Source organism: Megascapheus bottae, chromosome 15, assembly GCF_031878675.1.
Source record: "Megascapheus bottae isolate mThoBot1 chromosome 15, mThoBot2.hap1, whole genome shotgun sequence".
In the NCBI taxonomy this organism is placed as follows: Eukaryota; Metazoa; Chordata; class Mammalia; order Rodentia; family Geomyidae; genus Megascapheus; species Megascapheus bottae.
Genome location: NC_143523.1, coordinates 1,399,738 through 1,471,580, shown reverse-complemented (window position 1 = coordinate 1,471,580; position 71,843 = coordinate 1,399,738). Strand labels below are relative to the sequence as shown.

Here is a 71,843-nt window from a genome sequence, read left to right as displayed (position 1 = left end):
TGCATCAGCACACAGACATGGGGTGCAGCCCCCACAGCCCCACAGGCGGGACCCGGAAGTGGCCTCTGCTGTGTCCGAAGCCCACGGGTCACCAGGACTTAGCCGCCACCCATTAACCATCCTCCTCCCTGAGAACCCCTGGGGTGTGGGGGTGTGGGGCCATGGAGGGAGACACGCTCTGAATCAGCGGTCATGAAGTGGAACAGGATCTATCTGACGCCGTGCTCAGGATTCTCCCAACAGGACGCGGTGGCCACAAACACAGGGGACACCGAGGAGAGGCTGTGCCAGTCCATGAAAGACACAGCCCTGCTTCTGTGTACACAAATGACTTGTTTTAGAAGCCTGCTTACTAGTTAAAAGCTAGAGGTTTATCTCTTTGATGCTCTTTGAAATCTAATTTCAAACCAAGATCCGCATTCATCCACGTCAACAAAGGCCTTTACCAGGCTACACCACTAATTTTGCTCGGGGAAATAGAAATCCTTCAGGTTTTGTCCTGTTCTGGTGGTGGGATTTGTTGGCTCTGGCTACCATAACGAGCCAGAGATCACATGCTTAAGTAGTAGATATTGTTTTTCTCATAGTTCGGGGGCCTAGGACACCTAAAGTGCAAGTGTGGTAGAAATCACTCTCAGTCTGTCTGACTTGTTGGTGCCTGTCTTCTCACTCAGTGCCCATTGACACCAGTGGGAAAGTAGGAGATGAGCACTGGTGTATCTTCTTACAGGGACATGAATCCCTCCCAGAGGCCCCAGCTTCCTGATCTCCTCATGGGTGCATGGATGTGTGGGTAGATGGATCGGTGAATGGAATTTTCATCTTCATTTCAACGTGGTTTCTTGCTTGAAGGCTGAGGAAAGCTTGATACTCAGGAACTCAGAGCATGCCTGTAGACCTGGTACTTTTCTTGAAAGCTATGAGATCTGTGCAAATTACAACCCTCTGAGCCCTGGATCATTTCTGTCACCAGAGACAACTGGGAGATACTGTGGGATTCAGGCAAATGGGGACCTGCCACCCAGGATCCTGCCGGAAATGTTCCTGCCTGGCCTCTGTGAGCTCCGCACCAGCCTGGAGATGCCGGAGGCTTCCCGCAGCTCATGAAGCTCAGACGGCATCAGCCTTGCAAATTGATTCTGTCAGACTCTTCCTGCCTTCCTCTATGACCTGGTGAACACTATTTTATCAGCTATTTAAAGCTGATTGCTGGCATTCTGCTGCTTGACTTTGGGGGAAGCAAGAGGCCCCCAGCTGCCATCCACCGGGGACTATTCCCAGGGCACCCCTCTGCCTGAGCCCTGGACCCCGGCCCTGTGGGCTCTGCTGGGCCGCCTGCACACATGAGCTCAACTCGCAGACACTTGGGGACTGCCGCTGTCCTTGTGCTCTGCGATCGACCGCACTGTGGGAGGACGTTATGTCTCCAATCTTCCCGGGCACTCTCACAGTCTGGTGGGGGGCAGGATCGCACCACAGAGCCCAGACTCTCTATGTAGGTCAGCTTTCCCCCTAGTAAATTTAATTTAAAGTCTCCCTCGCTGGGCAAGGAAGATCTGCCAATAAAGTCATCTGTGTTCCTGGGGTGACACTAATCTTCTCCTCCTAGAGGTCTTGTTTGCTGGAAAACACCAAAGGGGAAGATGGTCCATGCGTGTCTCTGCTGCACCAAGGGAGGCTGGGAGCTCAGCTGGGAGCTCAGCTGAGATGCCCTAAAGAGAAAGGAGGCTTTGCATGGAAACAGAAGAATCTGCTCTTTGTGAATCCTGCCACACACGCACACATCCACACACATACGTGCACATGTATGCACTTGCCTGCTAGGGGCCCCTGGCCTGATGGGAGGTGAGGCAGGAACATCGGGCCTGGCCTCCACCCCACAGAGCATCCCTGGCTAGCAGAAGGGAAGCAGACAGGCGAACGGCCAGGTTCAGGGTGATGCCACGCCTCCACCCAGTGCCGGGAGAGCCGCACCAAGAAGCAGATGCCCTGGAGACAGCATCCTTTGTTCTTTCAGATGAAACAACATAGATCCACAAAATGCACCTAAAAAGGAAGTTGTTTTTCAGGAGAAACTAAATGCAAAAATTCACGGTTTCTTCTACGCCCTTGAAGAATTAACTGCCCGGAGAATTTGCCTCCTTGTGAAAACAAGCATCAAACCCAACTGAATATAGAAGATAACTGTTTCAATACTGGACAACAGGTAGCAGATAAGTTATTCTGGAGACGAGAGAGCCCAGAGTAGTGAATCCTACAATTTCCCAGCTTGTGGCTCCTGGGGAGTGGTGTACGGGGACCTCTCCAAGCCCAGCTGTCCCCTCCAAAAGAGGTGGAAGCAGACAGTGGGTGCCCAACAGCCCCCAAACACCGAGCACAGGGGTATGGCTGGCGCCCCATGGGTGCAGAGGCCTCCGGGGGCTGGAGCCACTGGGCAGCGCTCCACTGGCCTCTCCTTCAGGGGAGGCCCACACTGTGTCAGCCACTCTAGGACTGTGTGGTGGAGGAGGCTGGCTACAGACCTGTGGGAACAGAAACCAGAGCGGAGAACGGAGGGGCCAGAGGACAGCCATGCCCTTCAAAGGTGCACGCTGCGACCCCACCCCTCCCGGCCCCTCAGGACAAACCCTGGACATTGGTCATCCCCTCTGCTGGCTGGGGACAGAAGCGTCACGAGCAAGACTTCCTGGGGAATGGGGGCCTTCCTGCCCCAACCCTGCCAGAGCCAGACTCGGGCGGGGCTGCACTCACATCCTCAGAAGCGAGTCTCAAGTTGATCCACACATACCTGTGCTCTGGAACAAAGTCCAACCCTCATTAAGGGAAGGCAAGACTCCAGAGCTGAAAAGTTGAAAATGTCATAAGTCTTGGCATCCGATTAAAAGTCACCAGGCATGTGAAGTGTCACCCATTACCAGAAAATTTTAAAAACTCAAGCAATAAAAACACCTCAAGATGGTAAGACTGAAAAACTAAAAAGACCTCTAAGGACCTAAAAACAGCTATTACAAAATGATAAATACGGATATGGATATAAAGTAAACCATAAACATCAAAGAGAGAAATGGAAGACATAAAATGAACACAAACAATGGACAATTTTTAAATAAATTTTAAAACACCAATTTGCAAATGCAAGAATCTCAACTACCTGCAAGAAGGATAGACAAAAGGGAAGGACAGCCACCATCAGTGTCGCCTGGATATGGGGGCACTGAGCTCGAGGTCACTGCTACACAGCCTCCTGCTCGAGGTCGGTGTTTCAGACAGGCTGCCCACCTTCCACTGACCTTGTCCCTGGCCCTGGGGCTGCCCTGCCCTGGGCAGGGAAGAAAAAGTCTCAGCTGTCCATCACCCAGGGCCTCCCCACAGTGCCCTGCCAGTCGGGCTCAAAGCAGGGCTGCCTCAGTCTCCACCCCATGAGTCCAGAGCCCTTCCCCATGTGTCCAGACTCCATGGACTCTGTTCCTGTGTGTCCTGCATTTCTCTTCTCTGGAGTTGCCCAGCATCTCCAGAGAACACGCCCTGTTCTATGGCCCTCAGGGTAGAGGCTCTGTGTGTGTCTCTGCTCCACTCCTCCCCTCCCTGCGCTCCCATCACCAAGCCCCAGAGCTCAGCTTGAGAAGAAAGCGGCAAACTGGGAGACACCCCTTCAAGACCCAGACAGCAGTGACAAGCACCAATGCCTGCCAGCGGTGACTGCCACCTGGGCTGCTCCTGGCTCCACACACCAGCCATTAGCTCCCAGCACCTCCTCCCCATCTGCTCCCCACACCTCACAGATTGAGGCCGGGCAGAGCACGCCCCTGGGAACACGCCCAGACAGCCGGGCCTGCCGCCCAGACCCTCCGCCATCAGCTGTCAGGTGGCACAGCTCCTAAGCTCGCCCATTCAAGTCTTTCCATTCGTCATCACTCCAGGCAAAATAACTGCTCCAGTCACGTCTGGGGGCAGTGCGAGTGGCCTCCCCACGCCCGCGCCTCCTAGCCCAGGACAGTCCATGTCTGGTGTCTCTTCACCTTCTACCCCAGCCCCACCCACATGTCATGGCTGTGTCCTCTGCTCACCGGGCAGAGCCCTGGGGGTCAGCCAGGGATCTAACGGGATATAAAACACACCCCTTCTAAATGTGTTTAAAACAACCTGAGAGTTAGGCAAGGAGGCGGGAAGAGCCTGAGAAGCAAGGTTCTACCCGTCAGGCTTCACACCGGAGGCTGGTCCCTGGTCCCCCCAGCATTTAGCAACCTCCATGAAAAGTGCTCCCCAAAGCCACAAGTGCCACAGCGGCCGCCTGCCAGCTCCAGGTCTATTTACAGCAGGGAAAGGCAGTTCTCGCCAACTCTTTGCATTTTACGTTCTCCCCTGAAGATAGCCTGCAAGTGGGTCCCCACGTTTATAAATATTCAAGGCTTTCCTCCTTCCTTGACATTTCGAAATGGACCTGAAAGTGATTATTTCACACTATAAATTCAGACGACAGGACAGCGTCAAGAGGCTCTGCCTGCTGCCTCGTTCACATCTCCATTCAGACCCGCAGGAGGGGGGGAGGAGGGGGAGGCTCAGCGAGGAGACCCCGGGCCCTGGGCGACGGCCAGGGAGCAGCTGGAGCCCAGCCAGTGTCCCCATGTCACAGGACACGATGGCCACTGGCCAGGCCTGGGGACCACAAACGTAGATGCAGCCCTGTCCCCTATGGATGCGACCCTCCGGTACACATTTTCACGTCAGCTGACAATTCCACATCACGATTGTGATTTCTGATCAAAATGACTGCAGTTATTGCAGATTTTTTAAAAGCTTTCACATGAAGGTGGTGATTGATGTTTTCTTTCACATTTTTTCTTAAAGAGAAAGAAAGCCAAGTCTATAGCTGGAGGAGTGGTTAGCACATTGGGGTGGCAGCCAGAGTACACCGTGCTCTGAGCCACGAGCTCAGGGGACCAGCTGGGAACCTGTCATGTGCCCAGCCCATCACCTGTCCAGTGCCCAGCCCAGCACCTGTCCTGTACCCCAGCCCAGCACCTGTCCTGTACCCCAGCCCATCACCTGTCCTGTACCCCACCCCATCACATATCCTGTACCCAGCCCAGCACCTGTCCTGTACCCAGCCCATCACCTGTCCTGTACCCCAGCCCATCACCTGTCCAGTGCCCAGCCCAGCACCTGTCCTGTACCCCAGCCCATCACCTGTCCAGTGCCCAGCCCAGCACCTGTCCTGTACCCCAGCCCATCACCTGTCCTGTACCCCAGCCCATCACCTGTCCTGTACCCAGCCCAGCACCTGTCCTGTACCCAGCCCAGCACCTGTCCTGTACCCCAGCCCAGCACCTGTCCTGTACCTAGCCCAGCACCTGTCCTGTACCCCAGCCCAGCACCTGTCCTGTACCCCAGCCCAGCACCTGTCTTGTACCCCAGCCCATCACCTGTCCTGTGCCCAGCCCATCACCTGTCCTGTACCCCAGCCCATCACCTGTCCTGTACCCAGCCCAGCACCTGTCCTGTACCCCAGCCCATCACCTGTCCAGTGCCCAGCCCAGCACCTGTCCTGTACCCCAGCCCATCACCTGTCCTGTACCCCAGCCCATCACCTGTCCAGTGCCCAGCCCAGCACCTGTCCTGTACCCCAGCCCATCACCTGTCCTGTACCCCAGCCCAGCACCTGTCCTGTGCCCAGCCCAGCACCTGTCCTGTACCCCAGCCCAGCACCTGTCCTGTACCCCAGCCCAGCACCTGTCCTGTACCCAGCCCAGCACCTGTCCTGTACCCCAGCCCATCACCTGTCCTGTACCCCAGCCCATCACCTGTCCTGTTCCCCAGCCCATCACCTGTCCTGTACCCCAGCCCAGCACCTGTCCTGTACCCAGCCCAGCACCTGTCCTGTACCTAGCCCAGCACCTGTCCTGTACCCCAGCCCATCACCTGTCCTGTACCCCAGCCCATCACCTGTCCTGTACCCCAGCCCATCACATATCCTGTACCCCAGCCCATCACCTCTCCTGTACCCAGCCCATCACCTGTCCTGCACCCCAGCCCATCACCTGTCCTGTACCCCAGCCCATCACATATCCTGTACCCCAGCCCAGCACCTGTCCTGTACCCCAGCCCAGCACCTGCCCTGTACCCCAGCCCAGCACCTGTCCTGTACCCCAGCCCATCACCTGTCCTGTACCTAGCCCAGCACCTGTCCTGTAACCCAGCCCATCACCTGTCCTGCACCCCAGCCCATCACCTGTCCTGTACCCCAGCCCATCACCTGTCCTGTACCCAGCCCAGCACCTGTCCTGTACCCAGCCCATCACCTGTCCTGTATCCCAGCCCATCACCTGTCCTGTACCCCAGCCCATCACCTGTCCTGTACCCAGCCCAGCACCTGTCCTGTACCCAGCCCAGCACCTGTCCTGTACCCAGCCCATCACCTGTCCTGTACCCCAGCCCATCACCTGTCCTGTACCCCAGCCCATCACCTGTCCTGTACCCAGCCCAGCACCTGTCCTGTACCCAGCCCAGCACCTGTCCTGTACCCAGCCCATCACCTGTCCTGTACCCCAGCCCATCACATATCCTGTACCCCAGCCCATCACCTGTCCTGTACCCAGCCCAGCACCTGTCCTGTACCCAGCCCAGCACCTGTCCTGTACCCCAGCCCATCACATATCCTGTACCCCAGCCCATCACCTGTCCTGTACCCAGCCCAGCACCTGTCCTGTACCCCAGCCCATCACATATCCTGTACCCCAGCCCAGCACCTGTCCTGTACCCCAGCCCAGCACCTGTCCTGTACCCCAGCCCATCACCTGTCCTGTACCCCAGCCCATCACCTGTCCTGTACCCCAGCCCATCACCTGTCCTGTGCCCAGCCCATCACCTGTCCTGTACCTAGCCCAGCACCTGTCCTGTACCCCAGCCCATCACCTGTCCTGTACCCAGCCCATCACCTGTCCTGTACCCCAGCCCAGCACCTGTCCTGTACCCCAGCCCAGCACCTGTCCTGTACCCAGCCCAGCACCTGTCCTGTACCCCAGCCCAGCACCTGTCCTGTACCCCAGCCCATCACCTGTCCTGTACCCCAGCCCAGCACCTGTCCTGTGCCCAGACCATCACCTGTCCTGTACCCCAGCCCATCACCTGTCCTGTACCCCAGCCCAGCACCTGTCCTGTGCCCCAGCCCCATGGATTTTCCTGCACCCCAGCCTGTGGTCTCCTCTTGCACTCCAGCCCTGTGGCCTGCCCCTGCCCTTGGCTATAGCTTTGTGGGAGAAGGACGTACCCAGGAGTTTCTGACATAGATGGCCGCACTGTGGAATGGTGCGCCTGGCCAGAGGGAGAGAGTGTGCAGGGCCTGTGACAGGATGGCTCAGACTCAGGCCACCAGAAAGCTTCGGGAAGCCTGGGGGACAGCGACAGCCTGGAAGGGAAGTGGGCACACAGGGGAGAGGGGCCGGCTCCTCCCGTGCCCTGTGCCCACAGGGAGGAGGCACTCAGGAGAGGGGATGGGAGGGGAGGAGGCACTCAGGGGAGGGGCCGGCGCCTCCTGTCCCCTGTGCCTACAGGGAGGAGGCACTCAGGAGAGGGGCCAGGAGGGGAGGAGGCACTCAGGAGAGGGGCCAGGAGGGGAGGAGGCACTCAGGAGAGGGGATGGGAGGGGAGGAGGCACTCAGGGGAGGGGCCGGGAGGGGAGGAGGCACTCAGGGGAGGGGCCAGCGCCTCCTGTCCCCTGTGCCCCATAGGCAGACACTTTGTTGCGGGGGCAGTGGGCTCACACTGGCGTGGGGTCCTCTCTCATGACATCCGCTGAGACCGACCCAGACACAGGGGCCTCAGCAAAGGGATGAGGTGGGGGATTCGGTGTGACCTGGCAGAACTCGGCAGAGCTGCTGCCGGAGAGGGAGACTTCTTGCTGAGCAGCATAGCCCCAGCATGGCGACCCAGGCCGGGGCCCTGTGCCCTCTGTCTGCGGAAGCCACCACAAGTCCCCTGCTCAGTGTACTTACTAGCTTCTGCCAGGTCAGGTCTATCTATAAAAGACTCCTTTTCCTGCCATATTACATTGGCCAGAATGGAAGCTGTTGTGGTTCACTAACTTAATGAAAACCATATTGACTTTTGAGCGGCGAGGGGAGGCTGGCTCTACCCAGAGAGGGTCTGGAGGCAGGTTCTGCGGCCACAAGGACCAGCGGAGATTACGTGTGGGGCAGGGCCTGGTGAGAGGCGGCATGGACTCTTTCGATCCAGCAGAAGCCCAGGCTGGCCTGCCTGTGTGATGGAGATGCCTGTGCACCAATCCCGGAACGCGGGACTCCAGTCAGTCAGCAAGGCCTGCGTCCCTTCGTCACTGTCCAACTATCACCAGTTTGCTCATTGCAAAATGTGAGAAATGAGATTAATTAGGATTCCCAATTTACAACCCGTTCTCCAAGAATGTGCACTCAAATTAACAGTTGTTTTAATTTTCTCATGCACCTCTATGGTCTCACTTTTAATCAAACTACACCTGAACTCTCTGATCATAACTGAATTATACAACAAGATTGCAGCCCCCATGCAAGTCTGGGACATACTGGTTCACCTCACCAGAGCCCAGGGATCCACACAACCTTCCCCAGAGGCTGGAGGTGAGCTCTCTGGCCAGGGCCTGGAGGAGCCAACGCTCAATTCAGACGATCAGTTTACCTCTGAGTGGAAGCAGGTAGCTGCTTCACCCGATAGCACAGAGCAAGTGTAACCTCCAAGCTACGCCTGCATCTCTGGAGTCTGAACCTGGCCCCTACGCTCTCTTGGTCCCCAGCCAGAGGAGTGTGAATGAGCTCTGTGATGGAGGGAAGCCGTGTGTCATCAGAGGACGTGGCCGCCCTCTGAAGTCAGATCTGAACCCCAAGGCCCCCCAAACCAGAGAGGGGGCTGGAGAAGTTTGCTTTGTCTCACATCATGAGCATGAACAAGCCAAACCTTTATTATTCCCAGAGTACCTGCCTACGTCCAACTGCCAGCCTTCAAACCAAGGCTCTTCTCCACCACGGGGGCTCAGGCTGTGTGAGGTGGACAATCGCACTCGTAAGCGTACGATATTTGACACCTTGGGGTCTAGCAGGCCCTCCCAGGCCCAGCTTATGGCTAAGATAATAAATGACTTGCCATGGGCACACTCTCCCGGTCCTCGCTCGCACCCCTGCCCCCTCCCTCTCACACGCCACGCCAATGTTCTCTGCTCTGGATTAGCAGGTCTCTGAGAGTTGAGACTGTCCTGTCCTGAAGGCCACAGTCACAGTCCTGAGCTGTCCCTACCCTGTAGGACACCAGCAAGGGAGGCCCTGCATTCTCTCCTGCCATCCTTTTGACCTGGGCCCAATGTGTGGCCTGTCACCACTAAGTGTCTGTGCATGACAGTAAACCCCTCTTCAGTGAGTGACACTGACCTGTCCAAGTCATCACCTCTGTGAATAAAACCCCAAACCGTTCCTGCTTCCCTGGCGCCTCCTCAGACAGGAAGGAGAGTCTGGGGCAAGAATGCAGCTTCCTAGGCCCAGGACCCGTATTCTGTGATGCCGTCCAAGGGCCCGTCGTAGGCCCTCCACGGCCAGGCAGTAACACTACTAATTTTCTCCCTAGTTGGCAATTCCAGAATCGCCCCCCTACCCAAAAAATAGGCCTCAGTGCTTCCTCTTAGGCCCAGGTCATAGAGTTGGTTCCCACAAGCCCCTGGGGCACAGGCTCACCCCGTCAGGAGAAGGATGAAGGGTTTGGAGGGCCCGCCCTCCCCAGCTTGCCAGGGGAAGCAGGAGTGCCTCAAGGGCACTCCTGAAAGTCGACACCTGATTATGCAAATGTTGCTTTGATGGGTCTTTACATGTAAGTTGAACAAGTAATCAGACAAATGAAATGCATGTACATTATTTCCAAGTGTTATACTTTGTCCTGAAAGTCAAAGGCACAGATTAAAATAGAAAAAGTGATTTCGTAACCAAAAAAAAAGCAGAAATGTTGGAAAAAGTAAAAGAGAAATACAGATGGTAAAGATGCTGGTGTTGGCGGTGGACGAGACTTCCACAGAAGGCTGCGGCCCTGTGAACAGCCATGAGACAAAGCTCCTTCAGACCACAGGGCTGAAGGGAGAGCTGGGCCATGCACATCCGGACTCTGTGGGAAGGAAACGTCTGACCGTCCTTCCTGCACTTGGAAGCAGTGTGGACTGAGGACAGACAAGGCTGAATGAAGACCACAGAAGAGGCAGACCGGCAACTGACCACGGGGTACCCCAGCCTGGACATGCGCTCCCTCATTGCCAGGGAGCCCATCCAGCCGAGGACCCAAACCCTGTGGAGAGCACAGCATGAAGGTTTCCGCTGCGGACAGCAGCCAATGGCCTGGGAAGACCTGGGCCAAGTCCTAGGGGGATAATGACAGTATGGCAAGGATTGTGACCAGCTCTTAATGAAGAGGAACAAAGAGGTCATGCATGGTTGGCATGGAGACTGGCACACAGTGCACAATCGGTACAAGTAAGTCTCCATGATTGCCTCCAGCGACTCCAGACTTCCTCTGTACTTTTAAACAGCTGCTTCGGTTGTACACACAGTTTCTCAACTTGGATTGATGGAGAACAAGAGGATATGTTCAGGCTTCTTTCTGTCAAGGAACTAACCACACTTCGCTCTTCATCCGATCTGTGCCCACAGGATGGAGTGGGGCTCTGCTGTCCCTCATGTCTAGTCCCTGGCCCACGCCCACAGTTCCTACCCCTCTCCCGGCTCGGGATGTGCTGAGGCCCCCTGACTATCTGGCTGCCAAGAAAGCCGCCTCCTCTGTAGGCTTCTCCTCACTCCCTTCACCAGGGGCCCTGGCATTCCAACATCTGGCCCAAAGCTGGCTCTGGGTACTGGACTCTGGGTAGTCCTCTGGGTAATAGACTCTGGGTAGCATCCTGGGTAGTGCCAGACTCTGGGCAGTACTCTGCCCCTAGTAAAGTTGACCCAGTTGCCATTATCTCTTCCACTTGCAACAAACAGGAATTTGCTAGCATGGCATGGCGGCACCACGTACATAGAGCTGCCCACTGCGTGCACTCAGCCTCTAGGGGAAGCCTAGACTATTGGACTGTATCTTGTGGCTTCAGAGAGTTCTCTGAGAGGACTCTGGACCTAGAGCCAGGGTGTACCCAGGTCGGGGAGATGGACTTCCATCTACATGGAGGAAATATTTGAGAGCTGTCATAGAGGCAGAGCCAGATGCCTACACATGGCCAGAACACCCAAGCTTTACGTGGCATTTAGGCACTGGCCAATGAGGACCAGGATTCAGAGTACAGCCTAGAAATGCCCCCAAGTCAGACCAAAGCTTAGTCTCCTCTTCATGCTCCAGTCCAGTTCCCATCTGCTGTGTTTACCAGCTCTTCTCCTTTCAAGATATTTTATCTTTTACTTTTAAAAGTAGGACATTTTTTGTTATTAGATTTCTTGATCATGGTCATTCTAACTGGAATGAGGTGGAATCTCAGAGTTGTTTCAATTTGCATTTATTGTATGGCCAGAAATGTCGAGCATTTCTTCATGTGTCTATAGGCCATTCTTATTTCTTCTTCAGAGAAGTCTCTCTTTAAGTCTTTGGCCCAGCCTAGCCCAGATTTTTTTCTGGTTATTTTGGAAAGGGAATCTAGTAAATTTTTCTTCCCAGGTTGGCATTGAACTTCTATACTACATCTCCTGAGTAGCTAGGGTTACAGGTGTAAGCCACCAATATCCAGTTGTTTATTTTTTCCAAGTTATTTATTTTATTTTTATTAAAGATTTTATTAACATTGATTTCTACATCATATTTTCAATGTCAGGCCGAGATGTGGCCAGGAGGGATCACTACTACACTGTTGGTGGGAGTGCAAACTCATTCAACCACTATGGAAAGCAGTATGGCAGTTCCTCAAGAGACTAAACATAGAGCTCCCCTATGACCCAGCAATTCCACTACTTGACATTTACCCAATTGTCCAGAAACAAGGACATAGTAAATCCACTAGCACAATGATGTTCATTGCAGCACTATTTACCATAGCAAAGATATGGAACCAACCCAGATGCCCCTCAGTAGATGATTGGATCAAGAAGATGTGGTATTTATACACAATGGAATTCTATGCTGCCATCAGAAAGAATGACATCGCCCCATTTATAAGGAAATGGAAAGACTTGGAAAAAATCATATTAAGTGAAGTAAGCCAGACTTAAAGGAACATAGGCTCCATGGTTTGCCTCATTTGTAATAATTAGTATACAACTAAGAGCTGAGAAGAGGTGACAGGAGAGCTGACTCAGCTGGAACCTGGCCTCTCACGTCCAGTGTCAGAAATGCCCCCAACCCAGAGCACGCCACAGTGCAAGGAGCCCTGCCCTGAGCCTCCCCAGCCAGAATGGCCTTCCACAGGAGACTGCCAGACTCCACACAGTTGCAGCTGACAGGAGCCTTGCAGGTAAAAGATTTCTGTCCTCAGACATACATGGGGGTTAAACCTGACTCCGAAGGTGGGGTGTGGACTCACATGACCTCCTTCGCATGGTTCCTGAGACTGAACAGCACCAGTGCAAATAAACTGTAGGGTACTGCATGGACCCTCCCATGCTGTCCCCTTGCCTGTGCATGCCAGATGCTCACCTCTTCCTCCCGCGTCATCCTCTCCACTCCCACATAGCCCCTGCCCTCTGTCCGGCAGCTTTTCCCATCCGCTCTGTCTGCACAGTCCACATACAGCCTCCAGGGAGTGTTGAGCAGTGTGCATGCAGACACGGTGTGTTACTGCACCCCCTGAGATGGGACAGCCTCTGCTGCAGGGAGCTGTCTGCGGTGCCAGCTCGGTCAGTAGCCAGGGCTCCTGCCTGGAGCCACGGGGAGCTGTCCATGGTACCAACACGAGCGGTGAGGGCTCCTGCCTGGAACCACGGGAGCTGTCCATGGTACCAACACGAGTGGTGAGGGCTCCTGCCCGGAACCACGGGAGCTGTCCATGGTACCAGCACGAGTGGTGAGGGCTCCTGCCTGGAACCACGGGAGCTGTCCATGGTACCAACACGAGTGGTGAGGGCTCCTGCCCGGAACCACGGGGAGCTGTCCGTGGTACCAACACGAGTGGTGAGGTCTCAGGCCTGGAACCACGGGGAGCTGTCCGTGGTACCAGCACGAGTGGTGAGGACTCCGGCCTGGAACCACGGGGAGCTGTCTGTGGTGCCAGCTTGGTGGTGAGTGCTCCTGCCTGGGACCACTTCCTCCCCACAAACCCAAAGTCAAAGTGCTTAGTAGTCAATCTGCTGCGTTAATCCACCTCATTTTGCTGATCTGGGGAAGCACTCCTCCCTTTGGTGCTCTTCGCCTCCCTCCCTCTCTCTGAACACATTCAATCCATGTAGACCTCCTGGCATAATGTTTAACAAACATTTTGGTTGTCAAAACTAGCTGTCACTAAGTAGTTTCATTCTTCTGAACATATTCTTATCACTATATTTGTGAAGAATAAGGGCTGTGTTTAAACATAGGGGTTTTTTGTTTGTTTGGGGGTCATGGGGCTTGAACTCGGCCTGGGCGCTGCCCCTGAGCTCTTCAGCTCAAGGCTACTGCCCTACCCTTGAGCCAAGCCCCACTTCCCATTTTCTAGAGGTTAATTGGAGATAAGAGTCTCAGGTCCTTTTGTGCCTGGCCTGCTTTGAACCTTGATCCTCAGATCTCAGCCTCCTGAGTAGCTAGGATTACAGGCATGAGGCACCACCCGGCCAAACATAGTTATAAAGCATGTTACTCAAGTGGAGAATATCATTTGAATAGAGTCCACAAAAACTATGTCCTTCAACTAATTCTTAAAATCCATTTCTCACTTCCTCAGCCAGACTCTCCCCACCCCACCCCCATCCCACAGGCACACATCATGATTCTTGTCCAGACAGCTCCTGACCTTGGCTGCCAGCCATCACCACTCCTACTGCAGCCTGCACCCGCCTCTCCTTCCCTAGCACAGACACATGAGGCTACCCCTCCCTTGTCCCATCCGCCACCCCCACTTCTTCTCTGTATCAATGCAGGAATGCCAAGCTAGAGGGTGCTTTCAAATGTCTGTGCAGTTCTTTACAGTCTGCTAGGATGGAAAAGGAAGTGCAAGTTTCAGGCTACATATTGTTGTTTTACTCACAGATGATTTCTTTATGCCTGAAAAATGGAAGCCGAATGGGAGGCTAGACTAATAAGCAAGGACTGTGTTTGGCTTTAATGCTTTTGAACTGCTGATCAGGTCTTGGTGAGAACTCTGACTTACATCCAAACCTTGACTTCCAAGCAGGTGGGAGAGGAAGGGAGGGAGGAAATGGGCACCAATACACACGTGCATGTGTCTGTGCATACACACAGCACAAATGCATTCACAGATGCATACCACACATGCATTCACATAATTGCAGAGGGGTCCCATTGGCACACATCCACAGACACACACGAACACACATCATCTTAGCACATACATGCACATACAAACATGCACATTAGTACAAACTCCACATGCATGCACAGACACAAGGCAATGATAGAAACTCAAGATGTTGGCTAATGCTGAGGAGAGCTGGGGCTGGCAGCCTGGGGAAAGGCTGCTTTCTGAACAGAGAACTATTGATTTTCTGGGTGGGGCTAATGCTGGGTAATTTTCCACTGGCTATGGGCATGGCTGGAAAAGATATTCCCCTTCTCGTGTAAGATACACGCCAACAGAACTGAGCTTGTGCTGGGGCTTTTATTCCATGGTCTGTTGTTTCTGGTCATGGTGGCTGGTAGGTCTCTTTCACCTTGGAGGGGAGGAGAGGGACTGAGTATAACTGGCAGTATCACTCCAGACATAAATGTGTGTACACACCTGGCATGTGCTCTACATGTGTGTGCATGCATATATGTCTGTGTACATACCAAGGGTATAGTTTAAGCCATAGCATTTCCTGATAATATGACCATGTGATAAGCATGGCAGCGTCTGGCCCACAGGCCAAGGCAGCAGAGGAGACAGACACAAAGTGAAGACAAGATGCCAAGACCTCCACCCTTTCCCTTCGTCCTTCAGCTCTTGGTCCAAATAGGATGGGAAAGACTTCAGAGCTGTGTACAAGAAAGGATTTCAATCATAAGCTCATTGCAGATCTGCAGGAGAATGCTGAATGACATTGTGCACCGTGCCTTGCCCACAGCAGGGTCCAGAGCCCAGTGGTCAGCATCCTGGCCCTCCCCCACCAGCTACTTCCGACCCCTGCTGGCTGCCCATGCTCTCTGTGCCCCCGCGCTCACATGCTGCATGGTGGTGCGATCTTGAGCTCCATGTCCACACCCTTCCTGCTCCCAGGAAGATCAGAAGTCATGCCACCTCGCCGTGTCCCTTGCCTAGGCTCTGTGCAGGGACGACTTGTCCCCCCCTCCCCACTTCCACCCTGCTGTGGAAAGGCTGAGGTCACCCAGGAAGCCAGGGTCCTCCTCCAAGAGAGCTCCAGGCCTCTGGACGTGACACTCATTGGCTGCAGCTTGTCCAGAAGAGAGAGCGGTGCCAGGGCTCAGGAGAGGCCCTGCTCAGTCAGGAGGTCAGCCAGGCAGTGCCCTGGGCTGCTGCATGCTCAGGGTACATGGCATCATGTAGACCATGTGCATTCTGGAGGGCAGACAGGTGAGGCATGAGGGAAGTGCAGAGGCACCGAGTGGCCAGGGCTGGCAGGGAAACCCTGCAGGAGACACCACAAACCCCAGGAATGGGAAAGGGCTCATTCAGGATGGCATCGGACCATCCAGGGCAGGAATTCAGCTGAGGACCCCACGTTGGGGTAGTAAACACGCTGGTGCCCTGTAGAGGCCTTCACCGTCCACACTACCTTCCCCCCTCCCCAGATTCCACACTCGGGCTCATGTTGCCTCGGCCTGGGATACAACCCAGGTCTATTGTCTCCCTTTTTGTATTGCTGGAAGTGGAACTCGCGACCTCAGATCCCTTAGGCGACTCCCCAGCCACTGAGCTTCACCCCGCCCAGAGTGCAGCTCCTCGCTCTCCACCTGGTCCCAGGCAGGATGGCCCCCGGCCCTCAGTGCGTTGCAAACAGCCCCAGAGCCAAGGCCTTCACAAGGTTTTGTTGGCAGCACATCCGGTGCCAGGCCTGGCTCTGCCCTCCGGGAGACCTCACCCAACCCCTCCACAGCAGCAGACCCTGGAAATCTTTGCTCCAGCCACACCTGCTCATGAGCAAGAAAGGGGCAGATGCAATTACTTTTCAAAATAAACTGTGCTTGCGACTTGCCACACAGTTTGGGAGCTGTGTTTGGCTTTCTCGTTAGACTTGTGTTAGAAGAACACAGCAGAGGATTTGGGTTGACCAGTTAGCAGCAGGACCCCTGCGGTTACATGAGGCCGACCTGAGGCCTCCTCTGGGCTCCCGCAGGCCTGCATCTTTTGGGTTCTGATCTACACAGGGAAATGGGCTTCTGAACACATCACCTGCATGACCACTGACCTGCATGTCCCAGGAGGCGTGTGCCTCTGTCTACTGTATCTGTCTGCCTGTCTGTGTCTGTGCTGCTTTCTCCGTCTCCATCTCTCTATGCTCCTGTTTGTGTGTCTCTTTCTTTTCAGTTTCATATCTCCTCTATCGTTCCTCCACTGTTGCTTTTTTTTTTGCTCCATTCAGCTGTCTCTTTGTCTCTTTGTTAGTCTCTCTTTCTTCCTTTGTCTCCCTCTGTATTTCCTTCTCTCTCTACTCCCATCTATCTCTCATTTTATATCTATCTGTCATTTGGTCCCTCTGTTCTCTGTCTCTTTATCTCTCTTCTTTGTTCCACTGTCTCTCACTCTTGCTCTTTATCTTTCTTGCCCTCTCTCCCCCCTCCCTTTTTTCTCTGACCTCTCCTCCTTCCCACACTGCCCCTCATAACTCACAATGTCTTATCTCAATTTAGTGGCTCCAACACCTCTGACACCTGCTGCCCTGCAGGACAAAACAATCACAGTTCAAGGACTAGGCTGAGCCCCTGGAGGCCAGCTCTACTTGACGCCCCCTGAGGGGTCTCCCGTGGTCTGCTCTCAGAGTGGCCCAGAAGCCACTACAAACACCCTGCTTTTTTTTGCCAGTCCTGGTCTTGAGCTCAGGGCCTGAGCACTGTCCTTGGATTTTCTCAAGGCTAGAGCTCTACCACTTGAGCCTCAGCACCACTTCTGGCTTTTTCTAAGTATGTGGTACCAAGGAATCGAACCCAGGTCTTTATGCATGCTAGGCAAGCGCTCTACCACTAGGCCAAACTCCCAGCCCAGCAAGGCTGGGAAATAGTGCAATGCTCAACCTTCCGCCGTCTTCCCCTCAGATCTTCCAGCGTCTGCTCGAGCACCAGGTTTTCTAAAGAGATGAGACTTGCCCCTTCTTGCTGGGCTGAGCAAACACCGGGGTGAACACGCAGCTCCAGAGCAGGACCTCAGCTCCCTCGGGTCTGGGATGGGGACCCGAAGGTCTGCGCGGCGCCCTACCCTAGCTCCACTTTGAGAGAACCTGTGTGCATCTCTGCATAGTGGTAAAGCACCTGTAACTGGTGACTCCATCAGACAGTGAGAAACTAGGTGAAGACTGAGTGTCCCTACAACAAAAGATGGGGGGGAGGTAGTGGGGGAAGGGGCAGTGCTTTGGGTTTTAGGGTGGTTTTAAAGTATGTGCACAAACCCCTCAAACTAAACACAAGTAGCACAGGTTTGCTGTCCCAATTATGGATAAAGTTGTTGAAGCAAGGCTTGTCCCAGCTCTGGTCACTGTCAAGGCCTGCTTTCTGCCTGCCCTGTGGGATGACAAGAGAACAGTGCTCCTGTCGCCGCCCTCCCAGCTTCTAGGAGGCCAGGCGGGGCTGAGGGCCGCGTGAGGGACATTTCTCCCCAGGGATTTTCTACTTTTTCCCCTGGGTTGGCTTTGCTGTGTGATGGAGGCTGACTGATTGCACTGGGTCACAGGTGTATTTTCCTTTTCTGTGGCTTGCCTTTCAATTATCCAAAGCCCTCTGTCACACACAGAAGCACGGCTTGTTTATCTTTGGGGTTCACAACTATGATCAAATGTATCATGCTCGTCATCCATAGCCTCACAAGCTGGAAAACCAGGCCCTCCCCGGAGCTGCAGCTCCCCTGCCCGCGCCCTGCCCCACAGGCCTCTTTACAGATGTGGCATTATCTCACCACTTGGGCAGCCCAAAGGAAGCACTGGAAGATGTTTCCTTTCTAGTTGACGTCTTCCCTGCCCTTCTTAAAAAAATCCTTCCATACTCTAATCCCAAGGAAATGGCTCATCGCATATTAACCTTCTCTGAAAACGTTGCTTTTCACATTTCTGTCTGTAACACATTTTCTGTCTGGGCATGGTGGTGATTTCCATTCCGTGGTTGGATAGGCATCCAGCCCACTGCTCATCCATTGTCTCCTACCACCTGGTGTGGCCCAATCTCCACCTCACAGGGCCTGCTGGGTCATCCTGTGCACACAGTGGGTCCAATGGTGATCATTCACACACACACGCGCACACACACACACACACACACACACACACACGCATCAGAGCACTGGCACACTTCTTCCGGTGTGCTCACACATCTGTACAGTGAATGTCCTTCCCATCCTTCAGACGTGCCTGAACCAGGGTTGATTTCCTCAGCCATGTAAGAACTCAGGGGTCCACTCCCAAGTTGCATTAAAATCATTTGGGACTAGGTAGGAGCCCGCTGACTTTACACCTGTATCTGAGAATCGTTGCCATTGTTACACTGTGTCTGTAAACATGGAATACATCCCAGGTGTTTGCATGTACTTTGTATCTTTTAACAATGACGCAGTTTCCCACTGATCCCTCTGATGGCCAAGACCAACAAGACATGGCCACGTCGGAGCAGACAGAACTGTTCTCCTTTCATGCCCGACTTTAATGAGAGCATTCAGAAGCTTCCAGATCAAATGTACTTTCTGTAACTATCAAGTTAAAGAAATTCCCTTTTATCTGTAATCTGTTAAGACTACTTCGCATCATTGGATAGTGACATGTTTAAATGTGTTTTATGCCTATTAATTGCCATTTGCTTTCATCTTTAACATGAACAGAATGAACGGATTCTCTGTGTGCAGCCAGATAAGAGGCCTGCTGGCCATAACACAACACTAGTACCCAGGCCCTGAGTTCAAGCTCCACAACTGACAAAAAAAATCCACAGGGGCCAGGAGTTTGGCCTAGTGGTAGAGTGCTTGTCTAGCATGCATGAAGACCCAGGTTCAATTCCTCGATACCATGTAGAAAAAAGGTAGAAGTGGTGCTGAGGCTCAAGTGGTAGAGCTCTAACCTTGAGAATGTCCAAGGACAGTGCTCAGGCCCTGAGCTCAAGCCCAGAACTGGCAAAAAAAACCCCACAATCCAGGGATCACTACTACGCTGTTGGTGGAAGTGTAAACTCATTCAACCACTATGGAAAGCAGTATGGCAGTTCCTCAAAAGACTAAACATAGAGCTCCCCTATGACCCAGCAATTCCACTACTTGGCATTTACCCAAACATCCAGAAACAAGGGCATACTAAATCCACTAGCACAATGATGTTCATTGCAGCACTATTTACCATAGCAAAGATATGGAACCAACCTAGATGTCCCTCAGTAGATGATTGGATCAAGAAGATGTGGTATTTATACACAATGGAATTCTATGCTGCCATCAGAAAGAATGACATCATCACCCCATTTGTAAGGAAATGGAAAGACTTAGAAAAAATCATATTAAATGAAGTAAGCCAGACCTAAAGGAACATAGGCTCAATGGTTTCCCTCATTTGTAATAATTAGTACACATCTGGACTCTCCTAGAAGAAGATTACAATAACTCAAAACCTAGGTATATAAGATCATACAGGATGAAACTAAATGAAGGATCTCTAGGATATGGAAACAAGAGCTTTATCTTGTGTGATTGTTGTTCTTAATGTACTGTGTTATTTCTCTTCTCCTTTGTTGCCCTTTGGTTAATCTCACATTGTTACTGTATCTGACTTTGTTATCTGATACATTGTATATATGTTTATTTGAAATAGGAAAGGGGAGGGGGAGAAACAAGATGATTGGGAGGGGGTTAGGGGAGGGAAAGGGGGACAAAAACATGAGAAGGGGTATCCATGTGTGAGAAGTAAGGCACCTACTATCTGGCAAATGTAACTGTAACCCCCCCCTGCACATTACCTCTACAATAAAAAATTTAAACATTTTTTAAAAGCTTCTGTTTTGTAAATCTGTGTAGCCAGTGTAATTGTAGACTTTACAAGCAAATTGACTATAGCTTTTCTTCTTTCAAGGTACTGACGACTGAATGAAAGGCCTCAGTCTTACCAGTTGATCCAACCCCAAGCCATTTTGATTATAGCTTCCTTTTCAGATTGAGTCTCACGCTAAACTGCCCAAACTGGACTCAAAATACAAACCACCTACTACCTGGGATTAGAGGCGCCTGGCCCAATAAAATCTAGAGCCATGGAGCATTCCCACTCTACTTCTAAACAAGATAGCAGTCATAGTGTGATTCCCCACTCTGTGTCATATTTTGTACAGTTTTTCTCCCATGTTTTATCTGAGATTTCTTTCTGAAAATAAAAATTATCCCCCGTGGCTATTTTTGCATTATTTAAAATGCACTCTTTTTGCTGTTCTCCTCTTCACTGCTATTCCATACACCGCACCTCTTACCTGGCTGTCATTTGTGTTTCTTCCTAGTAAAGCACACGCCTCAGTGACTCCTTCCTGGCTTGGCATCTTGGCATTTTTTTCCTGTTAACACACACCCCTCAGGATCCATGGGCTCTTAACTCTTAGTATTTGCCTGGCTGAAATTGTCTTTTATGTTTTTCCTGGTTTGTGCATGTTGGTTTGCACACTCCTTTGCTTTGGTATTTACTCACAAGCTATGCTCGACAGAGTATTGGAATCCAGTGGGCCCTGGTCCTAACATCTGCTTGTCTGCACCCCATCACCTCCTACAGCTATGCAACTCACAAAGACTTGCCTGTTGGTTCTCCCTCTTTGTCGAGTGTGGCTTTTAAGACTGTCTTCTGCTGTCTTCAAGCTTTATTTCCTCTGTTCTGGGGTGTGGTGTGACAACGAGCTCAGTGGAGTGAACACTTTCACAGCTCTAGCTCTGCGTAGGATCTAGGGTGCTCTGGCTGGGCTTGGGGAGGGTGTGGGCAAGGCTCCCCCAAGAACTTCAAGGAGGGTGTCTGCCCCCAGGTTCCATAGCCACGCCACGCCCTCACTCCTGGCCCCGCTTCTACTTCTCAAGGCCTCAGTGTGGTGCAAATCCTACCCTAAGTGCCACTCTCTAACTCTCCACAGAGGTCCTCCTCGGCTTCCAAGGGTTCTCAGAGCCTGGAGGTGCAAGATGGCTCCAACTAAGATGCTCTGACCAAAGCTGCAATCCCTCCTAGAAATGAAAATGGCACTCACAAGCTCAGGGACTAAGGTGTGCACCTGGAATTCTGGAGGAGTCACAGTCAGACCCCAGAGGTACAAGCTGGAGCCATGCCCAGTGGACTTCAACCCCCTGAGTGATCTGGAGGTCCTGAGGAGCTCATTCTGCCTGGTCAGCCCAAAGTTCTGGAGACCTGCCCCTGCCAAGCGATCGGGAGTGTGAGGAGCTCCCAGTGCCCGAGCGATCTGGAGTTCCCGTGAGCCTCACCTTTCCTGAGTCATCTGGGTTCCCATGAGCCTCACCTTTCCCGAGCGATCTGGAGTTCCCGTGAGCCTCACCTTTCCTGAGTCATCTGGGTTCCCGTGAGCCTCACCTTTCCTAAGTGATCTGGAGTTCCTGTGAGCCTCACCTTTCCTGAGTCATCTGGGTTCCTGTGAGCCTCACCTTTCCTGAGTGATCTGGAGTTCCCGCAAACCTCTCGGTGCCCCGTGTCACCTCCCTGAGGACACAGTCAGGCTTTGTTCTCTTTATAGCTGCCTCCAGCAGCAAGGATCAGTGTGGGATGGAGACAGCTGCTGGTGTTCATTGTGCCCTCAGATGCCCCTGTCACTCTCATGTAATCACCCCCAGCACTCCTAGCTGGGTCTGTGAAGAGGCACAATCCATACGCATGGTCCACACTCAAAGCGAGGAGTTCACCCCATGAGTAGCATGTTTCCCAGAATTTATCCATTCACAGATCGTGGCAATTTGCAGCCTCTGATTCTCAGACTTGCCCCTAACAAAATCATCCTTGGCTGCTAGGTTGATAAAACAGCAGAGGACAAAGCCTGGAGCTATGACCTCGCTGTCATCTTTCCTTGCCTTCTCAGAGGCCTCTGCTGGACACACTCGAGGTGGAAAATGGAGGTTTGGCACATGGCGGGAGCTGTGGCTGCAGAGGAGAGGTCATTTTTTTGTCCATGTCACATAAAACCAAAAGCATAGAAAGCGCCATGAGGAGGTTTTTTAAACTTCCCTGAATTATGTCAACCAGGAGTCATAAGCATTTTTCACTGTGGCCATTTTGGGCTCAGTCAAGCGGTGCATGGATGACAGCATCCTGGTTCTATGAGTAAAGAGCACATTCTACTGTGAAGTCACACAGGACTTGAGGAGGGAGGGTTGTGTCCTCAGGGATAAATCCATCCAGTTAGGAGACGGGAGAGTGAGGCAAGAGCCGGCTGTGGCCCTGAGGGCCTGCCTGCTTCCCAGGGATGGGAATGGTCCCCAAAGGCATGAGCAGAGGCTGTCATGTGGAAGAACTACCCCCACAGAAGGAGCCACGAAGCAGACTGTGCACCATGTGTGGTCAGGGACTTCTGCTTGCCACGGGTTTTGTTGCTCAGCTCCAAAGCAGCAGAGCTGGTAGCTATTCTGGGGGCAAACCTGATTGGCCTTAGACCACCCTAAGAAGTGCCATTCTGATGGAGAGGAGAGAGAAAGTCCCTAAGAGCCAGCTCTCCTCTTCATCAGCAAAACTAGCATGGCCTCCACCCAAAGGGCATTTCCAGGCTCCTTAGGAAATGAGACTGGGAGCGTGTTGAGGACAGGAAGTGCAATCAGTTAACCGTGCTCCCAGCGCCCCCTGCAGACGGAAGAGCAGGCCACACAGGAGAACCTCCTTCAAGTTGGAGAAAAACAGTCCTGAGGTCTCAAGTCCTCCTTAGACCATTCCAGCACACAATCCAAAGATCTGTGCTTGTGTGTCTGTGCCAGGCAGCATATTGCCATGGGAGTTCACACCGTCCAGGCTTTCCAAGGACTTGAGCTGCTCTGCCCTCTCCCACAAGTCTAACCCTTCAAAACACCACCCGAGATGACATGACCGGCCCAGCAATGTTCTCCTTCGGTGAGTCTTTTCCCCAGGTGACCCAGGGACCTCAAATTCATCACTAGTCTGGTTTCTGTAAAGACAGCTGCCATTACTCAGTACTTGCTCTTGTTTGACACGGCTCTTCAGAAGGGTCGACACCAGGTCCATGCTGCCAGCCCCTGCCTATTCCTTCTTGTTTTGCTTGTTTCTTCCTGAGTAGCCTATGGGTGGCCTGTTCTGCCCAGGGTACCAGGTAGGTCCAGTTGCTCGTGCTGGGGTGATTAAGTCTGACCAGCTAGTATCTGAGCGTTCTCCATAATTCTCAGCTCCAAGGGAAGAGAGCCCGTGGATGCTCAGAGCCTGACATGCTGGCCCACTTTGTAGGCGCCCTCCTGGCAGGGACCAGCAGCCCAGCTCCTGGGTGGGAACGGCACTGAAGGACTCTGAGAGGCCCCTGATGAGCCTTCAGGAAGTGACTACATCCTGCGGCCCGGCCTGAGGCAGTGGGCTGACCCCTGCAGGACCCGTCATAGTACATGGCGCTGGGATCCGGCTGGAGAGGGCGGGTCCTGAGGACCCACCTTGTCTCCTGCTCCTTCTCTCTCTGCTTCCCAGCCACCACACGGTGAGCCCCGTCTGCCACATCACCACCACCACACCACACTGCCCTGCCTCAGAGGCCAAGCAACGGGCCAGCCGGCATGGGAGTGAGCTCCGTGGTAGAGGCAGTGTGGCATCAGAGACAACCCAGAAGTGAGTCTGCTCCCAGGGTCAAAGGCAGAGGGGGGAGCCAGAAGGGACAGGTGCACAGGAAGCTGGGAGCCGGTCAAAGCTGGCCTGGGCCAGCCAAGGCAGCCCTGCGCGGGGAACTGAGACCGCCTTGGTGTGAGTGGGCACAGGGCAAGGGGCCACATCAGAGCAGGTAACACTAGACATGCCCTGGAACGCAGGCGTGGACACTGACAGCAGAGGCTGGGGTGTTTCCACCCTGCACGCTCGCGGCCCCAGCTGCTCAGGAGGGAAAGGCAAAGGGACCCTGAGTTTGAGGCAGCCTGCTCCAAGTTACAGGGGGTCCATCTCTAAAAAGTAGTCGAACTGTACTACTTACAACAGCCAGGTTATAGAAACAGGCCAGCCGCCCTAGAACAGAAAATGTGGTTCATGCACACAGTGGCATTTTACTCATCCACTAGAAGGGGTAATATTACGCATTTGCAGGGAAATGGATGGACAAATTGTGCTAAGGCAGGTAAGCCAAGCTTAGAGAGACCAACGGCATGCCTTTCCTCTCAGACATGGGTGCCAGGACTAAAACACAACTGGAAGAAAATGAAAAATAAAACACAACTGGACAAGACACCGCCGGAGGGAGGGCATACTTACAGGAGGCATTCAAAGGTGTCGCCCCTCTGAACAACTAAAGCACTGTTATCAAATCAAACACTAAGAAATAAAAGCATATTGTTGGGGTACTGGAGGGTGTGCAGGGGACACAGGAATGAAGGAGGGTGAACAAGTCATTGTATTCAATGTACAGTATGTAAAACATGAAGTGCATGACTTGCGGGTGGGGTAGGAGGGAGGAAATGGGGGGAAGGCAAGGGTGAGGCGGGAGGGGAGCACTGTGGCCTGACTCAGGGAACGGAACCCTTTATGCAAGTTCTTCATGATAACCAGTAGGAAACAGAATTTAAAGTGGAGGGCGGGCGTGGCTCCAGGGTAGAGCACACACCTGCAGCGTGAGTGCCCTAGACTCCATGCTAGTGCTAGGGAGGGAAAAGGGACAGGAAAGCCAGAGGAGGGGTGCGGCCATCGAGAGGAGAGAGACGCAGCAGGTGTCGGTGGCCTCGCAGTGGGGCAGCCGGCCACCAGAGGGGCTTTGCTGTACCCAGGGCCACCTGTGGACCTGATCTGAGTGCCCACGGCTTCGTCAGGCCCCAGATAGACATCCTGGCAGGAAGAGCTCTTCAGTAGCCCACGCAAGGCGTGCCTGTCTGCAGAGGGAGGAGTGCACGCCGCTGTGGATCAGAAGCCGCCACTCTGCCCTCCAGAGCACAGGCAACTGAGACCCACGGGGTAGCGTGAAGCTCTGATTTCCAGAGGCATTTGGCAGGCAGCTCATAATTGGACGCAGCTGCTGTAATCACATGGCTAGCTGGCGCGCGCTGGAAGCCGGTAGGAGACGTTTCCGAGGCGGCGCGCCCCTCCTGGTCCCGCACAGCGTATGCATGGCATGCAGCCACTTCGTAACACAGCCAGCGATTAGCACCGGAGCCTCGGGCCACGTGATCAGACTGGCACACGCCACACACTCCTGGAGAATTGTCTGGAGTTGGGCCTTTGCCGTGGGGAATACAAATCTCCCCTGAAGACCATTTGTCACCGCTCATATGGGTCAACACCACGGTTAATATATGGAGATAAGTGAACTGTCAAATTGAGCGTTATTACTGCAGAAGGGCACCTGCCATGGAGCACATAATATCCAAGCACACCCACCTTCCACGCGCTTGCTGTCAATCCTAGAAATAAAATAATTACCCTTTTCCTGACAGCGTGATGCTCAGAAAGGCAGATGCGCCTTCCCCCGCCACCCGGCGCCTCCCCTCCATTAAGCCAGGCTCAGCACACTGAGGACAGAACAGCCTTTGAAAGAATCCGGCTTGACTCTGTTGCAAACACTCCCTCTCTGAAATGCTACACCTTCATTTACTGCCTGGAGGTTGCTTGTAATCACAAGGTCCCCACCTGGGGCCTTGGTTCAGCCCAAAGCAGAACCCATCTTCCCAACTCACTGTGGCAGCTTGAACTCAGCAAAGGACATGAGACAAGGCGAGTGGGAGTAGGGGTTGGGGAGGGGGAGGGGAGAGGGAGAGGGAAGGAGAGACAGAGGAAGGGGGAAGGGGGAGGGGAAAGGAGGGAGGGACAGAGCAGACAGATACAAAAGCACTCAGGCAGCTGCAAAGACACACACCAAGGCGTGCATACACACACACACACACACACACACACACACACACACACACCCTAAGGACGTCTTCCTGTTTCTCCCTGGAGCTGTTTTGTGTTTCATCTCTGAGTCTGGTTGGCTTGGCTTTCTGTACAAGTCAGGCTGAGCAGAGTTTCCTCTTGTGCCCGTGGGTGCCCAGGGGCTGGGCCCATCTGTTGAAAAGCTTCCGCACGTGTGGGCAGGTTTCTGTGGGTCGGAAGGTCCTCTGTCCTACGCCCTGGGCCTGGCCCTTCGTCAGTCCTCACCAGGACTCAAATCTTGAATCGCCTCAGTTCATCCCCCCGCCTAGTCTCCAAAATTGCCTTCGCTCTCCAGGGGCCGAGTCTTTCCAGGAATGTCAGCACGAGCTTGGTACTCCCACCAAATGCCCGGCGTGGGTCAGGAAAGGAATCGCATCAGCCTATAACCTACCGACACTTGGAGCTGAATTCACACGTGACTGTGCCACGTCTTTCAACGGACGAGCACACTGCGTCTCCCACTTGTCTTCTTAAACTCCCTTCTTACCTTATTTTTGAGTACACTGCTGTGAGGCAGTAAAGCCTGGAAACCGTCTCTCTTCATGCTTTTTAATCGGTCATGGGGCTTGAACTCTGGGCCTGGGCGCTGTCCCTGAGCTCTTCAGCTCAAAGCTATTGCTCTACCGTATTGAGCTGCAGTGCTGTTTCTGACTTTCTGGTGGTTAATTGGTGATAAAGAGTCTCGTGGACTCTCATGCCAGGGCTGGTTTTGAACTGTGATCCTCAGATCTCAGCCTCCCGAGTAGTTACAGGCGTGAACCACCAGTGCCAGGCCCATCTGTCCTCTTCAACAAAAATTGTGAGATGGGAAGCCAGCCTCACCCCCGCCGTGCCTGGCCTGGAGGTGCCTGGCTCTTCTCACAAGATGTCCTCAAGATGCACCCATGCTGTTGAAAAGAGTGGGATTTTCTTCTGTCAGCTTAGTAGTGTGGGTGAGCTGAGTGTGAATACCCGGGGTGGTGGTGAGCTGGGTGTCAATACCCACAGTGGTTGTGAACTGAATGTGAATACCTGTGGTGGTGGTGGTGAGCTGAGTGTGAATACCTGTGGAGTTAGTGAGCTGAGTGTGAATACCCATGGTGGTGGTGGTGAGCTGAGTGTGAATACCCGTGGTGGTGTTAGTGAGCTGAGTGTGAATACCCATGGTGGTGGGGAGCTGAGTGTGAATACCTGTGGTGGTGGTGAGCTGAGTGTGAATACCTGGGGTGGTGGTGAGCTGAGTGTGAATACCCGGGGTGGTGGTGAGCTGGGTGTCAATACCCACAGTGGTTGTGAACTGAATGTGAATACCTGTGGTGGTGGTGGTGGTGAGCTGAGTGTGAATACCTGTGGAGTTAGTGAGCTGAGTGTGAATACCCATGGTGGTGGTGGTGAGCTGAGTGTGAATACCCGTGGTGGTGTTAGTGAGCTGAGTGTGAATACCCATGGTGGTGGGGAGCTGAGTGTGAATACCTGTGGTGGTGGTGAGCTGAGTGTGAATACCTGGGGTGGTGGTGAGCTGAGTGTGAATACCCGGGGTGGTGGTGAGCTGGGTGTCAATACCCACAGTGGTTGTGAACTGAATGTGAATACCTGTGGTGGTGGTGGTGAGCTGAGTGTGAATACCTGTGGAGTTAGTGAGCTGAGTGTGAATACCCATGGTGGTGGTGGTGAGCTGAGTGTGAATACCGAGGTGGTGTTAGTGAGCTGAGTGGGAATACCCAGGGGGTGGTGAGCTGAGTGTGAATACCTGTGGTGGTGGTGAGCTGAGTGTGAATACCCGGGGTGGTGGTGAGCTGGGTGTCAATACCCACAGTGGTTGTGAACTGAATGTGAATACCTGTGGTGGTGGTGGTGAGCTGAGTGTGAATACCTGTGGAGTTAGTGAGCTGAGTGTGAATACCTGTGGTGTTAGTGAGCTGAATGTGAATACCTGTGGTGTTAGTGAGCTGAGTGTGAATACCCATGGTGGTGGGGAGCTGAGTGTGAATACCCGTGGTGGTGTTAGTGAGCTGAGTGTGAATACCTGTGGTGTTAGTGAGCTGAGTGTGAATACCCGTGGTGGTGTTAGTGAGCTGAGTATGAATACCTGTGGTATTAGTGAGATGAGTGTGAATACCCATGGTGGTGGTGGTGAGCTGAGTGTGAATACCCGTGGTGGTGTTAGTGAGCTGAGTGTGAATACCTGTGGTGTTAGTGAGCTGAGTGTGAATACCCGTGGTGGTGTTAGTGAGCTGAGTATGAATACCTGTGGTGTTAGTGAGCTGAGTGTGAATACCCGGGGTGGTGTTAGTGAGCTGAGTGTGAATACCCGGGGTGGTGGTGAGCTGAGTGTGAATATCCGTGGTGTTAGTGAGCTGAGTGTGAATACCTGTGGTGTTAGTGAGCTGAGTGTGAATACCCATGGTGGTGGTGGTGAGCTGAGTGTGAATACCCGTGGTGTTAGTGAGCTGAGTGTGAATACCTGTGGTGTTAGTGAGCTGAGTGTGAATACCTGTGGTGTTCGTGAGCTGAGTGTGAATACCTCTGGTGTTAATGAGCTGAGTGTGAATATCTTCGGTGGTGGGGACCTGAGTGTGAGTATCTCTGGTGTTAGTGAGCTGAGTGTGAATACCTCTAGTGGTGGTAAGCTGAGTGTGAATACCTGTGGTGTTAGTGAGCTGAGTGTGAATACCCGTGGTGTTAGTGACCTGAGTATAAATACCTGTGGTGTTAGTGAGCTGAGTGTGAATACCTGTGGTGGTGGTGACCTGAGTGTGAATACCTGTAGTGTTAGTGAGCTGAGTGTAAATACCCGTGGTGGTGGTAAGCTGAGTGTGAATACCTCTGGTGGTGGTGACCTGAGTGTGAATACCTGTGGTGGTGGTGAGCTGAGTGTGAATACCTGTGGTGTTAGTGAGCTGAGTGTGAATACCTGTGGTGGTGAGCTGAGTGTGAATACCTCTGGTGGTGGTGAGCTGAGTGTGAATACCTGTGGTGGTGAGCTGAGTGTGAATACCTCTGGTGGTGGTGAGCTGAGTGTGAATACCTGTGGTGTTAGTGAGCTGAGTGTGAATACCTGTGGTGGTGAGCTGAGTGTGAATACCTCTGGTGGTGGTGAGCTGAGTGTGAATACCTCTGGTGTTAGTGAGCTGAGTGTGAATACCTGTGGTGGTGAGCTGAGTGTAAATACCCGTGGTGGTGGTAAGCTGAGTGTGAATACCTCTAGTGTTAGTGAGCTGAGTGTGAATACCTGTGGTGGTGGGGACCTAAGTGTGAGTACCTGCAGTTTGTGTTGCTGAGCAGCATGGGATTCTCGTCAGCCCTTTGCTTCACATCTCCTTCTACATGCTCTACTCCACGTCCTCCGTCCTCTGCCCCACGCCTCCTCCACATCCTCTGCTCCACACCTCCTCCACGTCCTCTATTCCACATCCTCTGCAGCATGCCTCCTCCACGTCCTTTATTCCACGTCCTCTGCCCCACGCCTCCTCCCCCGCCCTTGCCCTCTGGTCCCTGTCACCCAGCCTCCCCACCCTCCACTCACAGCAGGAGGCATGGGAGAGCAGGCTGCAGGCTCGAGACCGTGGGCAGTCCTGTCACGGTGACACTCGGCCCCCATTCGTGTGACAGCCTGAGCCACAGACGCACACCTACGTGGCCCGCGCCCTCTTCCGAGTGCCCAGTTGTGCCTCCCAAACCCCAAGGGTCCTGAGGCCCCACAGCCGTGGTGCTGCTGCCCCCGGACAGATGCCACACGCGATGTGTGGTGACCATCCACCGTTCCGCGCGTCTTCAGGAGCGCCATGTGCAGGGCATTCGCCGGAGCCCGCTCCCTTCTCCGGCTCCACCGCGGGCCTGACATGACTAATTGTGGTTATTACAGCACTATGGATTGTCGTGATTAGCAAGGAAGCTCGTATATTACCCTAATTTAATTATCCCCACCATCTGATGTTTATGATGATCACTAACGGTACTTATTTCTAAAATGAAATGTGCTATTCTCTAATTGTTCACAGTTCGAAAGAAACAGCTAGAGAATATTTTCAACCATTAAGAAAATGATATTTTAAATGATGAACACACTGTATATGTTTGTACTTTAAGGAAACAGACTCTGGTAATGTTTGGGGAAATTAGTGAAAATTTACTGATTCCCAGAAGAAAAATAGTTCTGTGTAACAGTGCCAGACGGAGACTGTGGGTACCATATAAGGAAGCACTGCGTGTGCCAAGGCTCTGGGCACCTCCGAGCAGCTGGCTGAGACAATCCTGCCAGGCGGGCCACGGCCCCTCCCTGGGCCCAGAAATGGGGTTCTTGTGGCTTTCCTGGGTACCCTTGCTGATTCTGCTACATAACCTGAGAGCAGGCCCATGGAAGGGGGCGGGGGGGGGGAGAGAGAGGGAGGGAGGGAGAGAGAGAGAGAGAGAGAGAGAGAGAGAGAGAGAGAGAGAGAGAGAGAGAGAGAGAGAACAGAGAGAGAGAGAGAGAGAGAGAGAGAGAATAGAGAGAGAGAGAGAAGAGAGAACAGAGAGAGGGGGGACGAGAGGAGACAGAAGGAGCGAGGGAGGAGAGACCATGAGCGCTCACAGGCACTGAGGGGAGAGCGAGAGCCCCCCTCCATGTCAGTCCCTACAGAAGACACAAGACTCTAAGGAGCCTGGAGAGCCCGGTGACTTCTGAAAATGGAGCCCCGCTGGCTGGAGAAGAGCCTGGTTCTGCTGTGTCCAGCACAGCCCTGGCTCTAGCGAGGAGCTCTGGGCAGGCTCTGCGTCCCTGAGTGCCCGGCAGGGTCATGGCACCCTAGGAAGGGCTTGGGGAGGGGAGGCTACCAGAGTACAGTGTATGGGCTGAGGATGAGACTCCATGCCAGAAGCGTCTCCTGGCAGCATGCAGCCTGAGTGCAGCCTGAGCGCAGCCTGAGTGCAGCCTGAGCGCAGCCTGAGCGCAGCCTGAGTGCAGCCTGAGTGCAGCCTGAGCGCAGCCTGAGCGCAGCCTGACTGCTGAAGTGCAGATGGTTACTGTATGCAGATGCACAGGCAGCACAGCACCGACCAGGTCTCACTGCTGCTTCCCTGGCGTCCAGCCTCAAGGCTCTGCTATCAGGCCAGGAAGGCCAATGGAAGGGAAGGGGAAGGGAGAAGGGAAGGGGGAGGGGGGAGGGCGGGAGGAGCGCAGAGTCAGCAGTAACTCCCACAGCACTCTGTAAGCAGGGAAGCCCAGCCTGCAGCCCCAGCACCCTGGCCCAGCTCTGGCTGAGGAAGGTGATGAGACAGGGCTCAGAGGTGATGGTGACTCAGTCCCTCCTGTGGAGCTCGGAAAGCTTGGCGTGTGCTCACTGTCAGAGGGAGGCGTCAGCAGAGCATCTCAGAGCAGGGCGCTGTGGCCACATCTGAATCCTAGCTCCTCAGGGGGCTGATATTTGAGAATCACAGTTCAATACCAGCCCAGGCAAGAAAGCCAAGGAGACTTATCTCCAATTAACCACCAAAAAGCCAGACGTGGAACTGTCGTTCAAGGGGGTAGAATGCTAGCCTTGAGCACAAACAGCTCAGGGACTACACCCAGGCCCTGAGTTCGAGCTCTAGAATGACACACTCAAACTCCATTAGGCTAATTAATAATCCGTCTCTTTGCCTACTCATCATTATTTTTGTGGTAACAACATCATTATTTTTGTGGTAACAACATCAGCGAGTTTGAGATACACAATAGTTCGTTGCTCACTGCAGCAGCCGGGTGGCACGGCTGGTTATTCATTTGACCTCATTTCCCCACCTCGTTGAAGCTTTGCTCCTGTGCTCAGCCTCTGGACGAGGCCCAGCCTCTGGGACGGTCTACGTGGGCCCTGCTCCAGTACCTAGAGGGCACCCCTGAAAAGAGCCAGGCACCAAATGGCCGGTGCCCCGCCACCACCACCACACAGGGGCGGCCTTGCCCAGATGCAAGCAGGGGGCCTGGAACTCCTTCCCAGGAGTGTGGCGCTCGGTGGACCTCCCTCGCCACGACTCCCACTCTCTCCTCTCCCGATCTCCCTCGGGAGCACGAGTGGAGGCCTGGCTATGCACTGAAAGGCACCTGTGAGTTCAGCTTTCTTTGGGGAAAGCGTTTTTACGACCCAGTCGACCTTCGCTGTATCACATATCTATCCCGATGGTGTCTTTCTTCTAGAGTCTGTGCTGGTGGTTTCTGTGTTCTAGGAAATTTACAGATCATCTAATTACGTGTGTAATGTTTTAATGGATGATTCTCCATACTGGTGTGATTGCACGCTCTTGTATTTGGCGCGTTGCTTTTCTTGCCCTCTGCATCATTATGGATTTCAGGAAGCATCTTCACCCTCATTTTTCTTTCGTCTGCTCAACTAAAGTTGTGCCTGTTTTGTTGCTCTTTTCAAATAACCAGTTTGAGTTTATGTTGATTCTGTTGTCTTTCTATTCCATATTTTATTCTTCCTCAAGCTAATCTGGCATTCTCCCATCTGTTTGCTTTAAGTTTAATTTGCTCTTTTTCCTCTAGTTTTCTTAAGGTTGAATATTGGGTTATTGATTTGATATTTTTCTCTTTTTTAACTTGGGAATTCACAGCTGCAAATGTCCCCCGAGCAACTGTGCAGTGTGCGATACAGTTTTGTGTCTTGTGCTTTCATTTGCATGCATTTCAAAGTATTTTCTAATTTTCTTTGTGCTTTATTTGATCCATCGGTTACTTAAGACTATTTTTAATTGGTATATGTTTTTAATCTATCAAATTTACTTATATGGATTTCTAATTTTATGCCATTCTCAAGAGATACGTTGTACCATGTCATTTTTTTTTTTTTGCCAGTCCTGGGCCTTGAGCTCAGGGCCTGAGCGCTGTCCTTGGACTTTCTCAAGGCTAAAACTCTACCACTTGACCTAGTGATAGAGTGCTTGCCTAGCATGCACGAAGACCCAGGTTCGATTCCTCAGTCCCACATACATAGAAAAAAGCCGGAAGTGGTGCTGAGGCTCAGGTGGTAGAGCTCTGACTTTGAGAAGGTCCAAGGACAATGCTCATGCCCTGAGCTGAAGCATAGGACTGGAAAAAAAAAAAACAACTCTACCACTTAAGCCACAGCAGCACTTCTGGCTTTTTTCTATATATGTGGTACCAAGGAATTGAACCCAGGTCTTCGTGTCTGCTAGGCAATCACTCTACCACTAGGCCAAACTCCCAGCCCCATGTCAATCTTTTTTGAATTTACTGAGGCTGCTTTAGTGTCCACTCCACATCTGGACCAATCTCATCCCAGGTTCCTTAACTTACTCATATCTCAAAGACTCAGATATAGTCCCACTTGCAGGGACAGAGTAGGAACCCTGGGGGAGGGCGCACGAGCTAAATGCACACAACGAGGCGCCGGCTGTCCACGAGGCTCACTACTGGCTCCTGTGGCTGCCCACAGCAATGCCTTGAGAAGGCTGCAGGAGATTCCCTGTGTCCTGGGCACACGTTCTCAGGGACAGCAGTACCAGAGTAGAAGCGTGCAGAATTGGCAGAGCCTGAGGGTCACTGGACAGCCTGATCTCACTATGTGGTTCAAATGCCAAGGCCTCGTCTTCCCGTGACCAAAATACCAGAGAAAACAACTTCAAAAGGAAAGATTTGTTTGGCTCAGTTTCAGAGATTTCCGTCCTCAGCCTGAAGGGCTGGCATTGAATGCTGGCATTCTGCAGACCAAGCATGGTGGCAGGAGCTCTGGGAGGTGGAAGCAGACTGGAAGGAGAGGAAGCGCTCGGGACCAGGCCCAGAGTTCAGAGGCTCCTATCCTGCCCCCTATTTCCTCTAGCCGGGATGAACCTCTCCTGGCAGCTGGCAGCCGAGGCTTCTGCACACACTCGTGGGGAACTGTGCCCCATCAAATCAGCGTCCTCCCCTGCAACATGGCAAAAACTGCGGGGAAACAGAAGCCCAGGCTGCTGGCCTCCATGCTGGAGCCTGGACCCTTCCTCCCCCCCCTTCCCCGTCCCCACCCCTGCTGCCAGGTCCCTCCCTCTCCTCACACCTGCAGATAAGCATGGGAAATGGCCCAACTCTGCCTCCCTCCCATGCTGGCAGGCTCTACCCTGGTTTCCATGGAAACCACTATTGACTATGGGCAAGAAAGGGGACCTGATATCCTTTAAAGTAACGAAGGCTGCAAAACTTTCTCAGGCTTCTGCTTCCAGCTACCTGGTGGTTTCCATGGAAACCCAGGGCAGCCACAAAGTCAAATGAGGCAGGTGCTGGAAACCTCAGTGCCAAAGCCTGGGACCTGCTGGAGCCTCCCGGCTGAGGCAGGACTCTGTGTCTGCAGAGGAACCCTCTGCCTCCTCTGCCACAGGCCTGACTTGCCAAAACCATGTCCCCGCTTCTTCACAGGACAGCCAGGACCACACCCCCCCACACACACACACACACACCAGGGCAGGAACAGGTCTTCCCTGCTCATGCAGGAAGAGTGGCGTGGTCAAGCTTACGTGTTAACCTCTTTGCCTGGAAGCCATCGCTGATGGCTAAATTGAGGGCAGGTAAAACCAGGCTGGCATCTCCTCAGCAGCTTGGTCTATGGAGCTGAAGAGAGATAGATGGATAGATAGAGATGGATGGATGGATGGATGGATGGGGATGGATGGATGGATAGATAGAGATGGATGGATTGATAGAGATGGATGGATGGATGGGGATGGATGGATAGATAGAGATGGACGGGCAGCTGCCCGAGCCCTCATCCCAAGCCTTTCCCCTACTCCAGGTAAGGGGATCCTGCATCTGCTCTGTGTGGACGCATCAGGAAAGACGGACATGGAGTGAGCTCTGAGCTAACCCTGCACTGGTTCAACCCAGATCCCCCAGCATCCCCAGCTCCGAATGAACCTCACAGAGGCCCCTGCCCTTCCTGGAGGCCGGAGGGCAAGCAGGCCACACAGTGGACAGAGAGACCCAGTGCTCTGCAGCAGCCCCTCCCCACACAGAGCAGAAGCCAGCCCTGGGCTTCCACTCTTGCACTAAAACAGGGGGCAGCGAGCCGAGTGTGTGTGACACACCGGCAATCCCAGCTTTCCACATTCTCAGATGGAGAATCGGGAGCTGGCAGCCATTCTGAGCTACGTAGTGAAGTCTTATCTAAATCAAAAACAAAGAAACGTGTACTTACGTCTGGTTCCAACCAGAACTCCTTTCTCAGGGAGCTGGCCGCGCCACCTGTGCAGCGAGTTCCCTCCAGAGGGAGAGAGACCGCCAGGACGCAGCGGGCCTACGCTTTGCTCCCTACCTCCAAAGACACCCCCAATATCCCTTCAGCACCTGGCTGTCGGGGAAGAGAACACAGACTTTTATTCCAAGGCATGACGTAGGAATTTGAAGTAGATGGAGCCCTACAACAGAAAAAGGACAGACGAATGCCATGCCAATGAGCAGCAAAGCTGACACATCACACAAGACAGTGGAGGCGCCATGGAAGCACCGGCAGCTGTCGGAGGTACGGTTCCCTGCACACGTGTGTGTACATGTGTGTGTGCTCACAGACACGCACTGCACATTAGTATTGTCTGGAGGGCACTTAATTTTCTTTGACTTACTCAACCTGATCATCAAAAAAGTACAAGCGTCTGCTCATTTCCAGACGGCACAGAGCGGTGACACAGGCTGGGCGGGGTCAGGCGGGAGCCTGCGGGAATGTGGCCACCACCCCGGGGGCTCGCTGAGTCACTGTCTGGAAGCCTGCCAACCACATCCGGGCCGACCACCTCCCACCCTCCGGTGCTGGGGCAGGAGGCTCTGCTGGCCACCCCAGGCTCCTGCCGAAGGCGTGGGGACCCCACGTGGGCCATGGGAGGAGGGAGCCCACAGCACCCAACATGCCATCCCCAGGGCACCGTTCTGCAAACAGGCAGACAGTGAGCCCTGCGGCCATCGCTCATGGCCACCCCAGGAGCTGCCAGCCAGCACACAGTGCCCTGCTACGCGGTGCTGGCCAAGGAGATGTCTGGTGCCCTGGACAGCAAGCAGTGAGGGGCCTGTCGTGAGGAAGATGGACACAGCCAGACCCCACAGTCCCGCAGGGCAGAATCCACCCTACCCCTCTGCTGACATGCCTGACCTCCCTTAGAATGAACAGTGTCCTCAACATCTGTGGGTCCTTGTGGTCTTATAACCAGGCCTCCCAACCAAGCCATACCCTGAAGCAGATCCTGCCCCCCACTCCCCCAGCAGCAGCCCTGGAACCTCACTGGGGCCGGGATGGACTCAGCCAGAGAAAAAGGTCCAGCCACCCGCTCCTGACCATTTCTCTCCGACAAACTGCCCTGTCTGTCCGGACATCACAGGTGAGCAAGGAACATGCCACAGGCTGGCCGGCGACTCCTGTCCACAGGCTCACTCACTACTGTCACCCAAAACAGCGCCATCCGTTACTGAGTGACTTTCTGGAATCATTCCACCGCCCTGAGAAAGGCCACCACAATCACGCCTCCAGTGCCTTCCATTACGGACCTGGGGAGGGCACGGAGACCAGGCATCCACCCGTTTCCTTGGGTCCTCAGTGCAGTCCAGGTCTGAGTGGCCAGCAGAGACTCAGGACTAAGGTGTGAGCTTGGCCATCGGCCCCCGGGCTGTGGAGCAGACACTAAAACTACTTTATCCACAAAGCACTAACTCCCTACTTGGGCCCAAGAATTACTTGAAAGCAAGACACACACATGGCGGCCCTGACTCCCTCTGCGTGTGTCCTCTCTTCTGAGTCCCTGTCCCCTGCTGTCACCTCCCGGCCATCGTCCAGGGGAACGATGCAGAATGAGGACCCCAGGACAGACCCTTTGCCAGGCAGCCTGCACTGCTGTGGCCAGGCCTCCCTGGCCAGGCCTGAGACAGTAGACATGGAAGCAGTGCACACACGTGACTACATAACACATTTGGGATCACAGGAACACACACATGACCACAGGAACACACGTGTGACCACAGGAAAGCACTGTGGACATGGGAACACATGTGTGACCACAGGAACACACAGTGGGACCACATCATACTTGTGACAATGGGAATGCACCTGTGAGATCAGAACTGCTTCATAATCGTGCAGGTTTTACGTAGGCCTGCACAGGAGCGTGAGTGAGTCCACGCCTACCTTGTCTCTCCCGGGTGCCTCTCCCGGGTGCCGCTCCCGGGCGCCGCGTCTCCTTCCTCTGCCCGTCCTTCGCGTGGCTGTGCCTTCCTGTGGTAATCCGGGTGAGTGGCAGGACTGGACGTTAGGAGCACTGGCATTTGGGCGTCTCCCAGGACAGAGGTCCTGGGCTGGCCCTCGGGGGAGGCTTGTGGGTGGGGGGACACGGGGATCACAGAGGAGCCTCCCCTCGGATGCCCACGGGTGGCTTTCGCATTCTGGCTAGCCGAGCACTGCGTGAGGAGGAGTCGGAGAGCAACGGCCGAGCACCTCTTGTTACCCCGCCTCTCGCACTGCTCCCAGCCACACATGAAATGGCTAAAGGGAATCAAGAGAGGAATCAGCATTCTCACCTGGAGACAGCCGTGTGGAACGCAGATCTCAGGGCATGCAGAGCAGTCCCTGGAATGGAGCCCTGCTGCCAGCCTGTGCTGACGAGGCCTCTGCCCTCTAGGGCCATGCTGCGAGAGGAAGGCCACACCACTGGCCTGCTGGAAGTACGGGGGCAAGGTGTGCCCTGTGCTGCCAACCCCAGGACCGGAGAAGACGGTCCACCTTCCAGATGAACCATCTTGTGCTCAGCAGGGAAGAGCTCCACCCATCCCCCAGCTATGGTGGAGAAAGACCCACTCACTGCCCAGGGCTCCCCCAGACCTCTCCCCTGACCCTGGGTGAGTTCACGTTAGATCTGGAACATTCCCTCTTGTGTATCTGTCAGTCGCCTGTTCTGGTCTGTCCTGGCCTCTAAGCATAGCTTATGAGCACTTGTCATAACACAGTCAGGGAGAACTGAGAGGGGAACGAAAAGGTCACTGGGTGTCCTGTCCACAGAACAGAAAGGCCATCTGACTTTGCAGATCTGTGCCTTGTCTCTGGCTGGGCTATGTTGTAATTGGTGAAGACAGAAAGTGACGTGTGAAAGGCTTCTGGAAAGCAGATGGGTCTTACACAGGAATGAAGCTGAGGCCTGGTTCTGGAGAGCAGATGGATCTTACACAGGAATGAAGCTGAGGCCTGGTTCTGGAGAGCAGATGGATCTTACACGGGAATGAAGCTGAGGCCTGGTTCTGGAGAGCAGATGGATCTTACACGGGAATGAAGCTGAGGCCTGGTTCTGGAGAGCAGATGGATCTTACACGGGAATGAAGCTGAGGCCTGGTTCTGGAGAGCAGATGGATCTTACACGGGAATGAAGCTGAGGCCTGGTTCTGGAGAGCAGATGGATCTTACACGGGAATGAAGCTGAGGCCTGGTTCTGGAGAGCAGATGGATCTTACACGGGAATGAAGCTGAGGCCTGGTTCTGGAGAGCAGGTGGATCTTACACGGGAATGAAGCTGAGGCCTGGTTCTGGGTGGCTGCTGACTTCTCCCCCATAGACAAAAATCACCCAAACACTGCATCCTCATTCTGCAAGACAAGTGGGTGCCAGGAGGAACTCTACCCAGCCCTCCCAACCAAACGCAGGTGCCTCTCTTGGGAAGGGTTTTGATGTGTATTGTTTCCCGAGTTAATGAGCGGGCTAATAAAATGTTGAGGTAATAAATAGTAACCGTCCTTCCTCGTGTGAACAGCTGCATGCACAGGTCCAGGGAACAGGAAGTCGTCAGTGCCATTGCACAGCCTCCATGCCAGGGCCCTGTGCACAGAGATCCTCGGCAAGCATTTGCTGATCAGAGTCTTTAGAATTTCACAGGAACGAGGCTCAGAGTGCATAATTTGCTGGAGATTATAGTTATCAAGCATGAAAACTGGGATTCACACCGAAATTGCCAAGCTCATGTTCTTATCAGCTACATGAGGGTCTCTGAGAAGGACGAACCGTGTGGGGAGAGCACAGAGCTTCTTAATTGGGAGATCATTTGGCACCAAAGTACAGTCATCAAAGCTTCACCTGGAACTCAGGGTCAGAACGGGACCCGCATCCCGTTAGCCCTCCGATGCTCTCACGTGGCAGATAAAACATACAATGTGTAATTTCTGTGGCTCTTCAGCCTAGAAACGGAAGAGATGGCTGTGACGCTGCCGGCTTGCAGGACTTCCAGCTTGGAGTCTGGGCAGGGTGGTGGGCCTGGCCTCTCTGTGCCCTGACCTCCATGTGCTGCTGTTACTGCCCAGCCGCCAGGGTGGGGCACACACTGCACCCCCAGTCAGGAATGCCCACCAGTGCAAAGGGAAGAAAGGAATAAGCCCAGCTCCAGAGGAGCCGGAGGGAAACCTGTGCAGCACCTCACTCTTCATGCAGGAAGGTGAGGCGCAGGAGCCCTCGCCACAGACAGTGCCATCCGAAGACCCCAAATGAGCCTTTACCTCTGAAATGAAGACCTCCTCCATGAACTGACAGAAGGAGAGAGGAGGAGGCAGAAGCAGGATGGAAAGAAGATGGGAGAGGAGCAGGAAGACGGGGAGGGGAGCAGGAAGATGGGGAGAGGGGCAGGAAGACGGGGAGAGGGGCGGGAGGATGGGGAGAGGGGCGGGAGGATGGGGAGAGGAGCAGGAGGATGGGGAGAGGAGCAGGAGGATGGGGAGAGGAGCAGGAGGATAGGCAGATGGAGGAGGAGGATGGGGAAGGGGCGGGAAGACAGGGAGGGGAGCAAGAGGATGGGGAGAGGGGAAAGGAGGATGGAGAGGGGACAGGAGATTGCAGAGAGGAGCAGGAGGATGGGGAGAGGGCCTAGAGGATAGAGAGAGGAGCCGGAGGATGGGGAGAGGGGCAGGAGGATAGAGAGAGGAGCAGGAGGATGGGGAGAGGAGCAGAAGCATGGAGAGAGGAGCAGGAGGATGGGGAGAGGAGCAGGAGGATGGGGAGAGGGGCAGGAGGATGGGGAGAGGGGCAGGAGGATGGGGAGAGGGGCAGGAGGATGGGGAGAGGGGCAGGAGGATGGGGAGAGGAGCAGGAGGATGGGGAGAGGAGCAGGAGGATGGGGAGAGGGGCAGGAGGATGGGGAGAGGAGCAGGAGGATGGGGAGAGGAGCAGGAGGATGGGGAGAGGGGCAGGAGGATGGAGAGAGGAGCAGGAGGATGGGGAGAGGGGCAGGAGGATGGGGAGAGGAGCAGGAGGATGGGGAGAGGGGCAGGAGGATGGGGAGAGGAGCAGGAGGATGGGGAGAGAAGCAGGAGGATGGGGAGATGGAGGAGGAGGAGGATGGGGAAGGGGCGGGAAGACAGGGAGGGGGCAAGAGAGAGGCATGGAGCCCTCCAGGCTCCAACTTCAGTGGAGTGTTCTCTCCGGAGCTGGCAGCACACAGGAAGAGGCTGCCCCTGACACTGCACTGCCTGCAGGAATTAAGGTCCGTGAGCCATCAGGAGGGAAGGTAGAAATGGATTCAGTAAGATTTCAGGTATTGGAGGCATCAGACATGTAATATTAAAAGTTTAATATGTTTTAAAAATTCAAAGAAAGTTTTAAAAGGAAGCTTAAATGTATTAGGGAGGGAACAAGATGATTTGAAAAATAATAAAACTGTTGTAAAATGTGAGAAGAGCAGCAGCAGAGGGGGTGAGATCTGAGGGGGCGGGGGGGGCAGTGTCTCAGGGCCTCAGGTGTGGAGCTGAGGTGACAGGGGCAGGTCTGGTGCACCAGGACCCAGGCCTGAAGGGGGAGGGAGGAGGATGGGAGACAGGTGATGTTTGGAGAGATGGCAAGATCATTTCCCAAAATTACAGAAAAACAGCATCAGAACCTAAAAGATCCCCCATCCCAAGCAAGACAAATAATGCAAAAGTCACACCCAAATGCATCCTTGTGAAAGCCAAGAAAAATCTTGTGGTTGTCTGAAGCAGCAGGGGAGAGAGGCATGGAGGGAGGCGGAGGGGAGGGAAAGAGGAAAGCAGGAGGGGAGGGGACAAGGGGACAGGAAATGGCTCAAACTGCTGACCCCAGCAGCCAAAGAGAAGGTACTTCTGTGTTCTGAGAAGAAACAACTGCTTCATCAGGTAGCAGAAGACTGCGCACATTCCAAAACTTCTAAAGCTGAGATAAATCTTTCAGGCAGATAAAAGTAAGCTTATCACCCATGTCTATTAGCTTCTACTCTCAAGCCCCTGCCCGCTGTCTCTGGAGGGAACCCTCACGATCCCGAGCTTGCCGGGCCGGGTGGCTTCAGCTGGCCCTCCCTAGGTCTGCCAGCAGCCAAGGCCTCCCTCCTGGGTCTGCCTGGGTCTGCGGGTCTGTGGCTGGCGCTGGGGGCTGGGGAGTGCGGCTGTCCCTTGAAGTCTTTCCTCCTCTGGGAGCTGCCAAGTCCACGTGCAGGGGGTCTTCATCCACAGCACGGCAGGACAGCAAGCCTGAAATGAGGAGGTGACGCCACTCAGGAGTGTCCAGCACAGCACTCAGGGAGCTGGTGACCAGGAGGGGAGTAAGACTGACGGCTGACAGTGTCCACTCTGCCGCCCCTGCCTGGGAATGTGCCCGGACTGCTGCGACCTCCACACAAAGCTCTGCGCCCTTCACGGCAGCATGGGAAAATGAAGACGGATTCCACCCGGCCCTCGCCAGGGGAACTGCACCACGCGATGTCTGTAGGAAGAGTTTTGTGTCGTGTTTGACAGAGCACTTTCTCTTTCTTGGGGAGACACTGGGGTTAAGTCCAGGGCCTCAGACTTGCCAGGTAAGTGCTCCAGCACCCAGCCTTGCCCAGTCCACACATGCTTTCTGACGGGTAGAATCCAGGCTGTCAGCCACAGTTGATAGAGCTGCAGGGGGAGGTGGTGCTGGCAGGAGGAGGTGGCCAGGCGCTGCCTTGGCCCAGCTCAGCCTCCTGTGCAGATGGCGGAGGCCATTCAGGTGTCACAGCCCCTTGCTGTGGGTGTGTCGGGAGGGGAGCAGTCAGGAGAGAACTGCCACCTCCTGCTGGCCAGAGGGGGAAGAGGAAGGCTGGGGGCCACCCCTCTTCCAGGTCCTGTCCCTCTCCCCAAGGACCACCCGCAGACCTCCCAGCATGCCCCACCTCTCCAGGGATCCACCATCTTCCAGCAGCTCCCCACCCAGGACCACACCCCCCTCAACACACGGGCCTCCTGAGACCGCTTCCCAACCACAGCCATGGCAGGCCTGGTCACGAGAGGAAGCCATTTTCCAGCCAAGTCTTCTCTCCCATGGCTCTTGTGTCTATGCTTGACAGGGCAGCCACTGTGCTTGACCTGTGCCAGGCTCTGGGGGCAGCCAGCACACAACCTCAGCCTCACATGGCTGTCATGGAAAGCACGGCCGTCCTTTTCTAAAACCCCAGTTAAAGATGCTCCTTGTGGCTCTGACCTACCCTTGCTGCCGAGACTCCAGCCAGCCTCAGAGCAAAACCCATTTTCTGACCAGCTCTGCCCCGCGCTGGACTTGTAACTCCCTCTCTGATCCTCCCTCTGGCTGCCTGGTTGGGGCGCACGTGTAACTCCCTCTCTGATCCTCCTCTGGCTGGCTAGTTGGGGTGGGTTCTTTTGAGGCAGTACTGCTGGGGGGATTGCCCTGTTAAACCAAGATGATCTTTCCCGAGAGCTTGACCGGGAGACCAATCCACGGAGGTAAAAGGCCTCAAGCCAGCGCCGCAGGCTCTAAAAACGACACAGGTCCTCTTGTTCCAACTCCACTGCATGCTGCCATTCCTGTCACAACACCTTAACCACATAGACCCCTCACCCAGAGAGCTGGACACATTGCAGGGGTTCTGCCTGGCCAGGCCCCAGGCACGCTCTCAGCAGGCTTCACTGTCCATTGGACAAGAAGAGAGGGACCCAGCGCTCTTCATCCGTGTCTTGCTTATGCTATCCAAGGGCCCGAGCCCTTTTCCTCAGCCCAGCGACAGGGAGCTGCCCAGCCAGCGCCTAACCTGTGTGCACACGAGTGGGCCCGGCCCTGCCCCGAGGCGTCATCACTTATACAGAACCACACATCTGTTTTGCAGCATGATTATCGATCTTGTCATAATAAACTCTTTCGTTGCTTTATCAGAGGCCATCAGCTCCACTCATCAATAGCATATTGTCTTTGTAGAAGCTCAGGCTCCAACACTATGTAGTCTGGTCGTTTTAGTCTATCTGACTTAATTATAACTCCCTCCTGGTCCTCCAGACTGGACCTTGTTCTTGGCACCTTATAAGGTAGAAACAAGGTCGCTTCATGGATTCTGGGCTCTGCTTCCTCCCCCTGCCTCTGCCTGCCCCACAACCTTCCTTCCTCAGAAGTCTCCAGCCTTGTGGCCAAATTAAAAAAAAAAAATCAAGGCAAATGTATTCACTAGCTCTGTCACCTGTCAAGAGTGGAGTATCTCTGGAAGCCACTCTCGGCTGAGCCCAGCCTGAACAAATGCCCCTGGCGCCCTTGCCCCTTTCTCTAGTCACATAGGAGGCCTCCCATCCCCCAGATGGGGCCCTGTGGCAGCCCAGCCACCTGGAGTCGTGAGCCCTGAGGCCTCTTCACCGGCTGGGAGGGCTCCTGGCCTCCTGCTCTCCAGCCTGCAGTCACTGGCCAGCAGGGAAAACCCACCGTCATCCGTGCAGTGAGCCATCTTAACGTGTGTGTGTGTGTGTGTGCGTGTGTGCGTGTGTGCGTGTGTGTGTGTGTGTGTGTGTGTGTGTGTGTGTGTGTGTACACGCGCGCGCTGGCGTGCACGTCCCAGTCCTGGGGCTTGAACTTGACATGGACATTGTCCCTGAACTTTCTCATTCAAGACTTGCTCTCTATCACTTGAGCCACAGATCCACTCCTGGCTTTTTGGTGATTAACTGGAAATAAGTGTCTCTCAGATTTTCTGGCCTGATGTGGCTTGAAACATCAGCCCTCAGACCTCAGCCTGCTGGGTAGTAGGATTCAGGGTGTGAACCACCAGCTCGCAGAAGAGCTTAACGTTCTGAAGGACGCACAGGTACAGAACCACTTGTATGAGATCACCCCGTATCTCCAGGTGACCCTGCCCTGGGGAGGCTCCTGTGACTGGGTCTCCCTGGAGAGGGCAGGGAGTAAGGGCAGCCCCGCAAAAGGCCTGCCTGCATGGCCTCTCCTCGGCCAGTACTCCTGGGCCCAGCCTGGCCTGCGTGGCCTCTCCTCGGCCAGTACTCCTGGGCCCAGCCTGGCCTGCGTGGCCTCTCCTCGGCCAGTATCCTGATTATAAACTGACTTCCACTTGGGGCTGGCTCATTGCATTGTTGTGGGTGTGCTGGCTGGGTGTCCCCGGCAACGTCTCCTGGTGTGACGAGTAGTGTCGTGGTCACCTCTCCAGGCCTCTGTCGGCTGACCCAGCTCCCTCACCCTCAGTCAGCTGGGTCAATACCTGCCAGCCACTGGCCAGTCTCTCCTTCCTGAACACACCAATTTGCCAAATTGCAGATTTCTGTCTGCAGAACTCAAATTACTGTCTCACTCAAAGTAACACTTACCATTTTTGTCTCTGTGATAACGCCAACATTCTCCATGACGTCACTGGGGGACACTGAGCTGGCGAGGGAGGGGGCAGGGTGCCAGTGGCAAGACTTGGGGCTGCTTGCTGGAAATGGTTCCCATGAGAAACCCACTGGGCAGGCCAGGAGGACATGGGAAAGCCTTGCAAGGGCACAGCAGGGTGACAGGGTCAGCGTAGCGGGCCCCGCCCAGGGCAACAGCCAGTGTCAGGAAAGAGTCTGGAGGGAGATGGACCCTGTCCCAGGCCAGCCCAGCCGCCGCGCTGGCTGCATGGGGGTAGGGAAACCCCTCTGAGCTCTGGTGCACAGGAGTGAGATGGCCACCAGGCATTGACACTGGTGTCACCTGACACCCCACCTTCCCCCACCCCCACTCTCCCAGAAACCAAGGGCCTCCCGACCTCAATTGTGCTTACTTCGTGTTCCCACACTGGAGTACTTGCTTGTGAAACACCAGAAAAGAGCCCAGTTATTTTCTTTTATTTTGTCATTTCAGGACAATTGTCCTATATAGTTGTCTGGTAAACTGGCTGTACTGAGACTAGGGAGCAGAAAGAGGCCACTTCACAAAAGAGGCCCCGAGGTGCGTCTCCAGAGCCACTGCCTCCACTGCCCGGAGGACAGCCCCAGGACTGGGGCGGAAGAAAGGGCTGCTGAGAGCTGGGAGACCACGTCCTAACCTGGAGAGGGGCCAGGGAAGCACAGGGTGACACAAGCCCGGCTGGCCAACACCAAACAGGGCCTTAAACCACAAAGCTCGTTGGTCGGCAGAGCGCAGTGGTCCACGTCTGTAACCCTTGCCACTCAGGAGGTGGGGATTTCAAACATCAATGAGCCCCCATCTCAGCAAATGCCTGTCACCGACTGGTGCAGGGTGGCAGGAGGGTGACAGTTCCCAGGTCAGCCTGGGTATAAGCTCAAGACCCTGTGTGACAAGTAGCTGAAGCCCTGCGCTCACACACTCAGGAGTACATGCACACACGGGTCCTCACACCCTCGCACGTGCATGTGCACGCACCAACACCTGTGCGCAGACGCCCATGTCAGCCCGGCCGTGCTCCACATTCTGGGCCCTCCCACCCTTGTCCCCACCTGTGCCCCACCCCGGGCCCTCCCACCCCCTGGGTCTGCACTCAGGGCAGCTCCCTTCACCACAGTGTCGACCAGCTCGTTCTGCGCTGCCACCTGCGCCCTGGCAGGAGACCAGTTCCACATCAAGCCCTCCCAGGAAGACAAGCGATCCAATTACAGCATCAAAGACAACGTCTAAAGAGGAACAGGCATTCAGGACAGCGCTCCCGTGGGCATTCGGAGGTGCCTTGGCTCAGACCCTGGTGGGGCCTTTCTGGGAAGTCTGTGACCGGGCACGTTGTGGGCATACCTGTCACCACAGCTCCAACTTCATGTCAGGAATGACAGCCTTGAAATTTTGAGAGCAGGTCCAGGAAAGCCTCTACAGCTGAAGTGCCTACATGCTGTGCTTTCTGGAAGGAGCCGATTGATGTGGAACAGGTGCAGGTGGGGCCTGAATGAATTAGCCCCGACTGAGGGCTGTTTGGAGGACAGCTGAGGAATAAGCCTGTGCAAATGATGTGTCAATATTTTAATAACTTCCCTTGGAAAAATATGGCTGCCCCTCTCCCCTGGTTCCTGCAGCCTTCCCCCGCCCTGCTGGAGGGGTGTGATTTCCGCTAGGGAACCCTCCCACCCCCAACACATGGTCTGGTGTAGAAAGAATCTTAACTGAGTAGTCCATACACATAAAGGTGTCTCCAGCGCCATTCAGAACTCCAGTTTATGTTTTCATCTTGGTGCTTCTGTGGCTTGCTCTGTTTAAAATGGCAGCCCCCAGGGCTCAGGCCCAGGCCTTCCACCCCTGCTGGGTGAGCAGAAGAGCCAGGCATGCGTGGAGCTGTGGCTGGAAGAAGTGCTGGGAGGTTCCCTCGGGGCAGGAGCCTTTCCCAGCACCCCAAGTTCCCCTCTAGAGGCCGAGCATGGTCCACAGGCGGAGCTCCTGAGGTGTGGCTAGACAGAGTATGAAAGCGAGCCAGCAGGCGGGCCTGGCTGCCACCCATGGTGTCAACACAGGCTCCATGGCTGTCCTGGAGGGACAGACAGGTGACTGTGGCTGAGCTGCTTCTGGGCCAGCATCTTGCCTTTCCGCTCCAGCCCACCTCAGGCCAGTGTTCCCGAGCTCACTCAGCAAACGCTCAGCCTATGTGACCGGGAGGCCCTGGGATGCTGAGGCAGGGAGCACTGACTCGGGGGCCTAACCTCCACACCACAGCCCACCCTTCCCCAGAAGGACGCAGCAGAGAACTCGGGTAGGCAAGGAGCCAGACTCTGAGCACCTGAGTTGAAAGTGGAACTTAACTGCACTTGTATTCTGCGGAGAGCCTGGCATCGGGCTGGTCCTACCTACAACAGGTGCAGACAAGCCGAGGAACGAGCATTTCTATGCTCAGGCACCAGGACCAACATCTGAAAGGCCAGGGAGCAGAGCCCTGGCCTATCTGCCCCAGAGCTTGGCTGAGAGCCGGGGCTGCCGCTGTGTCTGAAGTGAGGGCGCATCTGCTCCAAGTGTAGAGACCAGACAATAAGGAAGGTTTGAGACAAGATGGGTGGTGGGTAGGGGCAGATGGCTGTCGATTCCAGGAGCAGTGTTCAGTGGCAGGCTGTACCCTCAAAACCCCTCTACACAGCAGAGCCAGGACTCAGTACCAAGTCGATCTTTGCCCATCTCTCTCAGGCTCAAGGTGAAGTGTGCCTACTGTACTTGCAAAGCCAGAAGGAGGCTCCTAGACCTCCTCTGCCTGCACAGACATGTGCTCTGCATGTGCACACATGCACACACATGCCACACCCTGGTATCCTTAGTCCAGCACCCATCCAACAGCCATCGTGTGGAGCTGGTCTCCAGGGTATGCCGTGGCTGGTTCTCAGTCTGTCCCTGTCTGAGCACGACCTGAGCACTTGGTACTATCTGATTCATCAGAGCGGCTAGAGTGCAGCCTTGTCAATTTCCCAAGCTGTGAATGAAGCAATTAATTGGGCGGGCAGATGGCAAGCCAGTTTCCAAGGCCACTTGATGAGAGGTTTCAAGCTCTCATCCCTCGCCATCCAGAGACACTCCTCTCCCACAGCAGAGCCCCTGCCCCAGCTGTGGACGCTGGTGACTCTGCCCACACAAGCCCACGTCCCTGGGCTGCAGACAGCCCACCTACCTGAGGAGGGCCAGACTTGCCCGATGCCTGACTTCCAAGACAAGGCCTTCCCGGATGGGAGGTCCAGGAGGCGGTGAGCAGGTCTCGTCATCTTTATGGAAAAATGTCCCCAAACCTGACCCTGCCCAAGATTCGTCCCGGGACTGGTGGACCACAGAGGTGCTCAGGCCTGAAGTTAATCACAAAGCAGGCTGCAGCTTGCCAGGACTGAATGTGAAGGTTCTCCACTGTCACCTTGTGTGGCCAGGAAACTGCAGTGAGCCAGGGCCCACCAGGCCCCCGAGTCCTACCTGCAGCTGCAGGGTGTGTAGAAGGCCACACACATAGGGTCTTTTCCACCTGGAACCCAACAGCCCAGCCAGGCCAAGGAGAAGGAAAGCGCCAACAACATCTCAAGCCAGTCATTGGCTGAAGTGACAAGAGTCAATGCCTTTGCTTTGACTCTTTATTCTGCTCCTGATCCATTTACCACTCGCCAGGTGGTAGTGAGGGGGTCATGGGTTGTGTTCCAAAAGTACAGTTCATGCCTGTAACTGTATTTTGTTGGAGGTAGCTATAAACACACTTGTCTCACTTACTTCAGGGGAAACTATAAAGACCTCCACGCTTGCTCTGCTGGTTCTACCTGTGGCAAACACCATCCAACACAGACTTCAAGGCAGTGTTCCTTAGTTTTGTTTAAGTCATGGACGTCTTTTCAAACACAATGAAATTTGAATTCTGCCAAGAAAATGAACACATATGCTCATGCAGAAAATTTCACATTGTACGGAATAAAAATGCTTACTTCAAAACAAAACAAAACAACAACAAAAAGAACACATCGGGCTGGGAGGGTGGCCTAGTGGTAGCATGCTCACCTAGCATGCAGGATGCCCTGGGTTCAATCTCTCCGGAACCATATACACAGAAAAAGCTGGAGGTGGCACTGTGGCTCAAGTGGCAGAGTGCTAGCCCTGAGCAAAATGTCCAAGGAAAGTGCCTAGGCCCTGAGTTCAAGCCCCAGGATTGACTTTTTAAAAAATTAAAATTATTTTTTCCAAGTTGTTTATTTTATCTTTATTAAAGATTTTATTATCACTGATTTCTACGTCATATTTCCAATGTCAGGCCGGGATGTGGCCAAGAGGGATCACTACTACACTGCTGGTGGGAGTGCAAACTAGTTCAACCATTATGGAAAGCAGTGTGGCAGTTCCTCAAAACACTAAACATAGAACTCCCCTATGACCCAGAAATTCCACTACTTGGCATTTACCCAAACATCCAGAAACAAGGGCATACTAAATCCACTAGCGCAATGATGTTCATTGCAGCACTATTTACCATAGCAAAGGTATGGAACCAACCCAGATGCCCCTCAGTTGATGAGTGGATCAACAAGATGTGGTATTTATACACAATGGACTTCTATGCTGCTGTCAGAAAGAATGATATCGCCCCATTTGTAAGGAAATGGAAAGACTTAGAAAAAAATCATATTAAATGAAGTAAGCCAGACTCAAAGGAACTTAGGCTCAATGGTTTCCCTCATTTGTCATAATCAGTAGAAACCTTGGGCTCTACTAGCAGAGGTTTACAATAGAGCAAAACCTAGATACATAAGGCCATACAGTATGATGCTAAATGAAAGGACCTCTAGGATACAGAAACAAAAGCCATATAATGAGTGATTGTTGTCCTTAATGTACTATGCTATCTCTCATCTCTTTTGGTTATCTCATATTGTTAGAGTATTTCACTTTGTTGTATGCGTATTTGGATATTTGAAATTGGATAGGGAAGGAGGGAAAACAAGATGAGGGAGTGAGGGTGGGGGGGAGGGAAATGGGGACCAAAACATGAGAAAGGGTATCAATGTTTGTGAAGTAATGCACCTTCTATATGGTGAATATAATGTAACCCTTCTATTAATTACAATAAAAATATATGAAAAAAATTAAAAATAAGTAAAACTACAAAATGAATGAAATCCCAGCAGAACTTACAATATAAATGTACCTTGAAAACCCCAGTGAAAAAAAAGCCAGTTACCAAAAAAAAAATAATCTAAGAATTGATCGTATAGATGACTGCAAAAGCAAGGAGCTCTGACAACAGGGAAAGCAGAGCTGGTACTGTGAGCTGTCAGACTCTCCAGGTCCCACCAAGTGCATCTCTATTCTGATGTTTCCTGGGTCAGAGTGCTCAGCATGTGTGCGTGTGTGTAGCTTCTACTGGTATAGAAATGTTACCCTCTGCTTGTTTCCTTTACAGGTAATGCCTTGTTTGAACATTTTTAACCCTACAAAGCAGTAGCAGGGTACAGGGTACGTTGCCCCTAGCAAAGGTAGGACATGGGACATGGTACGTACATTGTCTCATTAATCCATTAATCCACACTAATCCACCTTGCAGGGGTGGGGTAGTACACTATCACATTAATCCACATTAATCCATTAATCCACACTAATCCACCTAGCAGGAATGAGATCGTACACTGTCACATTAATCCACATTAATCTATACTAATCCACATAGCAGGGGTGGGGTGGTGCACTGTCACATTAATCCATGTTAATCCATTAATCCACACTAATCCACCTAGCAGGGGTGGGGTGGTACACTGTCTCATTAATCCACATTAATCCACACTAATCCACCTAGCAGGGGTGGGGTGGTACACTGTCTCATTAATCCACATTAATCCATTAATCCACACTAATCCACCTAGCAGGGGTGGGGTGGTACACTGTCACATTAATCCACATTAATCCACACTAATCCACCTAGCAGGGGTGGGGTGGTACACTGTCTCATTAATCCACATTAATCCATTAATCCACACTAATCCACTTAGCAGAAGTGGGGTGGTACACTGTCACATTAATCCACATTAATCCATTAATCCACAGTAATCCACCTAGGAGAGGTGGGGTGGTACACTGTCTCATTAATCCACATTAATCCATTAATCCACACTAATCCACTTAGCAGAAGTGGGGTGGTACACTGTCACATTAATCCACATTAATCCACACTAATCCACCTAGGAGGGGTGGGGTGGTACACTGTCTCATTAATCCTCATTAATCCATTAATCCACACTAATCCACTTAGCAGAAGTGGGGTGGTACACTGTCACATTAATCCACATTAATCCATTAATCCACAGTAATCCACCTAGCAGGGGTGGGGTGGTACACTGTCTCATTAATCCATATTAATCCATTAATCCACATTAATCCACCTAGCAGGGGTGGGGTGGTACACTGTCTCATTAATCCACGTTAATCCACTAATTGGTTAATCCATGTTAATCCACGCTAATCCACTTAGCAGCCACAACACTCTGCTCTTTCATTTTAGAAGCCTGTAATCAGCGCCCTTTGTGTGTGTTCAACTCAGGATCTGACCGCTGCCCCCACGCCTTCTCCTCAAGGCCAGCACTCTACCACTTGAGCCACAGCTCCACCTCCAGCTTTTTGGTGGTTCATCCGCGGTAACAGGCACATCGACTTTCCTGCCCAGGCTGGCTCTGAGCCCTGGTCCTCAGAGCTAAGCCCTGAGTAGCTAGGATTAGAGGCCTGAGAATGACTCTTGAAAACGTCTTTGTGGGGTGATTTCTCCTCACAGAGAAGCCCTCAAGAGATGCCTTTTTCTACTCCGGGTCTCCCGAGAGATCTCGGCGTTCTCAGCTACAGCCAGCCAGGCAGCCGGGGAGACGGCCGGGAGCACAGCCGTCCAGGTGACAATCATAATCATGTCACAATTACATAAAGCTTAATTTTGGCCCACGTGGTAAGATGATAGCAGATTTCTTATTCCAAGGAAAATCAGAGAGACCCTAATAACAAACACTACAATTATCGGCAAAGATCAGGAGGCCGTTCCTCCCAACACGATTTCTTTAATTGGCTGAGCTGGCAGTATACATCAGTATTTCCAGAGATATTTGCATGCACTCACAACAGGCTACCCAGACATTAGCTGAAATATAATTTTTCTAATATCATGTTCGAAATATTTTAAGATTAAATCATACCACCATGTTTTTCCAATGACTATTAGCACCGACACCCTTGATTCATTACCAGGCTTTCTCTAAGAATGCAACATGCTTTGGTTCCCCAGACCCGCGGACAAAATGAAGCAGGCCAGAGCTGCCGGTGAGACGCGGAGGGGCCCGTCCCACAGCTCCGGGGGCAGCAGCAAGCCCTGATCTGTGGCCGCCCTGACCTGTGGCTGCCCTGACATGGCCAGCAGCGCAGTCTGCCGTGGCAGCTGGGTGGCCTCAGAGAGAACTGGGGTGGTGGGGCTATGGACGGGGAGGCCAGGCTGGGACGAGTCCAGCAGAGGACATGTCCGCCACAGCGTTTGGGACGAGTCTACGGCTGCCTGTCCTGTGTGGACCTCAGAGAGCTGATGGGTGCTCGTCTGAACTGATCAGACTCAGGAAGGCTCCATAAAGGGGGGGGGGCGGAGAGCACGGGGCCACGCCTGGGAACCACGGCAGGGCTCTGAACTGCTGCCAGTGTGGGGGTGAGGGACCCTGTGGGGACACTGGAAGGCCGGGCTGGCAGGACTGAGCCCTCCAGAAAGGGGCAAAAGCACCAGGCGCCTCAGGGGAGCAAGCAGAGAACACATAGGCTCTGGTCTTGCTTTCCTACCTCCCTCCACCCTGTCCTCCTTCCTTCCTCCATCCTGTCTGACCACTACATCTCTCTCTGTCTCTGTCTCTCTCTCTGTCTCTGTCTCTCTCTGTCTCTGTCTCTCTCTGTCTCTATCTCTCTGTCTCTCTCCCCCTCCCCTTTGGGCCAAACACAGCAGAAGCCAGAAAGGCTGAAGAGGCCACCAGTCCATTCCCCAACGTCCAGAGCCTCAGAGCAGGAGAGAAGAGCTGGGGAGGCCAAGGACAGTGCTAGCACAGGGAGGAGAGACCTAGCCTGGGCGTCGTCCTGTCAGTGTGCATGTGCCTATGAAATGACCACGGCCACACGCCAGGTGGAAAGGCCACGGCAACAGGCCAGGTGGAAAGGCCACGGCCACATGCCAAGTGGAAAGGCCATGGCAACAGGCCAAGTGGAAAGGCCACGGCCACATGCCAAGTGGAAAGGCCACGGCAACAGGCCAAGTGGAAAGGTCACGGCCACACGCCAAGTGGAAAGGCCACGGCCACAAGCCAAGTGGAAAGGTCACGGCCACACACCAAGTAGAAAGGCCACGGCAACACACCAAGTGGAAAGGTCACGGCCACACACCAAGTGGAAAGGTCACGGTCACACGCCAAGTGGAAAGGTCACGGTCACACGCCAAGTGGAAAGGCCACGGCAACAGGCCAAGTGGAAAGGTCATGGCCACACGCCAAGTGGAAAGGTCACGGCAACAGGCCAAGTAGAAAGGTCACGGCCACACACCAAGTGGAAAGGTCACAGCCACACACCAAGTGGAAAGGCCACAGCAACAGGCCAAGTGGAAAGGTCACGGCCACAGGCCAAGTAGAAAGGCCACAGCTACCAAGTGGAAAGGCCACACACCAAGTGGAAAGGTCACGGCCACACACCAAGTGGAAAGGTCACAGCCACACACCAAGGGGAAAGGCCACGGCCACAGGCCAAGTGGAAAGGCCACACACCAAGTAGAAAGGCCACGGCCACACGCCAAGTGGAAAGGTCACGGCCACACACCAAGTGGAAAGGCCACGGCCACAGGCCAAGTGGAAAGGCCACGGCTACCAAGTGGAAAGGCCACACACCAAGTGGAAAGGCCACGGCAACAGGCCAAGTGGAAAGGCCATGGCCACACACCAAGTGGAAAGGCCACGGCTACCAAGTGGAAAGGCCACACACCAAGTGGAAAGGCCATGGCTACCAAGTGGAAAGGCCACACACCAAGTGGAAAGGCCACGGCCATAGGCCAAGTGGAAAGGTCACGGCCACACACCATATGGAAAGGCCACGGCTACCAAGTGGAAAGGCCATGACCACAGGCCAAGTGGAAAGGCCACGGCTACCAAGTGGAAAGGCCACACACCAAGTGGATAGGTCACGGCCACACACCAAGTGGAAAGGTCATGGCCACAGGCCAAGTGGAAAGGCCACGGCCACACACCATATGGAAAGGCCATGGCCACACACCAAGTGGAAAGGTCACCGCCACACACCAAGTGGAAAGGTCACGGCCACACACCATGTGGAAAGGCCATGGCCACACACCAAGTGGAAAGGTCATCGCCACACAACATGTAGAAATGTCACAGCTACACACCATGTGGAAAGGTCACGGCCATGTGCCAAGCCAACATGTGAATCTCCAGCAGCACCTCCAACACACTGGGGCCTTTTGGCCCAGCCATGGTGTCATTTTAAAGCACAGCCATCACCAAGAAAGGAATAACCCAAAGCAGGAGGGGAGGATCTCCACACAACTGGGGGGAGGGTCTCCACACACCTGGAGGGAGGATCTCCACACACCTGGAGGGAGGATCTCCACACACCTGGAGGGAGGATCTCCACACACCTGGGAGGAGGGTCTCCACACACCTGGAGGGAGGATCTCCACACACCTGGAGGGAGGATCTCCACACACCTGGAGGAGAGGATCTCCACACACCTGGGAGGAAGATCTCCACACATCTGGAGGGAGGATCTCCACACACCTGGGAGGAGGGTCTCCACACACCTGGAGGGAGGATCTCCACACACCTGGGGGGAGGATCTCCACACACCTGGAGGGAGGGTCTCCACACACCTGGAGAGGAGGATCTCCACACATCTGGAGGGAGGATCTCCACACACCTGGAGGGAGGGTCTCCACACACCTGGAGGGAGGATCTCCACACACCTGGAGGAGAGGATCTCCACACACCTGGGAGGAAGATCTCCACACATCTGGAGGGAGGATCTCCACACACCTGGGAGGAGAGGATCTCCACACACCTGGGAGGAAGATCTCCACACATCTGGAGGGAGGGTCTCCACACACCTGGGGGGAGGATCTCCACACACCTAGAGGAGGATCTCCACACCCCTGGGGGGAGGATCTCCACACACCTGGAGGAGGATCTCCACACACCTGGGAGGAAGATCTCCACACATCTGGAGGGAGGGTCTCCACACACCTGGGGGGAGGATCTCCACACACCTAGAGGAGGATCTCCACACACCTGGAGGGGAGGATCTCCACACACCTGGGGGGAGGATCTCCACACACCTGGGAGGAGGATCTCCACACACCTGGGAGGAGGATCTCCACACACCTGGAGGGAGGTTCTCCACACACCTGGGAGGAGGATATCCACACACCTGGAGGGAGGATCTCCACACACCTGGAGGGAGGATCTCCACAAACCTGAGTGTCTCCACACACCTGGGAGGAGGATCTCCACACACCTGGAGGAGGATCTCCACACACCTGGAGGAGGGTCTCCACACACCTGGAGGAGGATCTCCACACATCTGGAGGAGGATCTCCACACACCTGGGGGGAGGATCTCCACACACCTGGGAGGAGGATCTCCACACACCTGGAGGGAGGATCTCCATACACCTGGAGGATCTCCACACACCTGGGAGGTGGATCTCCACACACCTGGAAGGGAGGATATCCACACACCTGGAGGGAGGATCTCCACACACCTGGGAGTAGGATCTCCACACACCTGGAGGAGGTCTCCACACACCTGGAGGAGGATCTCCACACACCTGGAGGATCTCCACACACCTGGGAGGAGGATCTCTACACACCTGGAGGGAGGATCTCCACACACCTGGGAGTAGGATCTCCACACACCTGGAGGAGGATCTCCACACACCTGGAGGAGGATCTCCACACACCTGGAGGGAGGTTCTCCACACAGCTGGGAGGAGGATCTCCACACACCTGGAGGGAGGATCTCCACACACCTGGAGGGGAGGGTCTCCACACACCTGAGAGGAGTGTCTCCACACACCTGGGAGGAGGATCTCCACACACCTGGAGGGAGGATCTCCACACACCTGGGAGGAGAGGATCTCCACACACCTGGGAGGAAGATCTCCACACATCTGGAGGGAGGGTCTCCACACACCTGGGGGGAGGATCTCCACACACCTAGAGGAGGATCTCCACACCCCTGGGGGGAGGATCTCCACACACCTGGAGGAGGATCTCCACACACCTGGGAGGAAGATCTCCACACATCTGGAGGGAGGGTCTCCACACACCTGGGGGGAGGATCTCCACACACCTAGAGGAGGATCTCCACACACCTGGAGGGGAGGATCTCCACACACCTGGGGGGAGGATCTCCACACACCTGGGAGGAGGATCTCCACACACCTGGGAGGAGGATCTCCACACACCTGGAGGGAGGTTCTCCACACACCTGGGAGGAGGATATCCACACACCTGGAGGGAGGATCTCCACACACCTGGAGGGAGGATCTCCACAAACCTGAGTGTCTCCACACACCTGGGAGGAGGATCTCCACACACCTGGAGGAGGATCTCCACACACCTGGAGGAGGGTCTCCACACACCTGGAGGAGGATCTCCACACATCTGGAGGAGGATCTCCACACACCTGGGGGGAGGATCTCCACACACCTGGGAGGAGGATCTCCACACACCTGGAGGGAGGATCTCCATACACCTGGAGGATCTCCACACACCTGGGAGGTGGATCTCCACACACCTGGAAGGGAGGATATCCACACACCTGGAGGGAGGATCTCCACACACCTGGGAGTAGGATCTCCACACACCTGGAGGAGGTCTCCACACACCTGGAGGAGGATCTCCACACACCTGGAGGATCTCCACACACCTGGGAGGAGGATCTCTACACACCTGGAGGGAGGATCTCCACACACCTGGGAGTAGGATCTCCACACACCTGGAGGAGGATCTCCACACACCTGGAGGAGGATCTCCACACACCTGGAGGGAGGTTCTCCACACAGCTGGGAGGAGGATCTCCACACACCTGGAGGGAGGATCTCCACACACCTGGAGGGGAGGGTCTCCACACACCTGAGAGGAGTGTCTCCACACACCTGGGAGGAGGATCTCCACACACCTGGAAGGGAGGATCTCCACACACCTGGAGGGACGATCTCCACACACCTGGGAGGAGGATCTCCACACACCTAGAGGGAGGATCTCCACACACCTGGGAGGAGGATCTCCACACACCTGGAAGGGAGGATCTCCACACACCTGGAGGGAGGATCTCCACACACCTGGGAGGATCTCCACACACCTGGGAGGAGGATCTCCACACACATGGAGGGAGGATCTCCACACACCTGGAGGGAGGATCTCCACACACCTGGGGGGAGGATCTCCACACACCTGGGAGGATCTCCACACACCTGGGAGGAGGATCTCCACATACCTGGAGGGGAGGATCTCCACACACCTGGGAGGAGGATCTCCACACACCTGGAGGGAGGATCTCCACACACCTGGGAGGAGTGTCTCCACACACCTGGAAGGAGGATCTCCACACACCTAGGGGGAGGATCTCTACACCCCTACAGGGGAGGATCTCTACACACCTGGACGGAGGATCTCGACATACCTGGAGGAGGATCTCCACACACCTGGGAGGAGGATCTCCACACACCTGGGAAGAGGATCTCTACACACCTGGAGGGAGGATCTCCACACACCTGAGAGTAGGATCTCCACACACCTGGAGGAGGATCTCCACACACCTGGAGGGAGGATCTCCACACACCTGGAGGAGGATCTCTACACACCTGGAGGGAGGTTCTCCACACACCTGGGAGTAGGATCTCCACACACCTGGAGGAGGATCTCCACACACCTGGAGGGAGGATCTCCACACACCTGGGAGGAGGATCTCCACACACCTGGAGGGAGGATCTCCACACACCTGAGAGGAGTGTCTCCACACACCTGGGAGGAGGATCTCCACACACCTGGAAGGGAGGGTCTCCACACACCTGGGAGGCGGATCTCCACACACCTGGGAGGAGGATCTCCACACACCTCGAGGAGGATCTCCACAAACCTGGAGGAGGATCTCCACACACCTGGAGGGGGGTCTCCACACACCTGGAGGGAGGATCTCCACACACCTGGAAGGGAGGATATCCACACACCTGGAGGGAGGATCTTCACACACCTGGAGGAGGATCTCCACACACCTGGAGGAGGATCTCCACACACCTGGAGGGAGGGTCTCCACACACCTAGAGGGAGGATCTCCACACACCTGGGGGGAGGATCTCCACACACCTGGGAGGAGGATCTCCACACACCTGGGAGGAGGATCTCCACACACCTGGAGGAGCATCTCCACACACCTGGAGGAGGATCTCCACACACCTGGGGGGAGGATCTCCACACACCTGGGGGCAGGGTTCCACACAGCTGGAAGGGAGGGTCTCCACACACCTGCAGGGGAGGATCTCCACACACCTGGGGGGAGGATCTCCACACACCTGGGGGGAGGGTCTCCACACACCTGCAGGGGAGGATCTCCACACACCTGGAAGGAGGATCTCCACACACCTGGAGGGAGGATCTCCACACACCTGGGAGGAGGATCTCCACACACCTGGAGGAGAGGATCTCCACACACCTGGAGGGAGGATCTCCACACACCTGGGGGGAGGATCTCCACACACCTGGAAGGGAGGATCTCCACACACCTGGGAGGAGGATCTTTACACATCTGGAGGGAGGATCTCCACTCACCTGGGAGGAGGATCTCCACACACCTGGAGGAGGATCTCCACACACCTGGGGGGAGGATCTCCACACACCTGGGAGGAGAGGATCTCCACACACTTGGGGGGAGGATCTCCACACACCTGGAGGAGGATCTCCACACACCTGGGAGGAGGATCTCCACACACCTGGAGGGAGGATCTCCACACATCTGGAGGGAGGATCTCCACACACCTGGGAGGAGGGTCTCCACACACCTGGAGGGAGGATCTCCATACACCTGGGGGGAGGATCTCCACACACCTGGGGGGAAGATCTCCACACACCTGGGGGGAGGATCTCCACACACCTGGGAGGAGGATCTCCACACACCTGCAGGGGAGGATCTCCACACACCTGGAGGGGAGGGTCTCCACACCCCTGGGGGGAAGATCTCCACACACCTGGAGGTAAGGGTCTCCATAGTACAGAAAGCCCTGGGAGGTTAGAAAGTCCCCTTGCCTGAACAGACTGCGTCTCAGAAGCAGGCTTTCCCATCCTCCCCCAACTGGGAAAGTATATATGAATTAAATTGCAGTAAATTCAAATTATATCCAATCCAAACCCTGATACCAGAAAAGATTTGCAATATTCATATTAAACCTGTCATATTAATTAATTTGTCCATATTATTTCAGGAGTTCTTAAAAAAAAAGCAGCAAGTACCCCAGCCATCATCAAGCACGATAAATGAGTCCTTGGGACTGTCTTCCACCCTGTGGATGGGTCCTGGCCAGGCTCTGAGAGCAGGGCCCTGTCTGTCTGCAGACATGACCACATGGGAGCCTAGGTCCAAGCCTGCCTCCCCACTGCAGTGGGGTCTCCTGGACACCCTGCAAATAAGGTGACCCACCCAAAAAGCTGGCAGTTCCTCCTGGAGCTAACTGTATGCAGGCTTGCTATGTCACGCCGCAATCCCACTCTCAGGGGAAAAGGCCTCTTGGCGTTATGTCCCACAAACATAAGCTTGCAACCGATGTGACAGCTGATAGTTGGAACCCACAAATCCTGGCTGGAGACGGCACACGGCTTGTCTTTAACTTGGTGAGAACCACTTGGTGAAAAGGAGCAGACCTCCGACATAGCCACTCACCATTCACCCTAAAAATATAATGACAGCTTCAAAACACCATGTGTCCTAGAAGAGCCTAGAAGGGGCCACTCAGGAGCCAAGGAAGGCAGAGCAGAAGCTCTCAGAGGACAGCACTGGGGCCAGGACCGGCCTGGACCTGCCTGGACCTGGATGGTGAGGGTGGGACTGTATGGGGTTACCAACACTGTAATTGCACACTTTAAGTAAGTGTCTTTTGGAAAGGGCATTATGGCTCAAAGTGGTAGAGCAATGGCTTGGCAAAGAGCTCAGGGACAACACCCAGGCCCTGAGTGCAAGCCCCACGACCAACAAATGACAGATAGATAGATAGATAGATAGATAGATAGATAGATAGATAGATAGACAGACAGACAGATGCCTTTTATCCACGTGGATTTTTTTTGATCAGGCCGTTCCTGGTGCAAGTCCTCCGCTGGCCAAAAGACCAAGCCACAGGCCTTCACTCCAGGGTCGCTGGCTGCTCTGGGCGTCTTCTCCCTGTCCCGCCCCAGGAGCCATGCCCCCTCCTCCACCTGCAAGGAACCTCCCAAGTCCCTTCCCCCACGGCGGCCCACCCCAGGCCGTGCAGACCACTGCTCTGCGGGGACCCACTTGCTCTCCCTCCACCCTCTGGTAAAGTCTCCTGTGAAGACCAAGCTAGAAATGCACAGGCTGGTCCTCAGCTGGACCCCACTCTTGGAAGTCACAGACACTTGAGGAGGTGTCTGTCAGGTACTTGGTCACAAAGGTGACAAGCCTACATGTGACAGCACTGCACAGAGGTCCCCAGATCTGAGACACCCACTGCAGCCAACCCCAGCACACCAGGCTCCTGCCAAGGCAGTTAATCTAAAATGAGTGAAGTGCACAGATTGTAAAAAGGTAAGACTATTATTGGCAAGTCTGAACAGCTGCATCCTCCCAAACAAAAGATGAAAGGAAATTTACAACTTGCACTGGTAAGAGAGTTCAGCAAGGGAGATGCTCACAGCTCAGCCCCAAAATCAAAGCCTGTTACACACACGCAATGGCTAATTAGAAAATGTGATTTGTACAAATCTCATTCACAATGACAAGGGGAAAATCAGCTGAAGGTTATCTAATACTAAAACTGACACAGGATGTTCAAAGCCAAGGACACAGAAATGTGACCTGGTAGAGACACCCAGAGTTAGTGGATGGAAAGATTGGTTACACAAACACCCTAACCTTCCCTTGGTTAACCTATGAATGCAAACAACTCCAATTATAATCCCCAAAACATTATTTTTACACAACTTCTAAAATATATTCTAATATTTGTATGAACATTACCTATAATTACCCATTAACTTCTACAACTATATATACATACAGGCTGTCACATCCCTGTGCTCTACTGGCTTGAAACACAACTCAGTCCCACCCATGGTGAGGGTTCCTGAATCAGACTTCACCTTCCAAAGAGAGAGGTCCCCAGGAACTGGGGACCAAACCGAACACCTCGTACAGTACGCCAGCCCTGGCCTGGGAGAGGGAGAGTGCATGAAACAGGAGCTCCAGGGAGAGGGTCTCAGTTTCAGAGAATGCAGTGCTGCTCTTGGCCTGCCTGGACTCCCAGGCCCCTAGGAAACTAAATCCGGGTCCCAATCTCCGCTTCACTCCAGGTCCCCCTCCCAGCCTCAGCTTTGCCCCTGAGTGGCTTCTTGTTACTTTTAATCAGCTAGCTTGAAAGGAGGGGGAAAAAATCATGTTGCAAAATATTCTTGCAAAATGGGAGCAGGTACAGACTGTACTGAGTCAGAAATTAAATGACTGTTCTTTTCCTGAGACATATGTTAAGCCAGTACCTCATTAATCTCCCTTCTGCTCTAAGACTGTAACAACCTGGCTACTAAATCTTTTAAGTCTCCGAATCATTACTCTTTTATAATCTCTAAGAGTTCATCTTTCCTCAAGCACCAGAGAGAGGCTGGTTCCAGCAAGAGAAAGTCCAGGTATGACTGGGAGACGATGGCTCTGCCTGGCACTGGGCCACAGGGGCTGCCAGGAGGACCTCAGTGAATCAAATGGACCCATTGGTTTACAGACATAAAGAAAGAAGAAAAACATGCAGAAGTCTTTCTTTAATATAATGTTTAATCTAACATTTATTGCTTTTGTTTGGGGCTACAAAAGTAATAACGGCTTTTTTGGAGAAAGCCCTAGAGACTCAGAAAAAGCCAAAGAAGAAAGGAAATCCTGCCCTAGGAAGCCACTGGGAAAACAGTTGGCTCCCACACAGGGTGGGTAGACTGGCTCAGCACTGCGCACAGACCAGTCCTGTAGTCCTCTCTGTTCCCTGGACAGTCCCCCCTGTGAGCTCCCCTCCCCTGCTTCTGCCTCAGCTTCCCTAACAAGAAGCCTGACACAGCACGGGACACAGAAGTTCCGCTCTGCACCGCTGGCCCCGTGTCCCTTCGGTCCTGTGGAGTGACTTCGCAGGTCAGAGTAAACTTCACACGCTCCACATCGACCGCCCTGCAGAGGCTTCGGGGCGACGGTGAAGCCTCCTCTGCGCAGCTATTGATAACGCATAACACACAGCTTCACTCGCTTCCTGTTATCGAGTTTTTAAATTGTTCCTAATTTTTCACTATTATAAACAGTCTTTTAATTAACACCTGAGACAAAAATCACTCCCAATTGTGTCTTGAGATGAGCCTGGAGATGGGGGGGGAGGGTATATTGTGCTTCTTAGCCCTCACACCAGGTCACCCCCTGGGTGGATGCACACAGCCTGGACACCGTTTTGTCATTGTTGTCGCTGTGTCATGTGAAAAATGGTGTTGCTTTGTTTGCACTTCATTTGCTTGATTGCTAATGAAGTCTACACTGCCTCATGAATGTGTATGTGTGTGCTTCTCTTGACTCAGCCTGTTTCAGGGTAGCTGTGAAGAGTCAACCCCACTGACCAGGGGGTCAGCTCCCAGGCTATCCCCACTCTCACCACCCATGCCCCCTCGCTCTCTCAGTCCCTATCATCTTCATGGACCAAAAGTAGCCATCACCAAGGCCACCCCACAGGAGACACCCCTCCTTCGTCCTCACACCCAGCTGCTTACCATGAGCCTCAGGAGGCTGGCTGAAGAAGTAAGCCACGGGCGAGGCCGAAGCAGCAGGGCTGAGTGGCTTCCCCGCACAGGCCACCCACGCCACCCCCACTTCGTTAAGGGTAAAGTGCAACCCTCCAGGGAGCCATGCTGTCTGGGGCACTTAAATTCCAATGAGGTGAGGCCAGAGGTCCAGCCATCCTCTGAAATGAAACCAGAGGTCTGCCTTAGCCTGTCTCCCATTACACGGAAGCCAAGAACTGAAAGCTATTGATAGAGACCCAGGATCTGAAGGTGAGGGGAGCCAATACAATTGTTCTGCAATCTTTATTTATATTCCAAACCTGCTTCAAATGGAATGCGGATAATGAACAGACACTGATTAAATTGTCCATATGAATATTCATCCAGTCACCTGGACTTTCATGTTAATTTGTTCTTTCTCCTGTGGCTGTCTCTGAAGAGCAAAGCTCCTTTCTTTCTCAGAAGAGGGGAGTTCAACACTGATTAGAAAACAAAGGCAGAAACAGAGTTTGAAATTCTGTCAAGAAAAAAATATAGGCTTCAGCAAACAATGTCATCCATTTCAGGGTCGAATGTGGCCTTTTAATTTAAGAAGAGTTCCCTCTTCAAAATCTATGCCAACTTAGTTTCTTCCTATAATACAAATTATCTCATCTGAAAGCACCTGTGAGTCACGAGCGCTGTGAGCTGCCCTGTTCTGAAGGATGACTGGTTTAGCTGCGGTGCCTGCATTTCCTGGCATAGTAGTTAAGCCAGCAGCCACATTCAGCCTGATACCTAAAAGAAACCCTTCCTGAAACAACAGGCTGAAGATGGTATCTGAAAATACGCAAAGGCAGACGTTCAGATGCGTCTGGAGTTGGGTGCCTCGGCCACCCCACCTGAGCGCCCCAGGCCCTCAGGCCCCTACGCCAAAGTGTGGCTTCATAAACCGCACTCTCTCCTCTGTGGCTGGCCACCGTGCTGTGTCTCCCTGGGCACCTGAAGAATGGGGCAGGAAACAGGGCTGCTCGAGAGCCCATCTCCTCCCATGCGTGGATGCTGGGTGCTGGTGGCCCCACCCGAGCCCTCATCTCGGGAGGCTGTGATCTGAGGACTGCAGTTACGCCATCCAGGGCCAGAAAGTTTGTGACTCTTTTTTTTTTTTGGTCAGTTGTAGCCCTTGAACTCAAGGCCTGACACTGTCCCTGAGCCCTTTTACTCAAGGCTACCTCTCTACCACTTCAAGCCACAGCACTACTTCCTGTTCTCTGATGGTTTCTCATGGGCATTCCTGCCTCGATGGCTTTAAACCTACAATCTTCAGACATCAGACTTCTCAGTAGCCACAACTACAGGCATGACCACCAGTGCCTGGCCTCTGTGAGACACTTATCTCCAACCAACTTCTATGAGCTCAAGTGCTAGAGTGCCACCCCTGGCGGGAGGTGGGGGGGACAAAAACAAAGAGCTCAGATCAGGGAAGAGGGTCAGTAGAGAAAACAAGGGAGGAGGTGACACTGTTCCAAAAGAAATGTACTCACTACCTGACCAATATAGCAGCTATAATCCCTCTGCATTGCCTTTACAATAACAATTTTTAATTGCCATGTTGAAAAGCAAAAAAGCACATGGACAGTGCCCAGACCCTAAGTCCAAGCCCAAGCCTGGCAGTAAGTACATAACTATATAAATACATAAATACATAAATAAATACTACCTGTGCTAGGAACTAGCTAGATCCGGCACTGGGTGCCACTTCTGGAAACTAATCCCCCAGAGCTCAGCTCCCTCCCCACTTCCTCCTGAGCTGAGGCCTAGTTCAAAGCCTAGTATCCCTGGTCTTTCTAGGTGTGGCTCTGGCTGCTGCTGGAGGAAGGCTGGCAACAGCCAGATTCTGGCATGGAGTTGGGTGGCCTTGAGACACCAAAGGATGAGGAAGGCAAAAATTACTCTTATTACTTTGTGCCCCCAGATCTTGTCCCAGAGAATCCCATCTCTCAGACCACAGGAGACTGCAGAAGGCTCAAGAAAGTGGGGGAGACATGGAGGAGGGCTGTGGGGACTTAAGAACAGGCCCGAGAATGTTGTCTTAGTCTTCAACCCTGCCGTCACTTCACAGAGGGCCTTTCATGGACCATTTTTTAGATTCCAAGAAAAATAAATGACAGGAAGGTCTTTGTAGAGCTCAAGGCTACGTTCACAGCATAGGCACCAAGAAAGCCTTCGCCTCCCGCCACTTCCTGCAAGCGAGGCACAGAACGAGCCCGCTCGTTCTGCTTGGGTAAAGTAGAGCACACAGCCAACTGTGTGGCCCTTCTGCTTAGACCGTGAGAAACTCATTTTCACAAACTGGAAAGAGCCTCTGTGGTCCGCTCTCTCTGAGATGGTAACTGCGTCTGTGCCATTCTCCTTCCCTAGACCTTTGGCTTTTATTATCGTCACCGTACTCTTCCATTCCCGTCATTATTTCTAGACATTTCACCCTCTTGAAAATTAGTAGAATGCACTTGTCTCCACGTCCACACACGCACTAGCACAGTGCAAGTCACCACGGAGGGACAAGGACCCCAGCTTTGCATGCGGTTGTGAAAATACCAGGAAAGAGCTGATGGGGTTATTTGTTCTCCTGGTTTCTTGATCATCCAGCAACAGATGGCCGCATGCGGAAGACATAAAGACGGGGGGGGGGGGGGGGGGCGCAAGTCTAAAAGAGAAATGTCAGACTCCAAGGGCCCTTCACCATGCAGGAGACAAAAATGGCCAAGGAACCAAGAAGCACATGAGCGAAGAGACCACATCACGCCATGCCACACCAGGCCACATCATGCAGGTCAGGGTATGCGGGAATCCAGAGTGCAGGCCGCAGGCCTCCTACCTAGCACACGTCTTCACAACCACCGCAGACAACCGTACACTAATGTTCACACCCAGCTGGCCTAGGCCTGGCAGTGGTGCTCTCTAGGTGTCTGGAAAAGTATCTCGTGGTTCTGGGGACGTACAAACTGTGCAGCAGCTGCTGCGGTCCGCGCAGGAGAGCAGTGAGTGGACGGTCGTGGCTGTACTCCAGTGAAACTGTCTACAGCAGTGGGTGGCCCACCCTGACTCTAGAGACCCTGCATGAGCAGAAAGCAAGGCCAGGGAGGCCACACACCGAAAGGAGCCCACTACCACTACTGAAGGTGGCTGAGTCTGCCTGGAACGACCGAGGCAGAACGCCTCCCCACAGATGGAATCACAAAAGCTCAGAGTCAGCAAATGCAGGAAACGGTTGGTGAGAAACAGGCGAGTCACTTATGCAAGGCCAGCAACAAACACGCTGGCACCCTCTGTCCCTGCTGGAGCTGCGAGTGTGTTCCGTGAAGCACACAGGAAGTAATTATCCGGAAGACTGCCGATCCCACAGCGGCTCCCCATTCCTGGGTGGGGAGGGGTCTCCTTCTCAAGTCTACATGGGGGCTGTGCCACTGTTTTTCTTCAAGCTGAATCTTTACTCTCACCTTGATGTACTTTGTAACAATTTTTAATTCTGAAAAGGATGAGGGAGAAGAGGGCCTCAGGTATCAGCCGGGTTTGCCACTGCAGATGGAGGGGGCAGGAAGGAGGGAGGGCAGGAGGGGGGGCACCAGGCCAGCAGAAGGGCTAGGAAGTTCAGAGAGGCTGCTGACATCACAGGCACGGGTCCAGGCAGGGCACTGGCAGGCAGGAGAGGACACAGCCAGCTCTTCCCGCCCCAGGCCTGCTGACAGGCTGTCTGGCCCAGTGAGACCGTTTAGACTTCTCACCTCCGGGCCTGTCGGACAGTAAATGTGTGTCTCGGACGGCGGCTGACCCTGCTGTGTGTGTGCTGTTTAAAAGCTCCCCTTTCTGGCTCTTTAAAGTGGTTCGTATCCTACATCAGGATACCAGGACCACTTGGGCCTGTCTGTATGTGGACCAGTGGGGGTTTTCCTGGGGTGGGGGACCCCTGTGTCCCAGCTTCATCTACAGAACCTTCACATCAGGCGGATCAATATTCTAACGAGGTAGATTTGTCTCTGCAGATCTCACAGTAACAAGCAGGTCTCCATGATAAAGTCATTGAGATTAAATTATTTATGCAGATCTATGAAAGCAAGAGGAGTCTCACAACAGCAGCGTTAGAAGCTAAAGGTGTGGACAGTGTGGGGGCGTGGAGTGAGGCCGACCGGGAGCCTGAGTCTGGGACAAGGGACAGCGAGCTGCACAGAAAGCCCCAGAAGGACCCCAGCCTTCATCCAACACTCCCAACAAGCCCTCACTGGCAGTGAGCTCAGTCAGAACATCCCTGAGCACTGAAGAGAGCCAGCCGGGGGTCCCAGCTGAAAAGCATGTGGCAGTTAAGTAGTGGCAGGAACCAGACAGGCACTGGTGCCATCCTGGAGCCTGAAACCCAGAGGATGGCAGTTCAGAGCAAGCCTGGATAGAAAAGCTCTAGCCAACCAGCAAAAATATCAGAGTGGATGTGTGGTACAAGGGGTGGAGTGCCAGCTAGGAACAAGAAAACAGAGTAAGAGATCAAGGCCCTGAGGTCAAGCCCCAGTACCAGCACAGAAGAAAAAAAAGTAGAGAGAAGCTGGGAAAGGCACCAGGTGTGGAGAACACACAGTCACACTCAGGAGTGTGGAGAGCTCACACTCCTCCATCCACTGTGCTGTGCCCGCTATAAAGTACGAAACCCAGAGAGAAGAGGAACACAGCTGAGTCCCAAAATGCAATAATGATGAAAACCACGGCAGGATGGGAACTGAGGGATAGTGCACTGGATTTGCATGCAGAGGAGACGATGCGGAGCAAACCCATCTAGCACATATTAAAACTATCAGTTATGGTGCATATCAGAGTATTAGGCAGTGAATTTGAAATCCTAATTACCACTGTAAGAAAGAGAAAGAAAGGGACAAATAAACAGACAGACAGACAAATTCAACGAGGCTGGAGCGCTTGGGGTTGAGAGAGACTCCAGGCTTGTTAGGTTTTATTGTGTAAGCTGAGTCAACAACATATGGATGTTTGATATACTATTTTCTATTTTTTATATGCTTTAAATATTTCATAAGCTAAAAGAGCAAAGACCAGAACAATATAAATAATACACCACCACGCAGTGTCTTAACAAAGAACACACATATTTACATACATCTGAATCGGGAGCAGGAGCATGAAGACAAATGAGACCCTCATTCTTCACAGTATACCCTTTGTACTATTTACATTAGTTACCATGTACACATTTTATATTTTCAATTGTTAAAAATGTAAACATTTTAAGAAGAGAATTTTACCAGGAGGAATCTCATCCTTACCAAGCACCCCTCCGCTCAGCTGTACAGGGATGGGAAGGCGCCCTCTGTGGGGCCCAGCCTTGCGCTCTCCCTCCCGGCCCTCCTCACCCACTCCCATCACCATTTTCCACAGAGCTCTTTCTTGATTGCTTCATAGGGTTAGGCATCCACAATTGGGAGAAATGGAAAAGCACAAGCTTTAAATTATAAAGCCATAATAATGAAACAACATGGCACAAAAACAAACTCGAGGGCCAATGGGACACTGGAGAAAACCTAGAAACAAATGACACATCTGCAACCAACTGATTTTTGACAGAAGAACACCAAACACAGGTTGGAGAAAAGTTGGCCTCTTCAACATACGAAGTAAATGATGTAGGAGACTAAAGTTACACTATCTCTCACCCTGCACTAATATCAATGGATTAAAAAAAACTTCATGTAAGACTTGAACCTGGGAAATTTCTACAAAACATGAGAACTTACTATGACAAGCAAGCACCTCTTGAGCAGCTCGGCAGAATCAAGGATTGATGAACGGCATCAGATGGAAGGTTCTGCACTGGTCTCCAGGCTGCAGAGACAACCTACAGAAGGGGAAAGGATATTTGCTCGCTACACCCTCAACCGAGAACTAAGAAGCAGAATATACAGGGAGTTTTAACACATTAACCCCCCCCAAGAATGAATATCCCAATTAATAAATGGGCAAAGAAGCAAAACAGACACCTCTCAGCCGGGTATGGTGGCTCACGCCTGTCATCCTAGCTACTCGGGAGGCTGAGATCTGAGGATCAAAGCACAAAAGGACCTGAGACTCTCACCTCCAATTAACCTCTAGAAAATAAGAAGTGGGGCTTGGCTCAAGGGTAGGGTGTAGCCTTGAACTGAAGAGCTCAGGGACAGCGTCCTGGCAGAGTTCAAGCCCCATGATGCCCCCCCCCAAAAACCAGACACCTGTCAGAAGTACAGTTGGTCAATAAATATACAGAAATTCCCAACATCCCTGAAGGAAGATGAGTGAGACTCCATCTCACTCTAGTCACGATGGCTATTACCAGAAATAGACCAAATGCCGGCTGAGATAGAGGGCAAAAGAGACCTCGTTACATTGTTGGTGGGAACACAGCACTAATTACCAAGCATAAACAAGGAAGTCAAGATGGAATATTCCCCAACACATTTAAAGTGGAGCCCAGTGAGGCCACTCTTGGGCTTTTACCCAAAGGAATGTAAGTCACGGCCTTGCACATACATTCAAGGTATGACTCCTCACAGGAGCCAAGCTTCGGAACAACCCAGATGCCCTACAGCTGATGAATGTTTCACAGGAAAAAGTAGATAGATGATAGCTAGATCAATAGATAGATGGATAGATGAATAGATAGACTCTACAGCGTCATTTCATTCAGTGGTCAGGAAGAATACACTTTTGTCATTCATAAGGAAATGGATGGATCTGGAAACCATGATATTGGATGAGGCAAGGCAGGCCCTGAAGAACAGCAGGCTCAGATCTCCTCTCCATGTGGATAACATACAAGGGAGCTAAAGCACAAATGCATAGGAAGACAGTATGGGGCCATATGCACATACATGTGTGTGGGGAGGGAGAGAGAGAGAAAGGGAGACCAAGCTGATCAGAGCATGGTACATTTGGGCATGAGATTCCATGATGTAACTTTGGTACCGTGGGCAGGCAGTTTAATGTAAAGAATACTAAGAAGCTGAAACATGTCTTGACTTGGGGTGGGGGAGGCAGACAAGAGGGAAGGGGAGTGGTAGCCACACCCAGTCACATCACTGGTGGGGAGGGTGGAGGGAGGGAAGAGTGGTGAAGACACACCGGGCCCAGCAGTGGACACCACCATCCAGAGGCCCTTCCAGTGCTGGCTAACCCTGCTCCCAGGGTGAGCAGAGGCCCCAGCCCTCAGCCGGGCTGGAAGAAGCCCCGGTGACTGACCCAGCCTGGAGGGCTCTGCTGTGGGGCAGCTGAGGAGGGATGCTTTGCTAGGAAAACAATTGCATCCTCTGAAGCCATGCCCCTTAGACCTGCCCACCAAGCAGGAGCCACCACACACCTTTTCCTGTTCCCCTGACCTAAGCCACTGACTCCCACACATGCAGACCTGCCAGCAAGCCGCAGGCAAGCCATGCCATCCATTCCAACCAAGGAGGAAACTCAGACCCCCCCTAAGACTGAGGGACTCGCCTCCACAAAACTGAATTATGGATGATTCAGGAATGGCCATATTTCATACATACAATATTGATTTGATTCTTTTAAAGCAAATGGAACAAAGGCCAAGCGGTAGCTGGAAAGGTCACCTGCTGTGCAGACCGAGCCCTGGGGACACGGCCCCGTCTCCACCGTGGCTTCAGGTGATTAAAAACCACCACTGAGATCTCACTTACACAAACCATAGTTTATTTACTCATTTCAGCCTCCTGTCCTCCTAGAGCATTTCTACTGAGAGCGGCATCCACCACAGTGGGCTGGCCAGGGGCGTGGTGGGCGTTGTGGGGGGACAGGTCTCAGTCCACAGGGAGAGCTGGCCCCCTTGGCACACACCTCTCGCTCTCTCCGAGTCACGACAGTCACTCCAGAGCCCAGTCTTGGGTCAGGTCAGGTGAGTGGTCTCGATGTTGGCCCAGCTCTGGTTGGTCAGCATGCCCCTCACATGATGGCGTGGGAGCCCTGGTGTCTGCTTCCGTGAGCAAACCCAGCTGCCCCTGCGTCCTCCCAGCGCGACTCTGAGGAGCCCCTTCTCTGGCTGGTTCCACGCAGGCCTATCCACATTCTTGTGGTAAACTTGAGCCCAATGAACCCTGCATCCCCTGAGCAAGGTCTCAGTGCTTGCCTTTTGCTGGAAGGACACAGGCTGGGGTACCAAGACTGCTCACCGTGGAGGGGACGACACAGTGTGTTAGCAGAGAGGCCAGTCCAGAAGGTAAGGCCACCCATCCCTGGTAACCCAGGTCCCGGGCAGAGGAAGGAAATCAGCCCTAGCCCGGGCTGGGTGTGCCCCGAGGGCGGGGTCCAATCCTGAGTAAACCCTCCACAGCAAGCCTCTCTGGCTATTTGGACAAGTGTTAAGTAGATAAACTCCAATGCAATAAGTTAATAAAAGCCACGCTACTGATTGTACTCTTCTGTAGGTCTTGAAACCAGCATGGAACCAAGACCCCGAGGTCATGGCGGTGTCCCGGGGGCTCCTCAGGGCTCTCCTCGTCAGCTTCTTCCACTCAGTACAGTGCTTCCAGGGCCGTTCAGGGCTGTAGGCCTCCCGGTGGGAAGCCGCATTCCGTGGACAGAGGGCGGCGCCGTCCACTGGCCCCTCCCTCCCTCCCTCCCCCGGGCGCTGCAAGGTTGCTTCCAGCCTGGGCGATTGCCCACCACGCAGCCTCGAGCATCACTCCGGGGGCGTGTGCTGACCTGCGCGTTCCTGTCCCTCTGGAGGTGTCCACGTTTGTCTTCAGTGACCTCAGAGTCGTGTGGCCTGCCCGCTCCCCAGCCTCATTCCCAGCAGAGGCCGGGAGCGCCCTGACCAGGGGGGGGCACTGCAGTTGGCGGTGCCTTTTCCATGGGGCTTCATCC

General features: G+C 53.6%; 1 long non-coding RNA gene across 2 annotated transcripts; it reads left to right on the top strand.

The window, feature by feature from the left end:
- The first annotated feature begins 22,612 nt into the window (after positions 1-22,612).
- Positions 22,613-25,762, top strand: LOC150053667 (uncharacterized). 2 transcript variants are annotated; one of them, XR_016537875.1, is made up of 3 exons: positions 22,613-23,339; positions 23,919-24,056; positions 25,196-25,762. It is a non-coding gene; the product is annotated as an uncharacterized LOC150053667 (long non-coding RNA). The 2 variants fall into 2 exon arrangements; XR_016537876.1 differs by lacking the exon at positions 25,196-25,762 and adding an exon at positions 24,597-24,804.
- The last annotated feature ends 46,081 nt before the right edge of the window (positions 25,763-71,843 follow it).